A 72089-nucleotide genomic window follows, 5' to 3' on the forward strand; every position below is an offset into this window, starting at 1 on the left:
AAATATGTAGGCTAATAGTTAGCTATTTGTTACCATATCTTTTCTGATGATCATTTTTTAATATATCATAAAAAAAAAAAAAAAAAAAAACTGTATCTATCATACTAGAATTTGAAGCACAGATAAAAAATGGAGTACTAAACAATATCCAATGAGCATCAAACTGAATTTTTTTGAGAATGAGAATTTATATGATAATTTAAAATAAAATAATCATGTCTTTCTGTTATAACAAAATTTAAAGCAGAGACCACTATTCATTGATAAAAAAAGTGTGTTGTACATTATCAAATTAGAAAGAAATCAAATTTCTTTTGTGAATGAGAATAAATAAAATATTTTTATCTAATTATTTTAAAATGTGTAAAAAATAAATAAAATATTTTTGTCTAATTATTTTAAAATGTGTAAAGACCAACAATTAAATATTTCGCCCAATATCTTTCTCATAAATTTTTGATAGATCATTATTAGAAATAAAGTAGCTGTGTTTATCCATTATAACGTAAGCCTAACATGTCTTCTGATGAGCAACAGTTTTGAGAACAATTAATATTAGAACCTAAAAATGAATCTCTTAAGTTTAATGGCCCATGCAGGTCTCGAACCTGCGACCTTCGCGTTATTAGCACGACGCTCTAACCAACTGAGCTAATAGGCCAAGGTGATCTTGTAGCTCGAATAATTCTATAAAATTATGATGATCTAAGCAAGCTTATACCTGTTAATGAGCCTTTATGCACCTTAATCAAATTGTAAAGTTAGTTCTATGACCATCTGGGATGACACTAAAACTATAGGTTTCTACCATCCTATCAACAAAGTGATTGGTTAAGTATCCTAATAATTTAAAATTATTGTCTTTTTAAGAGATTTCACATTAAGGAACATCTTCCTTAATCTTAATGTAGAATGTAATTAGGATAAGAGCTTTGGGACTGGTTTCCTTATCCAAAGAAGAGGAGAGGCTATAGCATGCATTGGACTATAATTAGGGAGAGTAGTGACTGCCATGGGTTTGAGAAGAGGTTGAAAGTGAAATAGGAGAGGAGTATTGCACATGAGAAAGAATGAGAGTTAAATTGAAAATAATAAAAGCAAAATAGTTTTTAGTGTTAAGAGTTTGGGTGGGGTTGAGAGAGAAATTAGCATCACTAAACAAGAAGATTGGCAAAGAATCCTAACACTAACAAGTCCAAGATTAGAAAGAGTATGTCAAGATTAAAATTGAAGACACTATTTCATACAAAAATTCAATTAAGTGCATCGTGGGAATTGAAAAGTTGGGGAATGACCCTACTTTAATAAAAAGCAAGGATTTATGAAGATAGAAGCAGCTTTTAAGGCACTTTTTTTTTACTTTAAAATAATTTAAATAGGCTCCTATTATGTGCACACGGATAATTCCCTTCAATGTTGTAGAGGGTATTGCTGATACTCGTGGAAATTTTGGCTGAGCACAAGAGTTGGTTGATTATGGAGTTGCCAAATTAGTAACTGTAGGCCTGATGAATTGTTTGTATGTGCATAACACATGCCCTGAGGCATTTTATATAGGTTGAACTAGTATCCTAAAACTTGTTATGTGGTCCATTAATTGGTCTTTTACAGTGACCATTTGAAAAACTAAAGATAACCAATGTCCACCAATATAAGTAATTTATTGCGCTAGCAGGCACTCTAGCTAGACTGTTCTATTGTGCCAACAAATTAGTATGATTGGTCTACATATTTAGCAATATGGCTTGAGAAAAATTTCAACTTAACAAAGATACTAACAAGTAATATTTTTCATGATACTTAGAATTTTATAGCTTGATACAGAATATTTGAATATCAAATGGTCAATGCTCTAAAAATTTTGAAAAGTCATTTATATCCCAACACCCTCTTGCTTCTTGTTATGACCAGTCAAGGTTGTCTAATTTGAACCAGCAAGTTATGAGCCCTAAGGTTCTTAGAGGCACAAGTCAATATGAAATTGTTAGTTAATTCTCCCTAAAGTAGTTTTGATAGAAACTCCATGGAAAAAGTGATTGTTAGCTGGGTGGCTTAGCTTTCTAGGCTGGGAGTTGCTCTTTTTTGTTCATGTCCATCAGGACATTTGGTTGTCTCGTCACTTCTGCATCGGTTGTATGTTCAAGAGGTTTTGGACGTTACAGCAAGCGCTACAACAGAAAAAAATATTTACAATGTAAATAAAATATCATAAATAATAAATTTTTATCATAAATAATTTTTTTATATCAATTATATATTCAAAAAATTTTGATCATTGCAACAAGTACTATAACAGAAAAGAATATTTATGATGCAAATAAAGCATCGTAAATAATAAATTTTTATCGTTAATTATTCATCGCTAAAAATAGGGTCGCAGATAACATTTTGTGATGAAAAAATAATTTTATCATTAATAATTATTTTTTTGTAAGAAATTTTTTTTTATATTTTAAATTATTTACGATAGAATAATTATGTCACAAATAGATGAATTTATGACGAAAATATTCTATCATAAATAATTTTAAAAAATTTTTAAATTAAAAAAAATAATTTATTTGTGATGGAAGATTTTCATCGCAAATAAGTTTATCTGCGATGGATATTTTGTCGCAAATAATTCTGTCGCTAATTAAAATATAATATTTTATAAAAAATAATTTATAAATATATATTTTTTAATTTATATTTTTAATATTTTATATTTATAATCTATAAAATTAAAATAAAAAATTCACATAATAAATCCACAAATAAATTTGATCATTTCATTATATTAAAATATAATTATAAAAAAATAAATTTAATAATTATAGGAGGTTCAAAATAAAAATAAAAAATATAAAAATAAGTTGCTAGCCATCAAGCATCAGCATATGGAGGAGTATGGATGGAGTACAATGGACTAGCCTGCTGTTGCCTCATCAACTCCATCATTTGCTTCATTTACGCCATCTGCTCCATCATCTACGTCTGGAGCGACTGATAGGAGTTGATATGTGCAGCCAACTCATCAGCTCGCTGTTGATCCTTAGCAGTCTATCTCTATATCTTCGCCAGTCGGACATCGCGGGCAGCATGGACGTCAATCCTAGATGAGCATGAGGATGGGGGAGCTCTGATCCCATATCCTACTCTTCTAACATAATAAGGTCTCGTACCAAGCATCTGATCATAAATCTTGTCATCTGTAGGTGCGGTCGAGCTCTCAAGGGTAGGCTGGGATTGCATCTCTATCATCCGATTCTAAAAATTAAAATTATAGCTATTCTAAATTTGTACTGAAAATCAAAATATCAATGAAAAAAAATAGTTGGAAAAATTTAAAGCCAATCGTCAGCCTGTTGACGGTTGTGCTCCTTTTGTATTAGTACATAAATTATAAATAAATAAAAATTATTTTGATATTTTTTCATCATAAATGTTTCATCTTCTAATGAACTCTTGTGTTGTGGTGAAGTCCTTAGGACTATTTAGACTCGACAAAGGAAGATTTGTCGCTTAGTCCTTAAACCTGTTCGCGACCAAATGATACGTTGTTACCAAGAACGATAACGTTTATCGAGCATAGGTCGTTGTGTGCCATATGGGTTGGTTGTCCTCATAACCAAGGAGTGTGGAGATATTGGTATGGCATACAGGTGAGATGTAATGGTACATCTGCACTGAACGTGACCGACTCTGGAGCTATTTCTGCTATCAAGATTTGCTCCGATGGGATATGGGTATAAATATCCCTCCAATCTGAGACCGCCACGGTGACTTGCAAGCAACTCACTGCACTTAGGCACTGGACTACCTGAATTTCTAATTCAGTGACGGAAGACTGCTGGGTGTAGTCAAGTACTTGACTTGTCGGTGTGTGTGTCAAGATGGGATTGACCACTCCAGTTTTGGAGCTGTGTACAGTCGTGTTTCAATTTAGCAAAACCTTGGCCAGGGTAGTCCTAGTGAGGAGTCACAGGACTAATTGAGTTGAGCACGATTCGGATGATCTCATCAGGGTTGACAGTTTAACCCTGAGTCGTCCTAAACACAGGGGTCAAAAGGGATGAATTATATGGTGACCATATTCACGTAGGTTCTGAATGTTGCGATTGCGACTATTCGACCTATCCAATCATCGGGTACCATTGCTAGATGGTCACTTCGATTAGTACAGGAATTGGTTCCTGTGCTACCGGCTTAGGTTCGAACATGCGGGATCACACACATTAGAGATTCCTTTCTGATCTGATGGCTGATTATGAGTTTTATGTGTCTGGGACTCTATGATTGAAAATTAGGATTCTCTGATCATGAGTTCCACACATTTTGGGTACCGAGGTCAAAATTTTGAATTTCAAATTTTGAATTTGAAATTTGAACTCTTTGATCAGGGTTTCATATTGATGGACTTTGATACCCGATTGCTCATTGGATTTGGACTCAATAATTATGAGAGATTTTATTAGTGATTTGATCGCTAATTAACTCAATTTGATTGAGTAATTATTTTTTTATCAAGTCCAATTGAATTGGATTCAGTTGGGTTTGACCCGATTAGGTTAAGAGTTGACCTAATCGTCGAGATGGTTTGGTCCCTGATTTGATCAGAGGTTGGGCTTAGTCAATTTCTGATCTGATTAAGATTTTATTGAGCCTAATTAAGTCTAATTATGATGGATTTAATTTAGTCTAATTGTGCTTAACCTATTTTGATTAGGTTGGTTCAATTAAGATCAAACCACCATTTGAATTTGAATCCCTGCACCACCTTAAATCTCTGCGCCCATTTGAATTCACGAGAAGAAACTTCTCGTGAATTTTTTCTCATGCAAAGCCCTTCTCACGCCCACTCTTGTGCACTAATATTTGGATAAAGATGATTAGTTAGCCATTCAAATTCAAAGCGTGTTTGAATTTGAATGGATAACTTATCTCTTGCGCATACATGACATTATCCACTTTAGTGCCCCACATCTCACATGAGAAAGAGTTTCTCGTGAAACCTTTCTACGCACAAAGTAGACTCGCACCTTCTCTTCTCACGCCCAAGTGGATAGGGATGAGTTAGTTTTAGTTTGAATTCAAATTTGATTTGAATTCAAATGTGTAACCACTTGTCTTTATCCTCTCACGCGGATAAGACACATTTTGAACTGTTTTAAAAGAGATAGGGAGCTGGGGCATGCGTAGAAAAATTATGAGAAAGAAAGTGGGGCATGAGGAAGCCTTATGCGTGAGGTGAAGGTCCAAAACCTTCCGAGAGAAAAAGAAAGAAAAGAAAGAAAATTGGATGCGGGATTTTTGGTGTGTACCCTAGGGTTTCTACCTAGGGTTCGGGAAGTGAGATTGGTGTGCCACGAGCATCATGAGTCCACCAAATTTCAGGGAGAGATCCATCAGTCTTTCAACCAATCGTACAGATGATTCGGAGCATCCGAAGAGTCTGCACACAATGATCGAAGGAGTTCGATCAACATCAGCCATCAAAAGGATGAAATCACGAACTAGCATTCGTGAGGAACTGATTAGACGGGAGCTTCGTGTGGACGATCCGCAGAGGTCAGACACTAGTGTGGCTGCGATGTGAAGATCAGAGCTCCCCGACGGTGATCAAATTGCGGTGATCGACTATCCACAAAAGGTGATGTGTTCTGAACACAGTACAGTAAAAAGTTTACTGTTTCAAATTTGAATTTTAAATTTAAATGCATGCTGTTGTATCATATTTAGATCCTAGTGTAGGGTTAATTAGTATTAATTAATAAGATTAATTAATAATTTCACTGTAAAATAGTAATTTTAAAAAAAAATTTAAAATTATCATTTTGTCCCTGCACTGAATTTTCGCTTCACTGTGGGTGCGGTCGAGCTCTCAAGGGTAGGCTAGGATTGCATCTATCATCCGATTCTGAAAATTAAAATTATAGCTATTCTAAATTTATACTGAAAATCAAAATATCAATGAAAAAAATAGTTGGAAAAACTTAAAGCTCCTGGCTCCCCATCGTCCACTCTCCTGACCGTCGCTGGTGGATCTGCTGGTAGATCTCGATCCTACCAGAAAGCTCACCACTCCTACATCTCTCTGTAATTTGATAATAATTAATAAATTTTTTTTTAAATAGTTAAAGAGTTAAAATAAATTAAATAAAAATTACTTACCATCTACTTTATATGACGAGCGAATGGTCTCGAACCTCCACAATGCGAGACGGTCTGTCTCATCCAATTTGTGGCATTTCGAAAATATCGATCCTATATAGTTAACAATCAAATTAGTAAGAACTAACCAAATTTAAGAATAAATGATTCAATTATTAAACTCTAAAAAAAAGTTGGATGCTTAACCTGATATGCTGGGTCCTCATATCATGGCTTGACAGCCCAGTCCTCGATACTGATGCTGTTATATGGCCGCTGCCGTGCTACCTCCATCCCCTGATCCTCCACTACAGCATACAGATGAAAATAGAGAGATATACCCGGATCCAATCCGAATCTCGATTCGGATCCGGATCGATTCTTGATCCAGATCCCAACCTTGATTCGACTCGGATCGTGATCCAGATCCTGGATCGGATCCTGATTTGAATCTCGATCCGCTTCCGATCTGAATTTCAGATTAGATCCGAGTCGAACCAGATCAGATCCTAGACCGGATCTGGATTCAGCTAATCCTAGTTAATATATTAAATCATAATCATAATAAAATACAGAAATTAAACAAGCAAAAGTATTAAATTATAACAAGCAAAAGTATTAAATTATTACAAGCAAAAGTATTAAATTATTTTTTTAAAATAATATTTTATCATTTTTTTAAAAACATAACTATTTTCATTGCAAAAAATAATTTATTTTTAAATATTTTATTTAATTTATCATTATTAATTTTTAATAGTTATTATTATTATTATTATTAATAAATATTATTTTTTTAAAAAATAAATTTTTTTATTTTTTCTCTTTTCTTCTCCCGCATGCCACAACCCCCCACCATTATCGCTCTCCAGCCCGTCACCCCTGCCCCCACCCCCCACGGTGCCCCTCCAGCCCCCTACCCCTCATGGCTCCCCCCCATCCTCCGCCTCACCGTGCATCACCTCCACCCCCTGGCCCGCCCTACTCGCGGCCCCAATAGCCTTCTTGTCCTCCACCCCACCTCCTGACCCGCTCTGCTTACGGCCCCCACCCCCCATCCTCTGCCCCATCTCGCGTCACCCCCACCTCCTAGCCTGCTCCACTAGTGCCTCATACCCTCGTGGCCCCCATCTCCCCATCCTCCGCCTCACCTCGCATCACCCCCATCCCCTGGCCTGCTTCGCTCGCACCCTCCACCACTTGCAGCCTCCACCCCCACCCATTCTCCGCCCCACCCCACCCCACGTCAACCCCACCCCCTGGCCCGCTCCGCTCATGCCCCCCACCCCTCACGGCCCCCACCCCCTCGTCCTCCACCCCACTCCGCATCACCACCACACCCTGGCCCACTCCGCTCGCAGCCCCCCTCTCCTCCCTTCCTTGTGGAGCCAAAAGAAAAAAAGGGTTTACCTCGTAGTGGCGGCAGCAGCAGCAGCTGCGGCTGCGGTAGTGATGACAGAGAGAAAGATCAACAGTGATGGCGGTGATGATGGGGGCTCGCTCGCCAGTTGGTGGAAGCCCAGAGGGGGGGAGAGGGTTTCGCACGGGAGAGGGAGATCGTTTCGTGGGAAGTGACGGGCAAACGGAAGTGATGAACATGATTTTAATAGAACTTTTAGCGATGCAATATTTCTGTCGCTAAAATAATTATTAGTAATAGAAATTTTTTTCCATTGCTAATAATTTTTATCAATTTTTTTTTTCTAAAAATTTTTCTCTCTGAAAAAAAATTAATCAAAAAAATTTTCAAAAAAATAATTTACAATGAAAATCAGAATTTCTGTTGCTAATAACAGTTATTCACGATGTAAACAAAATTTACGTCATAAATAATCTATCATTTATTTTTTTTTAAATTTTTGATTTTTTATCGATTATTTACGATGAAAACTTTACATCATAAATAATTTAATTTATGATGTAAATCGTATTTACATCATAAATAATACTTATTTGCGATATAATTTTTGCATAGATAATAATTGACTTATTTATTTTTTTAATTTTTTTTTGATTTTTTATCGATTATTTTATGATAAAAATTTTGTATTGCAAATAATTTAATATTTATGAAGCAAAATTTGTTTCCATCATAAATATAAATTATTTGTGATGATAATTTTCGTAGCAAATTATTTCATCATAAAAATTTTATTTTCTTATAGTATAATTTTTTTTTATTTTTTTTCTGAATATGATATAATTTTTAAAATTTAAAATTTATTTTCATCATTCATTATCTAAATAGTTATCGTTAGAATATCTTCACGAAAGACCACCTCGATCCGGTAGCCCTAGCTATATCGATTAATAAAATTTGATTTCGATGGTCGCGAACGATCATATGATGATCTGATAGATAGAAACTACTAATGAATTCAAAAATTTATAATGATGATCTTGATGATATTTATAGCATGCTATCAAAATTTTATTTCAATCAGACATCATTATCATAGTAAATTTAGCACAGGATTATTTGGATCGTTAAATAAAAGATGAGTGATCAAAAGGCCAAACCGCGTCTGATTGTAAGATAATTTTTTTAGATAAATGATCTTTGCTACTATTTTGATTGTTTGTATAGTGATGATCGTAAAATTCAAACCACATATATATGGACCATCCAAAACTATATGTCCCTCGATACTCATTCTTCGAGTTCTTAAGTAATTATACTTGTGCTTTTGTAAGCTCTACTTAATATGGATGGCTTATATATGTACGATTTAGATTTTATGATTACCACTATATAGATGATTAAAGTAGTAGTAAAGATCATTTATCTAAAAAATTATCTTATAATCGAACGCCATTTGATCTTTTGATCACTCATTTTTTATTTAATGGTTTAAATTATCTGTGCTAAATTGACTATGATAATGATATCCGATTGAAATAAAATTTTGATAGTGTACTCTAAATATCATCGAGATTATTATTGTAAGTTTTTGGATCCATAGGTAGTCTCTATCTATCAGATCATTATGCGATCGTTCGTGACCGTCGAAATTAAATTTTATTGATCGACATAGCTAGGGTTACCTGATCGAGACAGTCTTTTGTGATGATACTCTAATGATAATTATTTAGATAACGAACGGTGAAGATAGACTTTAAATTTTAAAAATATATTATATTCAAAAAAATATAAGTAAAAAATTATATTTCGTTACAAAATATATTTACGATCAATTTTTCAGTTGTAAAATTTTAAAAAAAATTACAACCAAAAAATCGATCGTAAAATACTTAAATTTTTATCATAATTAATAATCAATTATTTACGACATCAAAGTTTTATCGTAAATAATCTGTCATTCATTTTTTTTAAATTTTTAATTTTTCATTGATTATTTACAACGAAAATTTTGCATCGTAAATAATTAATTATTTACAAGATAAATTTAATTTATATCATAAATAAAATTATTTATGATAAAAAATTTTCATCGTAAATAATTTACCATTTATATTTTTAAATTTATGATTTTTCATCAATTATTTGAGATAAAAAATAATTTTCATGGTAAATAATTTATTATTTATGATGTAAATTTTATTACGTCACTAATACGTATATTTGCGATGAAAATATTTGTATCGTAAATAATTTTATTATTATTATTATTATTTATAGTGTAGACTCCGATTAATAACTCCTAACAAGTTTTTTAAGTGAGACTTTGTGAAATGGCATCAACATTGACTCGTGACTCGTATGATGTAAAGGACACTGCAGTATGGAGCCTTTAGGGTAGACCATGTGATAAGTGTTTGTGATTAGTGCTATTGAATCCTTTCTTGATGAGAATGTCAGACTTTATGGGGGTTATTCGAGTATCCTTGCAGGCATGTATTTTGTCCATGTCTAGTATTGAAATATCTTAGGTATTTAAACATGTCAAGGGCCCTAACAAATAACTGTTAGCTTGCTTTTTAGATGAGATCTTAGGTTGTTATATATATAATGCTTTGTGACTAATATGACCATGTATAGTTAGTTTAGACATTTAGAACCATTGTTTCCCATGCCATGGTCTGCAATCCAAATTGTCTCTACTAATATTGCATATAATCCCCTAATCTTAATATTGTTTCCACATAATTTTCTCTTGTTGTCAGCCATGATGTTGATGCGAGCTTGGGGTTCTTTTTCATGCTTCTTCAAGAAGAATTTATAATGTCATGCTATAAAATGTCATTAAATATGTTCAGGGAATTCCCCAATGAGCTTTCAAAGATTATCAAATGTGTTGCGGCCAATCCCCTCGTCGCCTGATCGTCGGGAACGAGTGCCTGCAAAAGAAATTCGCACTGACTGAAGGTGACTCCGGCGGAGACCCTCCGACGGTCAAGTCAGAGAGGAGACTAGGCAATAGTAGAAAAGAATCAAGAAGCTCAGCGAGAGAGAGGGAGGGAGAGAGAGAGTAAGCCCAAAGGTTTCGAAAGGACCTCCTCCAGCATTGTTGCCTTCTCCGTTTTATAGTAGAGCGCGGCATGGCGCCGTCATTAATGGCGCAGACAATTGGAGAGTTGTCAGATCGTCGAAGACTGTCAGAGTCACCATGGGGCTGTCAAATCATCATGGGGCTGTCAAATCACTAGGGTTGACCCCTGTCTAGGGTAGGACGACGTCCTAGGGCGGCTATGCCGCACGCCTCTGTCAAGACGGACGGCCTTCGGGCAAGAGGTCCAAGTCAGCTCTCCGACACTCAGAGTTGTCCAGCTCATGATACTGCTCGACTCTGATCGACGGTAGCCCGATCTCCAGCGGGATCATTGCTTCCGTTCCGTAGGCCAAGTTGAAGGGGGATTCTCTGGTTGGGACATGGGGCATCATTCGGTATGCCCACAGGACAGAGGGCAGTTCCTCAACCCAGAGGCCTCTGGCTTCATTCAGTCTGGTCTTCAGTTCATGTAGAATGGTTCGGTTGGTTACTTCCACTTCACCGTTGGACTGTGGATGTTCGACTGAGGTCAGCCTGTGCACGATATGAAATCTCGCACAAAAATCTCTGAAGTTCTGGTTGTCGAATTGTCGTCCATTGTCGGTGATAATGGTGTGTGGCAATCCGAACCTGAAGATGATGGACTTCTGGACGAAGTCTTCCATCTTCCGCTCGATGATTTGCACCAGAGGTTCGGCTTCCATCCACTTAGTGAAGTAGTCGATTGCGATGACTATGAACTTCCTTTGGTCAGATGCTGGAGGGAAATGACCGAGTATGTCGATCCTCCATCGGGCGAAGGGCCACGGGGCGACAATAGGGGTGATTTGGCTGGCTGGTCGGTGTTGTATGTTGGCGTACCTCTGGTACGGCTCACACCTCTGAACCAACTCAGCCGCATCCTTCCTCATAGTAGGCCAGTAGTAATCCCACCGTAGGACTTTATAGGCCAAGGATTTGCCCCACAAGTGACTTTCGCAGATCCCTTCGTGTACTTCTCTGAGTGCGTAGTCCGCGTCAGTCGGTCCCAAACACCTCAGCAGGGGAAGGAAGAACGACCTTTTGTAGAGTCGGCCGTCCATTATCACATATTGGGAGGCCGCCCATCGGAGTCGTTTGGCTTCCGTGGGGTCTTTGGGATTAGTTCCGTTGGTCAGTTACTGAATGATCAGATCCATCCAGCTCGGCTCGGTCGCCAATTGCAGCACCTCCCCAGTCTTGTTGATGCTTGGTTGCTCGAGACTTTCTATGAGTGTCCGACCCAAAGTGCCATAGTCGGATGTCGCGAGCTTGGAGAGTACGTCGGCCCGAGCATTTTTCATCCTGGGAATGTGGGAGATCTCGAAATGCTTGAGGTGTGTCACGAGATCTCTCACCTTCTGGAGATATTTTACCATGGTCGGGTCTCGCACCTCAAAGTCACCTTTAACTTACCCCACGATCAGCTGGGAGTCGGAGAAGACTCTGAGGCTGTCGATCCCAAGCTCCTTCACTACCCTTAAGCCAGCGAGGAGTGCTTCATACTCGGCTTGATTATTGGAGGCTTTAAAATCGAATCGGAGGGCGTACTCGATGACCACTCCCTCTGAGTTGGTGAGCAGAAATCCAGCCCCGCTCCCCCGAGCGTTGGAAGCTCCGTCGATGCGCAACACCCAGGTAGACCCGGGGTCAGGTTCGAAGGTTGCAACTTCTCCGAGGCTCCCGCCTTTCGATCCTTGGTCGGTTGTCAGGCACTCCGCAATAAAGTCAGTTAGGATCTGGGCTTTCAGAGTAGGTCATGGTCGGTACTGAATGTCGAACTCACTGAGCCTCATTGCCCATTTCGTCAGTCGTCCCGATGTGTTGGGGTGGTGCAATATCGCCCTCAGGGGCTGGTCGGTGAGGACCACAATGGCGTGCACTTGAAAATGCGGATGAAGTCGTTGTGCAGACACGATCAGGGCGAATATCATCTTCTCCATCTTTGAGTACCGAGCTTCAGCACCGTGGAGCACTTTGCTGGTGTAGTATATAGGTTGATGGATTCGGCTCTCATTTTCTCGGACGAGCACCGAGCTAACCGCCTCAGGGGAAGTGGCCAAATAGAGGTACATCATCTCTCTGACTTCTGGCTTCACAAGCAGTGGCGGGGAGGCCAGGTACATTTTTAGGTTGTCAAAGGCCCGCCGGCACTCATTCGACCAAGAGAAGTCCTTCACCTGTCTCAGGGTTTTGAAGAACGGGAGGCATCTTTCAGTCGATCGAGAGATGAATCGGCTGAGTACGATGATTCTTCCGTTCAACTGCTGGACCTCCTTCTTGGTGTCCAAGTGCCGCATGTCGATGATTGTCTTTATTTTCTCAGGGTTAGCCTCGATTCCTCGTTGAGAAACGAGGAACCCGAGGAACTTTCCTGAAGTCACCCCGAAGGTGCACTTATTCGGATTCAGCTTTATCTGGTGTTGTCGCAGAGTGCGAAAAATTTTTTCGAGATCTCGAACATGATCTGTAGTCTGCGCACTCTTTACCAGCATGTCATCCACATACACCTCCATGTTGCGCCCGATTTGATCTTTGAAGACCTTATTGACGAGTCGCTGGTAAGTGGCTCCGACATTCTTCAGTCCGAAGGGCATTATCCTGTAGCAGTAAAGGCCCTTGGCGGTCACGAAGGCTGTGTGCTCCTCGTCTTCGGGCGCCATCCGGATCTAATTGTATCTGACAAAAGCATCCATGAAGCTAAGCAGTCGATGGCCGGACGTCGCGTCTACCAGCTGATCAATTTTTGAGAGTGAGAAGCTATCCTTCGGGCAGGCGCAGTTTAGGTCGGTATAGTCGATGCAGATCCTCCAGCTCCCGTTGACTTTTTTCATCATGACAACATTGGCGAGCCAATCGGGGTATGTAATTTCTCTGATGAAGCCTGCCTCGAGTTGCTTGTCCACTTCCTCATCAATGGCCTTCTGTCTTTCGGGAGCAAAAGATTGCTTCTTCTGCCTCACCGGCCTCATTGCTGGGTTGATGTTGAGTCGGTGAGTCATCGTCTCCAGGGAGATGCCAGACATATCTGCTGTCGATCAAGCGAATACGTCGGCATTGGCCTTCAGCAGCTCCACTAACTGCCGTTGCTCGGGGTCAGGTAATTGAGACCCGACCCAGACCACTCGTTCGGGATTCTCCGTTATCGGGATGGGAACAAGCTGTTCGGCCGGTTCACCCCATTCTTCCTCTTTCCGTTGGTCCAACTTGGAGACCGTCAGGGAGCCCTTCAATTCGTTGCTTTGAGCAGAGATCTGGAAGCATCGTCGAGCAAGTTGTTGATCCCCACGCATCTCCCTGACTCCATTTTTGATCGAAAACCGAATCAGCAGATGATACGTCGAGACTATTGCCCTGAGGGTGTTTAGTCCGGGCCTTCCAAGTATGGCGTTGTAGGCCGAAGGTACTTGGACTACCGCAAAGGTCAAGTGGGCTGTGCTTTGTCGTGGTTCGGTTCCAGCCGTCACGGGCAAAGTAACTTTCCCTTCCACCGTGACAGCATCTCCAGCAAAACCTATCAGGGGTGTAGAGACTCTTTTGAGCCGGTCAGCCGACAGTCGCATTCGAGAGAAGGTCGAGTAAAACAAAATATTCATCAAACTTCCATTATCAACAAAGATCCTTCTTACATCATAATTTGCTATTGTTGCCGAGACAACAACAGCATCATCATGGGAAGTTTGGATACCCCGAATATCTTCATCTGTAAAAGTAATTACATCGTCTTGGCGCAGCTTCTTTGTTGGCTCCCCTTCAGCAGTCGTCCCCGGGCCTAGTCGTTTGGAGATCATGTTGATAACCCCGACCGTAGGCTGGTTATTCGTTGCTTCTTCAGTCGGCTAGGGTCGTCGGTCGGTGACGGGCCGAGTCGGCGGTTCCTCCGAAATTTATCGAGATACCCTCGATGTATGAGGGCCTCAATCTCATCTTTGAGCTGGATGCACTACTCGATGTTGTGGCCATGGCCCCAATGAAATCGACAGTATTTTCGTCGGTCGAGGCCCTTTGCCTTCAAAGACGGTGGCCGTCGCAGATATTCTTCCCCTTCGATCTCCATCAAAATCTGCGCATGAGGAGCAGAGAGAGAGGTATAGGAGTCATACCTGGGATGCGTCGGCCTCGGACTTCGCCGTCGAGGCGACCTCGGGCTCTGTCGCTGGGGTGAGACCCGTTTGTCGGTCGGGGGCCTGCTAGGCTCGGTAGGGGCCCGACCCTTCCTTTGCTTCTCCTTCGGGCCCTTGGCCTCAGTCAGGCACCGATCGGAAGCTCCTTCGTCCGCGCGCATGTATTTGTACGCGCGCTCCAGCAGTTCGGCGTATGTCCGGAGGAGGGTCTTATCCAAGGAATATGTAAATCGGGACCCCCTTAGCCCCCTCTTCATGGCTGAGATAGCCATGTCTTCGTTGAGGTCCTGAACCTCGAGCGTGGCTGTGTTGAATCACGTCACGAAGTATCGGAGCATCTCATTTTCTCCCTGTTTGAGGGAAAAAAGGCTGTCTGAGGTTCGCGGCGGCTTCCGGCTGGTGCTGAAGTGGGCTACGAAAGAGTGCTCAAGCTATCCGAAGGAGTGAATACTTCCTGAGCGGAGGCCGGAGTACCAGGCCCTAGCGGCCTTGCGAAGTGTAGTGGGGAAGCTGATGCAGAGAAGAGCATCGGTCGCCCCTTGGATCGTCATGAGAGCCTTGTAGCTCTCCAGGTGGTCAACTGGATCGGTGGAGCCGTCATAGGGCTCCACATGGGGCATTTTGAACCGACTAGGGATCGGCTCGTCAAGGATGAGTCGGGAGAGAGGTTGGGCAGTCTGGAAGTCGATGTCATTCGAGGACTTCTGTCCATCCACCTGCAGTTGGGCTAGTCGACGGTCGATTTCTTCGAACCTGCATTCGTAGTCATCGGCCCGTCGGTGCTGAGAGACCCCAGGGGTGGAGTCTCCTGACGAATCTGAGAGGGAGGCAGACGATGTTCGCGGTTGCTTCTCCTTCCTTGCTCGTTCCAGCTGGGAAGGAGACGGCCGTCGAGACCGATGGGTATCAAGCCGTGGCCGCCTCTCCTCCTCTCGGTGGGAGTGCTGTGACAGTTGCTCCCGAGGAGGGGATGGAGATCGATGCGGGCGTCGGCGGCTGCTCCTGGAGGGCATCGGATGTGCCGCCGGTTGCTCCACCAATGAGTGCGGCAACCGAGTTGGTTGTTGTTGAAGGCTCTTGACCGCGTCCGTCAGCACGGTCATTTGTCGCACGATCGCCGCGATCTGCACCTCCGTGGTCACCACAGGATGCGGAGAGCTAAGTTCCGCAGTGAAGGGTGGAGGAGAGGCCTCTTCCCGACGGGAAGAATGCCTCGCCGATCCGGTGGCCCTCGATCGCTGAGCCCTGATTCTTATCATTTCAAAAGGGTGTTTCGAGTTTTGTGGGGGTCATGATCCCTGTCGATCGTCCCCCTACCTGGCACGCCAAACCTGTTGCGGCCAATCCTCTCATCGCCTGGTCGCCGAGAACGAGTGCCTGCAAAAGAAGTCCGCACTGATCGAAGGTGACTCCGGCGGGGACCCTCCGACGGTCAAGTCAAAGAGGAGACTAGGCAATAGTAGAAAAGAATCAAGGAGCTCAACGAGAGAGAGAGGGAGGGAGAGAGAGAGTAAGCCCAAAGGTTTCGAAAAGACCTCCTCCAACATGTTGCCTTCTCCGTTTTATAGTAGAGCGCGGCATGGCGCTGTCATTAATGGCGCAGATAATTGAAGAGTTGTCAGATTGCCGAAGACTGTCAGAGTCACCGTGGGGCTGTCAAATCACCGTGGGGCTGTCAAATCACTAGGGTTGACCCCTGTCTAGGGTAGGATGACGTCCTAGGACGGCTATGCCACACGCCTCTGTCAGGACGGACGGCCTTCAGCAATCGTACGGCATTTGGAGGAGCCGACCGACCATACGCTGGCACTTGGTCGTAGGATGTCGGGTGAGGACCCAGGAACACCATCGGCTGGTGCGGCGCATCGCGGGGATCGGACGTCGGTCACCACCCCTGATGGTCGGTCTGATACGTTGCCAAAGTTGGGGGTCGGGCCGTGTCGTTCGGCCAGTCGGGGATGGAGAGGGCCTTTCCGACCGACATACCTTCGGTTGGCCGGTGCAGTCGGTGCGGTCGGCAGAGTCGGGTACCGGTTAGGCCGGCCCGATGGTGAGTCGGCGTGAGAGTGATCGGTCGGTATATCCCAACAAAATGTTATATTTTGATAATAACCTACACACCAACCATCATCGGTCGCATAAGAATGATCATCCAAGTCTATGTGACAATCACGATAATTGACAAAAAAGTGAGGGGATATAAGATACAATCGATCCATTAGATAAAAGGACCAATACAAACTAATTGGGAATGACAAACATATGCTCCAGATTGGATCTTCCACACTCATGGCTTGATACTAGTCCTAGTCCTAATTCTTAAAAACATGGCTGTGATAGCCAGATTTGCTATCATGTTGTAGAGTGTGTGAAACTGGCCATAAGTTGAGATGATATCTAAATAAGTTTTCCTATTTGATACAATATTTTTATAAATATACGTAATATAATTTATAGATATTCCAAGTTGGTTGGACTGGATTTGAAATGAAAGCCCTAGAAATCTAGTCGGGTTGATGATTTGATTACTGATGCCCCCCTTAGAAGTCTCTTCCTCCGCGCTCTCCTTTCTAAGGCTGAGCAAATAATCGAAACTCGAAGAAACTCACCCAATCCGACCCAATAAACATCAGTTTTGGTTGGTTGAAAGAAATAAATTGGATGGAATCGGATTGGAGTTTATAAAAAATAGATTATTTACGATCGGATTTGGTTCCTACATTTTTAATCTGTATGAAATTGAACCCAATCGATGTAGTATGTCACAAACTCACTTTCATTTTGGACGGCATCATTTAGACTTCAATATTTCACTACTTCGTTTAAACTTTATTCTGAAAGTTTAGATTTTTTTTTGTATTAAATTGACAAACAAAAAAGCAAATAAGCTTAAGTGGGTCAATATTGGATTTAAAATCAATATTGGGTCAATATTGAAGCTCAAACTGATACAACCCATCCGAATCTACTGCAAACCATTCATTTCAATTTTAAACAGTTTATATATGATAAACGATCGGCAGTGAGTTAAATTTTTTTCAATCCGATTATATTCAATCGGATAAAATTTTTTTTTCAACCCGATCGAATTCGACCCATACTTAACTCTACTCCTCCCCTCCTTTTGCATCTCTCTCTCTCTCTCATCCATCATTAATGTGGTACTCTGCCATGCTCTAGATGTGATTTGGGCTGGGCTGGGTAGTTGTTAAGCTTTGACCATCTAGTTGGACTCGGGTTGGGATACCAGGCTTAAGGTTCGACGGGGCGAGGCCGAAATCAAGCTGGTTTGGAAGCCATTAAATAATGCTTAGGCCCAGCTTGAAGCCTTAAACCCAGCCCGGCTCAGTACTTGTCCATGTTCACTAATAATAGGTGTATGAATAATAATTATTATTTTCTAAAAAAGGAATAACAATTATTATTAGACATGGTTCGAAATAATTTTTATTCATCCAAAATAATGATTGATACTTAACTTTTGCACTATTAGCTAAGTAGGATGATAGTATTTTTAGGATCCAAATTTACTTTAGCTACAAAAAAAAAAAATCTTCTATTTGTTTCACATTTAAGAAATATATTTTATCCTCCAATGTTGATTTAGATAAAAAATAATATTTTTTGTTTTAGAGTCAATTTTTATTAGAATAAATTAAAAAAAATATTCTTAAAGATTAAAAATAATTATATTTATATTCAATAGTTTGAAAAATCTATACTTATCATTTACAGATTTGTTTTTATCTAATACTTTAAACCATAGCTTAACAAAATGTTGTTGAAACTACTAACCTAAAATAGGATCCAAATATCACATCATAGAAAACATTCAAGAATGACAAAAAAAAAACTCTAGAAGACATTATGACTACTAAAAAATATAGTAAAATATGTATATCTTTCTCCCAATCTAAAGTTAATTTTAATTTTTCACATGAGATAAATGGTTTCATTAATATCATTAATTTAACTTAATGTAAGTATAAATTTTATGAACTATTAGCTGAAAGTATAATAAATCTAAATTTTAAGCAGATTTTTGTAATTTATTTTTTATTAAATAATAAATAGTAGCTATTATCATTAATATCGCTTAATGAGCATATGACAGCCTTTTTAACCATCATATAAGTAGTTAGTGATTTTGTCGAGGAACAGAAAAAAAAAAATATTTTTTGATTCACAAAGAAAATACAAAGATAGACAGTAAATTACAAAGTTGGTGAAAAGATATGGCAGGGTTCGTGTTAATCCTTGGTGGTACGGATGGAATACGCAACTCTCAGGTACGGATTGTCTTCCATCCACCCATCGTTGCTGCAAACGCCGCATCTAAGACGGCTAACGCTGCCTTTTTTTTTTTGGTAGAAACTAACCACCCTGATGATGCATGATGATTAAAGATCAAAGCCAGAAATAAAATAAAAGCCAGGAAACAAAGAGCTATAGATACGCAGAGACATAGCCATATAGGCAGATATAAATGACATAATTAAGTAAATATAGATGTAGATGGATACGGAAGATAAACGAGTAGAAGAAATAGTACCGCATGGCAGGAGGAACTAATGATCACCACCTGACCTTATCATTAAGATAGGTCATCTTTGCAAGCTTATTGGTTTGCCAACCCAAAGATCTTATATGTTTATAAATGTTTTCAATGCAGATTCCGAGATTATACCAGAGAAAAAGAGAAGCCATTACAGTGTTACAGAGCCATGCGTCTGCCAGCTTTTTGTTAGCCTCATCAGGAGTGGGTCTTAGACTGAGGCCCATTCTTCCACAACTTGTGGATTCTCGCACTTGTTCTTCTATGACCAGCTTTGTTTAGGTGTCCGGATGGCTTTGGTTATCATCATCAGTACATCACACCTTTCATTCTACTCCCATTTGGCCTCATTTTTCCACAGTAATATATTGTCCGTTTTCATCCATTCATCCCACAATTGCCTCTAAACTTTGTCTTCCAATTGTTCGTTTTTGCTACATAACCTCATGTTGGGAGAACAAGAGGTGGACACCGAGAAAGAAGAGTTGGATAAAGAGAGAGATAGTGGGTAGAGAAGGTGGAGAAATGGAAGAAAATAGAGTCATGGTTGAGAAGAAGCAGGATAAGTTTTATGCTGCTCCATTGGTTTCCCATCAGGAGGTTGTAAGGGACCGTTCTGTTTTTATGGACACCCTCCGGCAATTTCATGCTACCATGGGTACAAAGTTCATGTATGCATGATATTTCTTTTCTATTATCACTTTGCCTTAATTAGTTTGTTTCTTTGTTTAATATTGTTATCTTAGTCTATATTGAAGGAACAGTAAATCAACCAAACACAATCAATTTTTCCCATTTATCTAGTCATTTTTCTTTACTTATTTATTTATCTATTTTTTGTAATGTTAAGGGTACCTGTAATAGGAGGCAAGGATCTGGACTTACATCTTCTCTACATTCTAGTCACTCAAAAGGATGGCATTGAAAAGGTTAATCATCTTAGTATCTCACTGCTCTCTGTTCTTTCTTCTGTATTTTGTGCATAAAATATTTTACTCTTTCTATTGATTTTGTTCTATCTAACTTTTGCTGCAATATTAATTAGTATGGACTAATGAGCAGGTAATTGCGGAGAAAAAGTGGAGGGAAGTGATTGCCGCGTTCAACTTTCCTCGCACCACCACTAGCGCATCTTTTGTACTTAGAAAGTATTATTTAAGTCTTCTACACCAATACGAGCAAGTGTATTTCATTGGAGCTCGAGGTCCTCTTGTACCTCCATCAGGTGGGATTATGGTGGGGCGTTTATCTAGCCATTTAAACTTTTTTTTTTTTTCCCCGTCATAGATTTAGAAGTAATCGTATGTAATATTACCTGTTTAAATTGCATGCAGCTTGTTTACAAACCAAGACTCTTCGTAGAAAGCTTGATCAAACTGAGTCTGTCTTGGATCCAGAGATGGCAGCATGCAGGAGGAGGAGGAGGAGGAGTAGTACACTTACAGGTTGGCAATTAGATTTTAATTCTTTTATGTATCATATTATAGTATTGTTCAATTATTCTCTATACATTTTGTTCTTTTTAAATATCTACGTAGAGTAGTTCAATGTTGCTAGGTCCGTTGCCTTCAAGCAAATGGTATCAAACATTTTAATAGGATGCATAAGGCCTCGTTGGCTAAGTTTTCTGTAATTTTCCATGATAGTCCATTGGATACCGGAGTTCAGTAGACTTCTATTTGGCTTCGATAACTTGGCAAAAAGAAAAAGAATGGTATGGATAAAAGGAAGAATCGAATAATGTGAGAAGGCAATAAAATAGAGAATGGTTGAATGAACCTCTGTCATGTTATAATTCTATACGGATATTTATACTACAATATGGGGCATTCTACAAGGAATGTTCACATAATTATAGGAATTTTAGATCTTGCCAATCTAGGCCTAGAATATCCTTATGATTTCAGCCAATTTTGTTAGCCAATCCAGGCCTATAATTTCCTTATAATTTCAGCCAATCCTGACTTATAATTTTCTTCTATTCATAGGTTTCACTAGGAGGCCGTCGCTGCAGTTCATGTAACATCTAGATGGTAATCACCATCTGCTGATGGACTATGAATTGAAAAACAACAAAATGAAATGTGGTTAATTGTCACATTTTTTTTGGTACGAGAACAATTTTTTTGGTTTCTATCACGGTCTAAGTTGGTCTTTCAGCCGTTACACTACGTGAGTATGAGCACTCAGGTTGTCTTCCTTTCTGTCATGGCCAACCCATTAGCTCACTCAAGTTTGTTTGATTGGAATTTTTAAAAATTAGTTTAATTTTTAGAAGTACTCCATTTCTTCCTCTTGTCCCCACTCTTGAGCAAGTTAGGGCAGCAACAGTTGGGTTTGCTCTCCTTCTTGCTTCCCTCGCCTCCATAGGTTGGCTAAGTTGTTTAAAGATCTACCAAGCTACACTTGTCTTGGGCTATCACTTGGTTTTGTTAGCAGTTGGTTGACTTGTTTCAGTCCGATTCATTTGCTGATGCATGTTAGACAATCCACAAACATGCCTACTGCTTACTTTACTACTTAAGCACATCATGGATTGTTTATTGTTGAAGCCAATCTACAGGATCATTAACAGTCTTAGAGCTTATTTGGATTTTTCTGTGAGATTGGGCTGAAAATCCTATAAAATTTATTGATTGTGCCAGTACATCTAATAAGATCACAAGCTATTGGCTGTGTTAGGTAAAATATTTAGAAATAATTTCGAAGCGGACTGGCTCGAATCTTATTAGGAGATCGCTTTTTCTTCTTGGGAAATTTGAGTTGGCCCATATTCCAAAGATATTTTTAAATATTTTATGAATATAGGCTCAATCCAACTTGTAGCTTGTGAGCTTGCCCGTTGTATTGATCTAATTTACGATTCTATAGAATTTTTGGTGCAATCCTATAGGAAAAATAAGCCCTTTCATAAGAATATTTCTTGACGATGGTCACTTGAATAATGCTAATTGGTTGAAGAGAGCAGAAACACACTATATATGTGCTATGGATGATTCAAAAGACAATGAAGTTGGTAAGAATTATTTTCACTGGTAATATTTTTGCAAATTGTGAAGAGGTATCCATCAAGTAATGATTTTTAGCAAGTTTATTAGTCCATGTATGAGCACAGCTTAGCAAATCATGCTCTTACCCTGATAATACTATCTTTAATAAAAGTAAAATATTTGTCCCAGACAAAAATTCATGTGATATTTCATAAAAATTTATCAGTGAAAATCGTCTTATACATTTTTCTTATTTTGTATTAGAAGAAAAATTATGAACCACATGCATCAAAACTTGCTCAGATTTTCTAGTCTCTGAAACTAGACTAGTCCAAACTATATATATATATATATATATATATATATATATATTGATAATAATGGATCATTCAAATAAGTCTATGAATACATCTAAAATAATTAGAAAACAAAAAAATTTTAAAAGATCTAAGAGTCATCTCCAGATTAGTCCACAAAAAATCATCCAAATGATCTGCAACATAGGCTGCAACCCAATTAGTTGCCTTATTAGTCTCTCGAAATATGCACCCGACAGAGAGACCTGCATATCCAAATAACAAAATGGAGATATCCCGAAGGGTATGATGTGAAACAGCCTCCCGCATGCATCTCTAAATCCAGGATACCACCATGGCCGAATTATCCTCAATAACAACATGATCCGCATGTAGGATCCTTCGAGCATATATAATTCAAGCCTATGCAGCTCGAAGCTCCATCCCAATAGTTGTAGGCTCGAATAGTTGGCAACCTCCTGTCGTGATTAGTCCAGAGTTAGGCCTATGGATCACAAAATCCGTGCCTTCCAGCCTGCCTCAGACACTTCCATCAAAATTGACCTTAAGGTATCCTGACAGAGGGGGCTCCCAAATAATAAACACCCATCAGATCGCTATAGGAGCAAGGGAGGATCCCAGATCGCCGAAGGTCTCGAGGTCACATCGATCAGCTCTGTTGATAAGGTAAGGGCCTTCTCTAAAATAAACCATGCTGATGCCGGTTTTGACTTAAAAATCAGGCTGTTTTTGGCTAACCAGATGTGTTGGGTAATATAAGCTGCATGGATAACTACATCTCGAGATAAAATGCCACCAGCTCTCGATTTGTTCAATCTGATGGTAAAGTCCAATCGGCCTTCAGACCTATCTGACCCACGGACACTAGAAGAGTGAATATGCCATTGCCTCCTCCTCTATAGCACAATAGGGGTAGACTGACTGGATATCCATAACTCTCCTCTTGAGAGGGACTCTGGTCAGAAGTCGTCTCTGGATTACAGACTCATCCTCGGGTAAACTAGTTTGTTTAAGAACACTTCTATAGCAAGTTACTTTTTACCAAGGATGTACATTATGCATTGCTATATTTTGATATTTTTATGCCCTTGGGGTGTATTTTGGTTTATTAAGAAGTACCTTTTCTTAGTACATTGCTGTTGTTGCATTCAGTGCATTGCATCTGTTGGTGTATATTACCTGATCTAAGCGGAACACTCACTTCGATTATCTGCCGATCTTTCTCAATGGAGTTAGACCTTACTTCGATTATAGACTGACGTGGTTATTGACGCCAAAGACATGGCGCCCAGTTTAGATGTCTATTGATATCAGCTATCTCACATCAATTTGTTATTGATGTACTACCTCATGTATGTACGGTTATCTGACAATTGTCATCTAGCTCAGTCATAACTACTTTTCAATTATATTCCAGCTCATTTACCACGTGGATAGCCGCCCTACGATCTCTGTACAGCTAGTCATTCTGTTACAACAAACAGATCTCTAACAGTCTAACAGCCTAACAGATCTTTAATGGCCTAACAAATTTCTTTTAAAGCCTAAGCAAGCTTTCACTATAAAAGGGGGACAAGGTGCTCTCCAGATGGTAAGTTCAAACTGAGTCTGAACTCACAGAGATAAAACTCTACCAAGATTTCTTCTGAGAAACCAAAGTTCTCTCCACTTGAGTTCATTCTACTTTTTTTCACTTACAAACTCTCACTTCTTGCTTTCTACTTCTCTATTTTCACTACTTGTTCTTAAGGCCTAGACTGACTTAAATATCAGAGGATCCTAAATCAGAAGGCATCCCATAGTTTTGGGACTTCTTTTGCAGGTTTTGCTTGTGGTTCACATCGATACAGCTCTCACCTCTCTAGCTCGGTTCAATACCGATCTTACCTTCAGAGTGTTGCAGCAACAGATTGATGCTAGAGGAAGAATTTTTTGAAAATTTTTTAGTAAAAAATGGTGAATAAGAAAGCACCGATTCATCCTCCACCTGCCTCATCTTCTCCTAGAGATACTCAGAAGATCATCCAACCATCAGTTGCTGTAGACCCTCAATAATTCAACCTCCTAATTTAGTAAGTTCAAGCCCTTACTATAATGGTACAACAGCTCCAACGCTTCATTGAACAACAACAGCGAGAATTAACTCCTTAAGTGGTTTAATCTCACCACTCCCAGCAACCAGCTCCTCAAAATCCTCCTAATAATCATGCTTTGGACATCACAAATCAGTCATGGGGGGCAGAATCATCTGCTCCAAGCAGAAAATTAGATGTTAAAGAAAGTCTTAGGCAAAAGATCCATGACCTTGAGAAGAAGCTGATGGAGATCCAGATTGGCAACAAGGTTAGGAGAGATTTCAGCTCGCAATCGTCTTTCTCTCGGTAAATCCTTGATGAACTGATTTCTATTCGGTTCAAGATGCCTGCTGTGGAGTCATTCGACGGCTCCACTGATCCTTTGGATCGCTTGGAGTGTTTTAGAGCCATCATGAGGCTGCAAGGGGCATCTGATATCCTATTCTGTATTACTATCTATATCATCCTCAAAAATTGTAAGAATCTAATTTTCTGACCTTCAATTAGGGTTTATTTCCTCTTTTGATCAGTTGGCTAAACTATTCGTTACTTATTTTGGCATCAATAGGGTTCACCTAAAAAATACTAACAGTCTGTTCACTGTGAAGCAGCAGGAAGGTGAATCTCTGTAGGATTATGCTACACATTTCAATGCAGTTATTTTAGAAGTTAAAAACTTCAATGAGTTCGTTGCTATGGTGGCTTTGAAGCAAGGACTCAGGAGCAACCATTTGATTTTCGCCCTCAACAAGAACTATCCGAATAATTATGAGCAAATGCTAGTCCGGATACGAAAATATGCACAGATTGAAGAAAAAAAAATCATACTCTGTCAGGCAAAAAAAAGAAGGTAGAAAAAAATGGCCTCGGGAGGAAGACCACAAAAATCAATAGAACAACACTGATCGACCTCGAAAAAATTTGAGATCTAGAAGTCTACCTTGGTGATTTGATTTTTATACTTCACTGTCCGCCCCTCGAGCTTAGATATTGATGGAAATCGAGAACCAGGGATATCTTCATCGACCTAATCCTTTGAAAGCCCTACCAGAGAAAATAGATAAAAGAAAGTACCATCGTTACCACCGAAATCACGATCTTGACAATGAGGAGTGTCGATAATTGAAGGATGAAATTGAGGCACTAATACGTCGAGATCAACTTGGCAAGTTGTCCGACATCGGGCTAACCAAACTACTGACCAGCGACAAAAGTCAGATAATGAGAATGACCTCAACAGATCTATTGCTGAAGTTATCAACATGATTTTCGATCTTCATGGAATTGTAGAAGCATCTGAAGTAGCTGGGAGTTCTCCAAAATATCAGCACTTAGATAATATTATTTCTTTTTCTGATGATGATATCAAAAAAGTTCAAACTCCTCATAATGATGCTATTATTGTTTCTATGATAATAGTAAAATATGATGTAAAAAAAATATTAGTGGATAATGAAAACTTTGCTAATGTATTATTCTATGATACTTTTCAAAAAATGAATGTGGCAGATCAGCTAAAGTAGGTATGCACCCCATTGATCGGCTTCTCTGAAAATTCTGTATTCGTAGAAGGAGAAATTACCTTGCCAGTCACTACAGGCTCAAAACCACGTCAGTTAACCGTAAGACTCACCTTTTTGGTTGTCAAAGTACCATCAGCTTACAATACAATTCTTGGCCGATCTGGATTCAATGCCTTCAAAGCTATAGTTTTCATTTATCACCTGTTAGTCTGATTTCCCACTAAGTATGGAGTCAGAGAAATGCGAGGAGATCAGATGCTTGCTAAGCAGTGCTTCTTGATAGCAACAAGAATGAAGAAGCCCGTGGAAGCCTTGCCAATTGAAGTATCTGATTAGAAAAATAAATCTGACATCGAAAAAAATCGAGGAGAACCAGTCGAGAAGCTCATCACTATTCTTTTAGGCGATAATCCAGAAAAAATAGTTCAGATTGAATTTTCACTAGAGCCAAACTTAAGGGAGAAGCTGATATTTTTTCTTCGGACAAATGTCGATATTTTTACTTGGTTAGCCTCTGACATGTCTGGAATCTCAGTTGATGTCATTGTGCATAAGCTTAATATTGATCCAAAATATAAGTCGATGCAACAGAAGAAAAGAAGCTTTGCTTCAGAAAGGCAGAAAGCAATAGATGAAGAAGTTGACAAGTTCTTGAAAGTCGAATTCATCAGAGAAGCACTGTATCTGAAGTGGATCACAAACGTTGTAATGGTTAAGAAAGTCAATGAGAAGTGGAGGATCTGTATTGATTACACCGACCTCAATAAAGCTTGTCCAAAAGATAATTTTTCTTTTTCAAAGATTGATCAGCTTATTGATGCTACTTCAGGATACAAATTGCTGAGTTTTATGGATACTTTTTTTGGATACAATCAAATTAGAATGGCACCTGAGTACGAAGAAAATACGATCTTTAGCATTGAAAGAGATTTGTATTGTTATAAAATGATACCTTTTGATCTTAAAAATATAGGTGCTATGTACTAACACTGGTGAACAAAATCTTCAAGCAATAAATTGATCGCAATATGGAGGTCTATGTTGATGACGTACTTATGAAAAGCATTGAAGCAGATTGGTATATTACCGACTTAGAGGAAGCTTTTGATGAACTTTGCAAATATCAAATGAAGCTCAATCCCAATAAATGTATTTTCGAAGTGACTTTGAGAAATTTTTTTATTTTTCTTATAATTTGAAGAGGAATCGAGGCCAATATTGAGAAAATTCGAGCTCTTCTCGAGATGAAGCATTCGAGTTCTGTCAAAGAAGTTCAACAGCTCACTGAGAAAGTAGCTTCTCTTAATCGATTTATCTCCAGATTAGCTAAAAAATATCTCCCTTTCTTTAAGATTCTCAGGTATATTAAAGATTTCACTTGATCGGATGAATGTCGAGCTGTCTTCGATGACCTCAAGAAGTACATCGGATCTACTCCATTATTATCCAAGTCGATGGAAGGTGAGGAGTTATTCATGTATTTATCTTTTTCAACTAACGCCATTAGTTCGGTTTTGCTCTGAAGTGATGCAAAAATATAGAGATCAATTTATTATACAAGTGAACTGTTTAGAAATGCTGAAACTCGATATTCTAAAATTAAAAAGATGATCTATGCTCTTATTACATCGGCAAGATGGCTCCGACCTTATTTCCAAGCTCATTTTATAATAGTTTTGACTGATTAGACTTTGAAGTCTATTTGTAGTGGCTTGATACTTCAGATCGGATTGCTAAATGAGCTATCGAATTGAGTAAGTTTGATATTCATTACCACCCTCAATCTTCATTAAAAGCTCAAGTGCTAGCTGATTTTATAGTTAAATACTCTAATCCTGATGAGAAACTTATCTTAGAAAGCTTTGAACATGTTAGTTCGAATTTTTTTTGGATATTACATATTGATGGAGCTTCTAATTCAAAAGAAAGTGGAGCTAATTTGATTCTAGCAAGCCTAGAAGGCGTTATTACTGAACGCACTCTAAGATTCAATTTTGATACCTCAAACAATAGAGCAGAATATAAAGTATTAATTGCAAGGCTTGGGATGGCTAAAGAGCTCAATGTTAAAAAGCTCAAGGTCTTCATTGATTCTCAACTTGTCATCGGTTAGGTGTGAGATTAATTTAAAGCTAAAGATTTTATTTTATCTCAATATTTACATAATGTGAAAGAATTATCGAAAAGTTTCGAAGATCTAGAAGTCTTACAGATATCCAGATCAGAAAATGCCCGAGCTGATGCTCTATCTCATCTAGTCACATCAGATTTCTCCAAACTCAATTCAAATATTTCTATTGATATTCTTGAAAAGCCCAGTATTGAGACCTTCTTTATTATCTAAATTAATCATGAGCTAAGTTGGATTGATCCATTGATAGAGTACTTTACCAAAGGAGCTCTGCCAATTGACACAATTGAAGCAAGAAAAATTAAAAGACAAACCCTGTGGTATGTTATTCTAGACAATCAATTATAAAGGAGGTCATGTTCCTCTCACTGCTACGATGTCTAAGACCTTTAGAAACTGATTATGTTCTTTGAGAAGTTCATGAAGAAATCTGTGGCAATCATTTGGGGGATAGATCTATAGCTTACAAAATAATCAGACAAGATTATTGTTGGCCTTCCATTCTAAAAGATTCTGTCGATCTTATCAATAAATATGATCAATGTCAAAGGTATGCCAATATTCCACATTAGCATGCATTCAAGCTCATTTTTATTACAGTACCCTGGTCGTTTGCTGTGTGGGATATAGATATTTTGGGATCTTTCCTAATGGCCGCAGGATAAAATTTTTTTTTGATGGTAGCTATTGATTATTTCACTTAGTGGGTAGAAACTGAACCCCTAACACAAATCACTGAGAAAAAGATGAGAGATTTTGTATGAAAATCAATTATCTATTATTTTGGTTTGCCTCAAGTCATAATTACTGACAATGGACGGTAATTTGACAATCAAAAGTTCAAAAAATTTTATTCTGAGCTTCATATTGATCATAGATTTAATTCGATTGGACATCCATAGTCAAATGAAGAAGTCAAAGTAACTAACAAAATTATTTTTTCAAAGTCTAAAAATAAGGCTCATTGAAGCTAAAGGACTCTGGGCAGAAGAGCTTCACAATATTCTCTGGGCATACAGAACTACACCTTGAATATCAATTGAAGAAATACCTTTCAAGCTCACCTTTGGGATAGAGGTAGTAATAACTATTAAGATCGGTCTTTCTATGATTCGAACAAAAAATTTTCAGGCTGAAAGCAATTTGGATCAATTGAGGAATGATCTTGATTTACTTGATGAAATCTGAAAAAGAGCTCAGATCCGCATGGCTGCTTATAAACAAAGAGTGGTCAAATATTACAAGTCTTGAGTGAAGCCTAAAATTTTTCATAAAGGTGATCTGATTCTCTGACGAGTTGAAGTTTCAAAGTTAATAGAACAAAAAAAACTTACTTCGAATTGGGAAGGACCATATCGGATTACCAAAGTAATTCATCTTGGAGTCTATCGAATCGAAAATCTTGATGGTACGACCATCTTGAGAATATGGAATGCTGAAAATCTCAAAATTATTATTAATAAAATTTTTTAATAAAGAATTTAACTTTTATCCTAATAAAGATAATGTTCTGATCAAAATTTCTGTTGAAGAATCTTTCTTCATCCAAACCAGATTGGTGAAACTTGACCAATTGAGGTCGAAAAAATCCCGATGAGGTCATAAGATTTCCAAAACGAGATCAAAAAAGCCTCGAAGAGGTCATAAGATTTTTGAAGGTCGAAAAAGCTCCGATGAGGGCATAAGATTTCTGAAATGGGATCAAAAAAATCTTGATGAGGCCATAAGATTTTCAAAGTGAGGTCGAAAAAACCACGATAAGGCCGTAAAAATTTTGAGATGAGGTCGGAAAAGCCATGAAAGGCCATAAAAATTTTGAGATAAGATCAAAAAAATCTCGATGAGGCCATAAGATTTCTGAAGCAAAGTCAGAAAAACCATGAAAGGCTTTAAAAATTCCGAGATGAGGTCAAAAAAGTCATGAAAGGCCATAAAAATTTTGAGACGAAGTCAAAAAAGCCATGATAAGGCTATACGAATTTTGAGATAAGGTCAAAAAAATCATGTTAAGGCCATAAAAATTTCAAAGTGATGTTAGAAAAGCCACGACAAAGCCATAAAGATTCCAAGCAAAATAGGACAATCTATTGTCAGACATTCGATCTCCAGATTGAACCTCACCAGATATCACAAAATATTGGATCTTCGGATTGGATTCCATCAAGCAGAGGCAATATGGATTACAAATCTATGGATGATGAAATCCGATCTGCCAGCCCAACTTCGGTTAAAGATATTCTTGAAACCTTTACATTGAATTATTAGAGATCAATTTATCTCTGATTATATGATCTGATTTAAGTTCAATTCAATAATGAAGATTACTTCTTAAAGTAAATCATATTAATTTATTTTTCCAAGTTGAGAATAGTCATTTGACCTATTTTAATAGATCGATCTTAAATTGTATATATTTGCTATCATCTGATGGATGTCGGAAGTTCAATAACTTGTGCGCATTTCAAAATAAATAAAACTCAAATCGTATTATCTGAGATCAAAAAAAGAAACAAGCATGAATTTCAAAAAGTTTCATTTCATTAATTTTATAAAAACTACAAAAGCCCACGTCGGACTGATACAAAAGTTAAAAAGGAAAAGAAAAATGCAAGTCAGGCCTTAGGCTGAGATCCTATTGGAGGAGGGACCAAGCTGGGTTCTTCTTTAGGAGGAGCCGAGCTAAGTTCTTTCTTGGGAGGAGTCGAGCTATGGCTTTTTCTTTTGGAAGAGCTTCCACGATGATAACCTCGGTCGGACTGGCTAGGATTTCGACTGGAGGTGCCTCAAAAGAAGGGGTTGTAGGAAGTTGAGTGGCAGTGTCATCAGAGATCACCTCGATTGCTGCATTTATTGTGACCTTGCTGAGATCAAGGTTAGGAAATAACTTGATGATCAGGCTCTGATAGCTTTTGAAGCCATAGTCAGGCTCCCTCTGAGGCTTCAGTCACTTCAACTTGGAAAGCTTTGGAGTTCTTATAGTCCTCGATAATTTGGGACATTCGTTCCTGATCCTTATCTAGTTGACGTCGATACGAAATCAAATTGCCCTCTTGCTTGGCGATGGTAGCCTCAGCCTCCTTCAGTTTACGTTTCAGCTTAGAGTTTCTCTCAGCATTCTTCCAAGCTGGTCCTCCTCAACTAGCCGATCATCCTTATCATTCAGTTGACGCTGATTATCCAGTAATTACTTATTTTTTTCTTTATCGATTCTAATTTTTTTGGAGCTGTTTCTTCAGCCCCTCTACTGCTTCCTTCTCTTTGACAGCCTTCTTTTCTGCTGCTCTCTTGGCTTCCTCGATTACCTTCTTGGCTTCTTTTTTGACCTTCAGATCTTCCTCTATGGTCTTCTTATTTTCATAGAACCATCCCATGTGTTCATGTATTAGTCTGAAGTACATGGTGAACTGCAAAAAGAGAAAATAAAAAGAAATATTCAGATCAGATAAATCTGACATGAAAAAAAAATAGAGGGAACAAAAGGAAGTGATCAGGTAAGATAAAAGCCGACATAAAAAAAATAAAAGAAAAAAGAAAAAAAGAGAGAAAGAAAGGAGTAAAAACTTACATCCATGATGCTAGTGTAACCGTAGTTCACCAGTTCATCTATAGAGAGATCCCTCCTCCGAGTGTCAAGATCTCTCAGGGGCATCATTTTGCTGAAGAGATTGGGCCAGCTATGGCATCTCCATCAGTGATGCCTTCGCCAAGTTAATGGTTTTCATCGAGGTGGATGGCAGATTGTTAGAAGGTTTCGGGTGCTGATTAGTTGGCCAAATTGACTTGCTCGATGACTGAGGAGGTGCTGGAGAACCCTTTAATTCTGATCCTTTGGAAAGTCATGGTCGAACCACCTTGATAGTAGAACGAGCTAGCTTTGACAGAACAATGGAGATCAGCATAGTATCACTGTCAATAATAATAACCCCGGATGATGATCGAGGAGTTGCTGACTTCAGAGGGATAGCTGACTTGGCTTTCTTGGATGCAGGGGCAGTAGCAGGCTGATCAGTTTGAGTCTTTCTTTTCTTGGTCTCCATCAATCTCTGCATGTTGAACTTCATTATTTCTATCACATAAGAATAGAAGAAGTCAGTGAACTATTATATTGATAAAAAGTGCCAGAATTATGGAATTGACATCGAACTTATCCTAAGGAGAGACCTGACTGATGCCAGCTTTAAGCAAAGATTGCTCTATCACCAATAAGCTCATTTTGGGTACTTTCGTATCCAGAAACCCTGCAAAAGCCTCTTTATCCCCTGGGTGTACTTCATTATGTGAGTTCTATTTGGTTTCAGGGGTACGCCATTTGCAATTGAAATTCCATGGAACATCCGAACAAGCAAAGAAGAAATAGTTTTTCTAGTTGTGAATAGAAGAAAGAAGGACATGATCAAATTTACATTTTGATCGAGATGAAAAATATCGCTAGCTTTTCTCATATGGATGTTTCTTTAGGATAAAGAGCATCCTAAAGAGAGAAATCTTAAGTTCTATAGCTGAGAATTTGTAGTAGATAATGAAAACTATGATGGCTTTAATGGCATTGGGAGTAATCTGAGTTGGATAAATTTTATAAAAATAAAAAATATTACTAAAAAAAAGGATATAAAAAAAATCAAAGAGTAGAGTAAAGTGCCTCATCATAAAATACGATACAGCCATCTGGAGGTTCGGTTACCCTACCATTCCGGCCTGATTTTATTAATTGGAACTCTTCAGGAATGTAGTATTTCTCCTTAAATTCCTGAAGGTCAACGTTGGTCAGAGTGGATTGCTCTGTAGTCGGCCCAAGATAATCCATGAGTCTCCTTATAGGAGATCAGGATTATCCCGACCTAAGGTGCTGACCTTGACCTCTGCCCGAAGTAGATTTTTTGCTTCAAGATCGAGCAGTGGCTGGATTGACTGTGGTATCCGATTACTCTGACATGACTTGGTGCTGCTATTGGAGGATATTTTAATAAAAAAGGAAGCACAAAAATGAATGAGGAAAGAAAAGAAGTCGCAAGGGGAACAGGAACAGAAAAGGAGAAACTACCTAAAAAAGAAAGAAAAGACTCCAAAACCCTAAAACTAGACTCTATGAGATGGAAATAGAGGTGAATACCTTGCAGATGAAAGAGGGCTTGAGAGAGCTTCTGAAGGACTTCTACTTCTCTTCTTTCTCTGGCTCCGATGACTTCAAAGGACCTTCACCTCCGTCACCAGCGATGCAAGGGCTCAGAAAAAAATCTGATGAAGTTTTGACAAGAGGAGAATAACAACAATGGTTTTCATCTGTAGGGTAGGTCTATTTATAAAGATGTTCAACGGCCCAGATTAACCTATTATACCATCAGATTGTTGTCACCTATGAGCCATTTAACGAGTTTGTAGAATGCCATTTCAACACATCTCTCCCTGATGCAGCCACGTAAGATGGATCCGTGTGGAAGTTGTCCTCCCCAATGGCATTTCGACACCTGGCATGAACATCCCGCGATCAGCCACTCTGATATTTATGACATTGCAGCTTTTCAAGTGCATATCATTACTCCATATAGCGAGACGATTTTCGAAGGATAGTGCATCACTTCGAATGATTAAAAAATTAATATTTCAGTTATAATCAGAATAGAACATTTATTATGACGAGATAGATTGGGTAAAATTTTTGGAATACTTTTTGAGTCATTCTACTTCGATCTGAAAAGTGGAGGGCATATGTTGGTGTATATTATCCAACTTCAGCATCATCTGGACATGTGACAGCAGGTTATTATCTGAGACAAAAGTCCTTTCAGCTCACATCGGTTCAATATCAATCTGATTCTCTAGTATTATCTGCTAATCGGCTTAGTCCAAAACTGCTACTAAGTGAAATGCTCACCTCGGTTAGTTGTCGATCTCCCTCAACTGAGTCAGACCTTACTTCGGTTGTAGACTGATCTGATTATTGATACCAAAGACATGATGCCCAGTTCAGATGGCTACCGATATCATCCCACATCGGTTTGTTATCGATGTACCATCTCATCTATATACGATTATCTGACAGCTATCATCCAGCTCAGTCATAGTACTGTCTTTCAGTTGTATTCTAACTCATTTGCCATGTAGGCAGCCGCCTCACGATCTCTATACAGCTGGCCATTCGGTTACAACAACCAAATGGCCTAACAGATTTTCAATGACCTAATAGATTTCTAACGGCCTAATAGATCTTTAACAGCCTAATAAACTTTCTTTAAAGCCTTATTAAGCTTCCATTATAAAAGAGGGACAAGGTGCTCTCTGGAAGGTAAGTTCAAAATGTCTGAACTTACAGAGACAAAACTTTGTCAAGATTCTCCTTGAGAAATCAAAATTCTCTCCACTTAGAGTTCATTCTACTTCTCTCCACTCACAAACTCTTACTTCTTGCTTTCTACTTCTCCATTTTCACTGTCTATTCTCAAGGCCCCAACTGACTTAAGCATCGGAGGATCTTGAATCAGAAGGTATCTCACAGTTTTGAAACATTTTTTGTAAGTTCCGCTCGCGGTTTACGTCAGCGCAGCTCTCAGTTCTCCAGCTTGATTCAATACCGACCTCACCTCTGGAGTCTTGCAGCAATAACATTCTTTCACTAATTTGCATACCCACTCCAAGTTGGATCGAGAAATTGTTTTAAACTAATCCGTCACGTATACATTAACAGAAGGCTGTGTCTTTTTGTGAAGTAGATGCAACATAATACATGGTTAGCATTTCTCTCATTCAACAAAGTGAAATGTTAATTTCTTCCAGGGCCATATAATATTCCAGTTACAGGAAGGATCAGTGGGAGATTTGAGCATGGTTACTTCGTTACAGTGAACATTGGCTCAAAGCCCCTTCATGGAATACTTTATCATGCCCCTCATCACTCTTCAGCCTCTTCCTCCATGGCAGTCCAAAGCAATGCTATCGTCCCTTGTGTCCCACCAAACCAATCAAGCCGCAGGCGGCGGGGGCACAGAAACCGCGACCCAGCGCATCCAAAGCCTAACAGAAGTGCCTACAACTTCTTCTTTGCCGAGAAGCATGCTAAGCTGAAGGTTCTCCACCCTAACAGGGAGCGAGATTTCATCAAGATGATTGGAGAGGCCTGGAATCGGCTCACTGGAGAGGAGAGGAAGGTTAGTGTCATAATCTTTCCAATAGATTTTTGTAAATGCATGCTTTCAATTAAATACAACTGTTGTAACTGCAAGTAAAGAAATATTTACTAGCTTTCTTGTTTGTTCTGTTGGGCAGGTTTATGATGAGTGTGGAAGGAGGGATAAGGAAAGATATAGGAGAGAGAAGCAGGAATACAAGGAGAGGTTGAAGCTAGCACAAACAGAGGTAGTGAGAGAAAAATCCACAAGGGATGAAGCATCCCAAGGGAATTTAATTTGAAGGTTGATATGGCTTCCTTTAGTGGCTAATGCTGTCAAGTTCTAAGCAAAAGGTTAACACAGTTGGTTAAGTTTCAAAGAGATACACATACAGGGGCAAAAAAAACAAAAGAATAGCTCATAAATTTGCATGTCAGAAAATCAAAAGAATGTTTGTAGTTCCATCTTACAGCAAGAATATTTGAGATGGTAGTCTTTGTTAAAAGGGTATATTGTCCCTTACTGGCATGGGTAAATATCTAGCTCCTGCTGATATTATTGACAATGGCATCTAGTTATTGGCGCTAAGCCTTACATGATGGTTTCTAATATTTAAGCCCCTTTCAGTGCAGCAATGAATTTTTCGGTCTAGATGTCAAATAATGTGACAGTTTGTCAGCAGCTGCGGAATATATACCCATGCATAACCAGGTCTGTTTGTGGACAGCGGCGGTTGTAAAATAATAATTTATTAAATAAAATATTTTATAATAAATAATATATATATATATTAATTTAAAAATATTAATAAATATTTAATTTTATATATAAATAAAAATAAATAAAAAATATTATCTTATGTCATTTACAAAATAATTTTGATTATGTAAAAATCTTAATAATCTTTTCCACGTTAAAGATTGAAGAATAAATAAAAGATTAAAAAATAAATAAATAATTATTTTTTTTAAAAAAATTATTATTTTTAATAAAAATTAATATATAAATTATTTATATATATATTTTTAAATAGATGGATTCATAATGTGTGTAAAATTAAAATATTGGAAGGATCATTATATATATAAATATATAGATAATAAATATTTTATAATTTTTTGAGGGCCACCGTTCTTCTTGCGCTTCGTCACTGTTTGTAGATTAAATTTTGATGTGAAAGAGTGAACGGTCGTCAAACAACTAAGTGCAACTAAGTGTCTGGCATACAATGTCTATCCATCATGTGATGGCGGTCATACGATGCCTATCCATCATGTGATGGTGGCCATCCACGGGGATCTATGCTCATTAATCACAATGATAGTTAATCGATGGTAGTTGAGATAGATCGAAATATGATTTTTTAAAAATGATCAATATTATACAAAATAAATAATTTAAAAATATAATAAAATTAAAGATAAATTATAAAAATTAAGAGTAAATGAAGGCATGTATGAGTCGGTGTATCTGATGATATTTTTCTAGAGTATGGGTTTAAATGAGATTATATTCAAGGTAACTCGAATTCTTCTATCATGAGTATGATCATGTGGGACTCCTATCTATGGGGGACGGAACTAGGATTTTAATGTTGAGGGTGCCGGAGGACATAAAAAAAATTATATATAATATTTTGTAAATTAAATAATCAAAACATATTAATGATTGGAAAGGGAAGATCAAAGCAAAAGGCACAAATTTAATTTGGACTACAAAGAAAAAAAAGATAAGAAAAATATATTAAAATCTTACCAAAAATATAAAATATATATTTTAAAAAAAATACTAAAGAAGAAAGAGGTACCTTTGTACTTGTAATATTGAAAAATCATGCTTTGAATAGTATAATGGCCTTCTACATATTAGCATGGACCATGATTCTAGTGGAGGATTGAAGCTCGAAGGTGAGGGCTAGATGGAAGACCCGAGACTACAATTTCTTGTGGCCTTTGGGGTTCTCTCCCTGGGGATTGTAAAAAAGAAAATGAAGGGACAACTAGCAACTTATCTTATTTATGAATATTTTTTTCTCAAGCTATTTTGTTGGCCCTTACCTTGCAATTATGGGACCAATTATGAATTATCAAAGTTGATAATTTTTAATAAGAATGGGGACTTACATGAGAAGTTTTCTCATTGAAATTATTATATGTATGCTTTAGAAATCAATCTGGCTGACACATTGTATTCTTTCTAGGATATAAATTTATACTTGACTTATTTATTCATTAAAAAAATTGAATATTTTATATCCATTCTTATGTTATGTGTCCTTAAATTATTCAAAAAATTAATAAGATGATGATACATATTCTCAAGAGTTAAAAATTTGAGGTATGTGTCATTGATAGTTAATTTCTAAATTACTTCTGATCAATGGATTATCATGGAGATGGTAATTGATTCGATAAGATTGGTGCATGGATCGCTCCTCTTTAGGTAGATGAGTCTTGAGTCTACAGTGTAGCGACACTAGAGCGAGAGTGCAGGTGGTTGTTAGAGAACATCGATCCTGAGCATGATCAGTACGAGAAGTCATTTGGATATCTACTTATCAGTGACTTTCTCGATGCTGTAATAGTATGAGTGGTTCTTTGACCTACGGTGTCTCGACTATTCATAGTGAGATTGCTATAGTTTGACTGTACATTTACTTGGTCCCTTAGTCATATGGATCTTTGCGGTGTATGTTGCCTACAGTAAGTTCATTGTAGGAGTAGGGTGCGTACCTAAATGGGATCTATTAACTTTAGCAGTTAAGGGATAGTTTTATATGATTTATGAAGCTAAGTTCTTAAGACTGTGGCCACAGCGATGTGATTAATGAAAAAAGATTTTAATAAGATCTCATGATTTGAACTCGAGTTGAATAAATCTTATATATGACAAATAATGGAGTTTGACGAGTTTTTCTTAACCTCCATCTTATCAGAACTTACAATAGAAGAACTGGATCACATATTAACCACATCTAGAGGTTCAGATTCTTCTATTATGCTAGGTTGCCACTTCTTGCTGCTAGACATCGCTGATGGATTATGAGATTTATGAAAATTAATTGATGGTCAGAAATTTTCATTGGATGAGTTGAAATTATTTTAATCTATTGAAAAGAGTTTCATTGATATTTATAATGGAGATCATAATATGTCTCATCATCAGACAGAATAGAACCTACGGGGTTACACAAAAAAAGAGTTTTAACTTGATCAAATAATTAAATTATGAATTTGATTTACAGATGGACCCAATTATCAATTTGATTGATGCTCGGACTGAGTTGTAAAAGTTACAAGAGAAGATTTGCTAAAGGTTAGTGAGTTAGAGGAAGAATAATTAGCAATTGTTATTGAATTAATCATTAATTATTTGATTTGATCATTTAATTAAAGATTGAGCTTAATACAAATTAAATTAGATTTAATTTTGATTTAGTCTTAGTCAAATTTGGATCTGACTAAACATAATTGAATTTGAAATTGGATTAGATTCAAATCAAATTTAATTAGGACTAGAAATTGAGATCCCAGTTGGATTGGGATTCTCTCTCATCCCACATCCGTAAGAGAATAAGGGGCACACAAGAGGGGCCATGCCTCCTCTTGTGCATGCATGAAAAATAAAAAGGGAGAAAGAGGGGCGCATCCAAGGGTTGGATGCATGCCCTTGGGAGTCTTTCTCCTCTCTCTCTTATCTCTCTATCCAAATCTAGTTTTTAATAGTTTGAATTTGATTCAAACTTTTAAAATTTGAATTTGATTCAAAAATTATAAGGATAAGATAAATAGATAAGGGTGTGGGGTTTATAAATAAGGAAAGGAGAAAGAGATCAAACAAGCTTTTTATGCCGCCCCCTCCTCTCCTCTTTTTGCCACCCAAGAGCCCTCCTCTCCTCTTCTTGCCACTCTAGAGGAAGAATCATCTTCTTCCTCTCCTTTTCCATCCTCTCCAAAAAGTCTTCTTCCTAGTTTCTTAAGAAGAAAAGAATGAAGAAGCCAGATTCAGTTTGAAGGGAGGGAGATCTGCAAGAGAGCTAGCACCCTGGTGGTCTTTGAATTTTTCTGATTAAGATCAGTCCTGTGTAGATATTTGTAGAGATCGGACATGTGTGTGGTTTCAAAAAATCTCGAAGAAATCAATGAATTTCAGATCACAGTAAAAAACTATCTACACAAAGATAAATCTGATCTTTATTAGGTTAGATTTTAATCTTGTCAATATAATGATGATGTCTGAAATTGAGATATAATCTTTATGCTTGTTTAATTAGATTAAATTTAATTAGATTTAAAAGTATTTAGATCTAAATTTATTTTTTACTGTATATTTATTTTTAAAATTTTTATTTGCATACTTGTCACCATGTGATGGTTTTCCTTCAAATGGTATTAGAGCAATCTTACTATTGCAAGATTAAGATTTAAATTTTAGATCTGAAAATTTATTTTCAGATCTAAAAATTTAAATTTTAATATTTATGAGATTGATTTCAAATCTAAAAAATTATTTTCAAGATTAGAAATCAAGAACGATGGATGATCATGCAATTATTTTCAGATCTAAAAATCTGATTTCAATTGATCAAGAGATGAATTTCAAGATCTGAAAATCTATTTTCAGATTTGAAATTCAGATTTTTTATGTTCATATAATTATTTTCAAGATCTAAAAATTTATTTTGGGATCTAAAAAATTTGATTTCTTATGTTCATGCATATGAAATTCTGTATCTAATTTTTATATGATCTAAATTTTATTAGATCTGAATTTAATCTTTATTGTATGTTCATACATAAGATGATGTTCATAGATAGAGATCAATCTTGATGTGATCTGTGATGATCTGGATGTTATCAAATTAATATGATTTGATTGAATATAAGATAATATTTTAAAAGTCAATTTAAGATCATCTTAAAATAAGGTTGTCTTGGCATAATGGTGAAAGCCTGTTAGTATGTTGTCCGAGGATGAAAAGAGATTGATAAGGTAAAACATCATAAAAAATTTAATATGAACATAATATAATCATGAGGGTGCTCTTCATGGATACATGTCATGATCTCCTTGAATCACTACAATCTTTGAAGTAGGGTGTATCATGAGCACACACTAAATTGATTTATAATTTGTAATTTGTGGTGGCGAAAATCAGTGGACTGAACCGATTTGAAATTGATTGATTAATTGATGTCTAAGGCAAGTGACAGAATGGTGGTTATTTAATCAGGATGGTTATTTATGCATGGAGAGCCTCCCACCAATCTTGAACTTATCTGACTAATTTGATTGATTAAATTCTTTTGGGTGCCTAATGTTGAGTTCACCACATATATTGCATTTGCACTATGATTTTGATCTTGGTGAACCAAGTTAGGATCTCTCAAGTAGATCCATGATAATTATGGATTTACATATGATGTAAATTAAATAATTAAAATGATGAGATCTTAATTAAATCTCCTCACACATATTAAGTCTAGCAGTCTTCCATCGTTATAGATGTGCGGACGTCTTTCTGGTGTTGATTATTCTTGACTAGATATAGTGGTTCAATTGCACCAAGGGGCGCAACCACTCTATTAGCATGAGATGTTGTAGGGTGAAGATGGGTTGGACCCAATATTTGTCAGATGAGGAATCCAATGATGGCTTTGCATTTGTATTGAATGATGGGTCTGACTTAACTAAAGAATGAGATCAATATCTATCAGATGAGGTCTTCATGACTTAAAGACTGAATATCGCTGCAACATGCTTGAGAAGTATTAGACAAGAGTTGTCCACTCATTAGTATGTATGTCATCAATATCTGTCAAAAAAGGTGCGTGTATATCAGTGGGACCGTAGTATCTGCTTGAAACTCTAGTTCTGAAGGACTTTCATTTCTTTATCAGAGGAGTGTAGGAGATTCGAAAAAATAGTGAAAGAAACTTTTATTTTAAAAGATCCTAAAATAAATTAAAAATTAAGTATAAAAATCTAATTAGAATCTCTTTTCTCCATAGTTCACAATGTCAGCTTCCAATCTTTTAGTCTGAATTCTTGAAACCAACTGATTAACTTGAAACAACTACAAAGATTGACTTAGGAACCTCAGAATAGTTTTGAATTAAAAAAAGATAGGCTATGTACTTGATCATGACTCTTTTATTTTACCAAATCATTCAACTACCGAACAACGAACAGCATTTGAAAAATGGATGGATGATGACAATAAGGTTAAGTGTTATATCTTGACGTCAATGTCTAATGAACTCCAATGCCAGTATGAGGATATGTAAACTCCCAAGGCTATGATAACTCACCTGCAAAAATTATATGATGAGCAGAGTCGGACTATGCATTTTGAAGTGTCCAAGAGACTTTTCAATACTAAGATATGCGAAGGATGGTCGGTCCATGATCATTGTCTGACAATGATTAAAGACTTAAAAGAGCTTGAGAAGCTTGATATGACCATGCATAAGAAATTGCAAGTGAATTTGGCCTTGCAATCCCTTCCTAGTTCATATGGACAGTTTATAGTAAACTATCATATGAATAAGATTAATAGTATTTTACCTAAATTGTTGAATATATTGGTGACTATTGAGGGAATTTTGAAAAGTTCAAGAGATACTATTTTTGCTGTGGGGTGGGCATCTACTTCCAAAAGAAAGTCTACTAGAAAGAAGAAGAAGCCTGCAAAGAAACAAAAATAAGAAAGCAAGCCAAAGAAGGACGCTCCCAAGAAGGTGGCTGACAAGAAAAAATATTTTCACTATAATGTTGACAGCCATTAAAAGAGAAACTGTCATGCATACCTGGAGAGCCTGAAGAAAAAAAAAAGACACATCTTCTGAAGGTATATCTAATCTGCTCGTAATTGAATCAAATCTAATGATTTTTTCTACTTGTAGTCAGGTCATAGACTTTAGTTTTGGTGCTCATTTGTGTACTTTTATACAGGATTTGATATAAAGTAGAAGGCTGAGGGAATATGAAATGATCCTTCGAGTTGGCAATGAAGCAAGAGTTGCTGTTGTAGCCGTTGGCACCTGTTCTCTGCGATTACCGTCAGGATTTAGTTTAGTTTCTAGAGACCGCTATTATGTACCTATTGCTAGCAAAAATTTAATTTTTATATCTATACTAGCACAGGATAAATACAATTTTAATTTCAATAAAGACTACTATTCTATTTATTTTAAAAATAAAATGGTTGCACGTGATTTTTTAATTGATAGTCTCTACCATTTACATGTTGATGTATCTGTGAATATATTCGAGCAGGTAGTGAGTGCCATAGGATCTAAGAGACCTAGAGTTGAAATAAACCAAAGGTATATATGGCACCTCAGACTTGGTCATATTGAAGGGGACAGAATAAGCAAATTAAAAAAGGATAGGATCTTTGACTCATTAAATTCTGAGTCATATCCAGTTTGTGAATCATGTCTTTCAGGAAAAATAATTAAATTATCCTTTATGGGACATGGGGAGAGGATCACTGAGATACTTACCCTAGTACATGTTAAGAAATGTGTCTCAAAGTCAATCGTCAGTCTGTTGACGATTGTGCTGATATTTGTAATTATATATAAATTTTTATTAATAAAACTTATTTGACTTTTTCATCATAATTTATCTATCTTATTTGAACTCTTATGTTGTGATGAAGTCCTTAGGACTATAATTAATTGACAAAGGAAGATTTATCGTTTAGTCCTTTAAAATATTTGCGACTAAATGATATGCTGTAATTAGATGATAGCATTATCGAGTATAGGTCGTTGTGTACCATATGGATTGGTTATCATCATAATCAAGAAGTATGGAGACACTGGAATAGCATACAGGTGGAATATAGGAGTATATTTGTATTGAACGTGATCATTTGTCGAGCACTCTGTTGTCAAGAGTAGCTCGTGAAGGGTATGGGTATAAGTATCCCTCGTACCTGAGATCACCACGGTGATTTATAAGCAACTTACTGTACTTTAGTACCAGACCATCTGAGTTTTTAATTCAGTGACGAAAGGTTACTGGGTGCAGTCAAGTACTATCAAGTCAGTGTGTGAGTCAAGATGAAATTGACCCCTCTGAATTAGTAGGAGATATGCATCAGTATATTTTAATTTAGTAAAACCTTGATCAGAGTAATCCATGTGATAGATTTGAAAGGTTGAAATACAATATGATCGACTAAATTAGGGTTGACAGTCAAACTCTAGGTCAACTTGAGTATTAGGGTCAAAGAGATGAATTATACGGTAACCATACGCCAGTAGGTTTTAGAATATTACTTTGCAATCTTTCAATCTATCTGGACGTCGGATCCTATTGCTAGATGGTTACATCGATTAGTATAAAAAATTATTTCTATGCTACTGACTTAGATTCGAACTTATGGGATCACACACATTAGAAGATTTAGACAGATCTGATGGCTGAAGAGTCCAATTGGATTATGACTCTAATAAGAAGTCCCACTGAGATTGGGACTTTGGAGAAGAGTCCCATTGGACTGAGACTCTATTATTTATAAAAAATTAATTAGTAATTAGATTGCTAATTGACTCAATTTGATTGAATAAAGAGTTTTAGATCAAGTCTAATTGAATTGTATTTAGTTTGATTTAGATTGGATTTGATTTGATTAAGTTTGATTGCAAGAAAAATTTGATCCTGATTTGATCAGGACTTGGGCTTAGCTAATTCTTAATTGGGTTAGAAATTTATTGAGATGATTAAGCTTCTAATTAAATTAGGTTCATTTTTAACATTGGGTTCAAACCAGATTTGATTTGGTTTAGAATTAATTTGAAAATAAAGAGTCCCAATCGGCAAGGACTCTATCTCTTTATCCTTGCACCACCCCTGGACCCATGCCTTATTCTCAATGCCAAATTAGATTTGGCTTGAGATTTTCGTATGATGAGAGTGGGCCCAGTAAGGGTGGGTGACAAGGCATGATGAGTCATGATATTATCTCCTGCCTAATTCGAATGCGATCCGAATTAGAGATAAAGAAATAAGAAGAAAAGAAAATTTTCAAACATGAAAAGAAGGGAGGTGCCAATTAAATTTTTTCTTAATTTCTTTGGAGAGTTTTAGGTGTGAGAGATACCTAATCTCCTCGTCACACCAAACACCAATTTTTGGAAATTTTGGGATGCCCAAAATTTGTTTTGGCATGGACTCTATGGCGCCCTCTCCCTTTGATCCAAAACCTTAGCCTTTGTTATAAAAAGGGGTCTCCAATAGTGGACGCCCCATCTTGAGTTCCTTTGCTGGTTTTTTAATTTTCTCCAGAGCTCTCCCTCTTCGTCTCTTCCTCCTCTAAGTCTTCTTTTCTTTTGGAGCATCCAAGATTTTTGAAGGAGGAAGAAATCAGCCTCGAGGATCCTTGCATGCCAACACTTCCAAGGAGCTTGATCTGCATCGATCTTCATGTAGATATTCTGTAGAGACTCGATGATTTTGTGCAGCTGTGAGCAACTAGAAGAAGTGCCTATCCAAGTGTTGGACCAGCAAAGATCATCAATCTACAGTTCGGTAATAGTTTTTGAACTATTTTGATTGTTTGTTATAGATCTAACGGTTAGATCTAGATCACTGCATCGATTAGATCGATATAGATTTTTATTTTTAGATTTTATGGGCATGTTAAATCATATTATAGATCTTGACATGATAGTCTAGATTAGATCTTATGTATGTAAATTAGATTTGAATCATTTAATCTAATAATTTTGTTGCATAAAATTTTTAAAATTACATGCATAGTACTACCGTATGTTTTCTTTAGTACACACTGATATGTATGGCCCATTTGATTTGCATGCTAAGGATGGTTATCTCTACTTCATTATCTTTACCGATGACTACTCATGGTATGGATATATGTATCTTATGAGACATAAATCTGAAGCTTTTGAAAAGTTTAAATAATTTAGATATGAAGTAAAAAATAAATAAAAAAACTCCTTAAGATTCTTCGATCAAATCAAGGAGGAGAATATCTTAGTAAAAATTTTTAAAATTATCTAAAGGAAATAATATAGTCTTATAATAAATACCTTCTAGCATACCTCAACTCAACGAAATATCAGAAAGGAGGAATGAAACTTTATTAGATATGGTCCGATCTATGATGAGCTTCATTGATTTATCTTTATTTTGTTGGAGACATATTTTACTTTCTACAATCTATTTATTAAATAGAGTACCCTTTAAATCTGTTCCTACTATACCATATAAAATATGGTATGGTAAGAAATCAAGTCTTAGTTATCTCAAGATTTGAAGATGTCCGGTCTATGTCAAAAGACAACAGACAGATAAGTTAGAGGCTAGGTCTATGAGAGCTCATTTTATAGGATATCCTAAAGAGTTATAGGATATTATTTTTACTTTCTAGAGGATCACAATGTATTTATGAGTCGATATGTCATATTCTTGAAAAAATAGTTTATCCAAGTTGGAGGTAGTGGGAGGTAAATTAAGCTCGAAGAAAAAATCTCTGAAAAGCAACGAGTCATAGATTATTTAGAACCTATTCATATTGAGTTAGTAGATGTAGTACCTTTACTACCTCATAGATCTAGTAGGATCTTTCGTCCTCCTGAAAGATGCATAGATATGATTATAAAGGATGTAGAGAAAATATTTCTAGTAGGAGATAGAAAATATGGAGATGATCCTAAAATCTATAATGAGATGATATCAGACATCGACTCCAAAAAATGGTTGAATACCATGAAGTCAGAAATTGACTCCATGCATTCTAACCATATATGGATCTTAGTAGATCCGCCAGAGGGTATAGTACCTATTGGATATAAATGAATCTATTAAAAAAAAATAGATGTAAATAGAAAGATAGAGACCTATAAAGCTAGGCTCGTAGCGAAAGGTTATAGTCAACATGAAGGCATTGACTATCAGGATACCTTTTCACCTGTAGTCATGCTAAAATCTATCCGTACACTGCTTGTTATTATAATTTTTTATGATTATGAGACATGATAGATGGATGTAAAAACTGTATTTCTGAATGGATATTTTGAGGAAGATATCTATATAGAGCAACCTTTAGATTTCACTTTCGATGATGGAGATCATAAAATATGCAAGCTGCATAGATCCATATATGGATTAAAATAAGTATTTTAGAGTTGGAACACTCATTTCAATATTGCGATTAAATCGTTTGATTTCATTAAAAATGAGGAGAAACCTTATACCTTCAAGAAGATCAGTGGGAGTGCTATTACGTTCCTCATACTGTACGTGGATGGTATCCTCTTTATTGGAAATGATATTTTCATGCTGATTTCACTTAAGAGTTGGTTGTCCAAAAAATTCTCCATGAAAGACCTATGAGAGGCATCCTATATTCTTGAAATAAAGGTTTATAGAGATAGATCTAAGAAGATGCTTGACCTTTCACAGAAAATGTATATAGAGAAAGTGTTGAACAGGTTCAGTATGAAAAATTTTAAGAGAAAATTTTTATTCCTTAGGTATGGCATTCATCTCTCTAAGAAGATGTATCCAAATACATCTGATGAAATTCAGTGCATGAGCAAGATCCCTTATGCTTCTGTTATAGTGAGCCTCATGTATGCTATATTATGCACACGATCTGATATAGTCCTTGCTGTGAGTATCACGAGCAGATATCAGTCGAATCTAGGTAAGTAGCACTAGATAGTTGTGAAGAACATCTTTAAGTACTTGAGAAGAACTAGAATTTATTCTTAATCTTTGAAGGAGGATCTGAGTTGCGGATTGAAGGATACATTGACTCAGACTTTATGTCTGACGTTGATGATAGAAAGTCTATAGTAGGATATGTTCTTGTACAATGGTGGTTCGACAAGTTGGAAGAGTTCTAAGCAATCGATTATTACAGATTCAATCATGGAAGTTGAGTATATCTCTGCCTCAGAAGCTACAAAGAAAGCCTTCTGATATAACAAGTTTGTTGTGAAACTTAGTATTATGCCATTAGATGTCATCACACTATACTGCGACAACAACGGTGCCATAGCCCTTGCTAAGGAGCCCACGTCTCATCAAAAGTTCAAGCATATTGAGTGACGATTTTACATCATATGCAATTTTCTCAAAAAAAAATACATCGAGGTGAAGAGAGTAGACTTCATGGACAATATAATGGATCCACTGACTAAGCCACTTAGCCAGCAGAAGACTGAAGTCCATCTTGAAAAGATGGAACTTAGATACGTGGTGGATTGGCTTTAGTGCAAGTGGAAGATTGTTAGATATATGTCCTAGAAGCCAATCTGACTGACACATTGTATTCTTTCTAGAATATAAATTTATACTTAACTTATTTATTCATTAATAAAATTAGATATTTTATATCCATTATTCTGTTATGTGTCTTTGAATCGTCCAAAAAATTAATAAGATGATAGCATGTATTCTTAAGAGTTAAAAATTTGATGTATGTGTCATTGATAGTTAATTTTTAAATTACTCTTGATCGATGGATCATCATGAGAATATTAATTGATTCGATAAGATTGGTGTACGGATCACTTTTCTCTGGATAGATGAGTCTTGAGTCTACAGTGTGACGACACTGGAGCGAGAGTGTAGGTAATTGTTAAAGAACATCGATACCGAGCATTATCAGTACGAGAAGTTACTTGGATGTCTACTCACTCATCAACAACTTTCTCGATGTTGTAGTAGTGTGAGTAGATCTTTGACCTATGATGCTTCGACTATTCACAGTGAAGTTGCTGTAGTTTGACTGCATATTTACTTGGGCTCCTAGTTATATAGGTTCTTGCGGTGTATGTTAGCTATAGTAGATTCATTATAGGAGTAGGATGTATACCTAGATGGAATCTATTGATTTTAATAGTTAAGGGATAGTCCTATTGTCACGCCCCCGACCCGAGATTTGAATCGAGGGTCATGGCAACCACCGCATACTTATAGAATACTTTTTCCATAAGCATGCAAGGTATTTCATCATGATATCTTCATAAATAGTTAAATAAATTTTTTAATATTTAATAATCAAACCTTAATTCAAGTAACAAATCAAAACTTAGTGTTCAAAAGAAAGTAACTGTCTGACAAAGTCAATACTAAAAACAAAACTAAAGGTCTTGAATCAATTCTGAGAAAAATCCTAAATCAATGAGTTAACTCCATCTCTAATCGCTCTCCCAACCGAAATCCCGCATCATGCTAATTTTCTGGATCTGTAAGAAAAACATAAAACTCATCATGAGCTAAATAGCCCAGCAAGCAGTGTATACCTTTAACTGAATAATCAGGCAAATAATACTATGCATAACAATACAATATGTAATTTCATGAAATCATATTCATACTGTCAATCATATATAAAAGTCAATTCATCATAATTTCTAATTATGCTTTTCTTCTTAAATTCATCAATTTCTTAAATTCTTCTTACCAACCATGACTATGACCACATTATCCCTGTGGCAGGGTCATAATACCGCGTATCTGCTTGCGGTGGGCTGCGAATCATCTGGCAGCCAAGTCCTTTGGAACCGCTGGTCTAACTGGCGGTTTTGTCGCTGGTCTATCTGACGACATGTTGCTGGTCTCACTGGCGACATAAATCCTCAGGACAGTCAATTGCTAACGTATATGCCCCCATTGGCGGGGTCCTCAACACAGTCAGGTTGTCAATTTCATATTGTCTTCCAATTCATATATTATTTTCAAGATAATAAAATTAATTGATATTCGAGTCAAATCAATTATAACATTCTTTGAGATCATATATCATCATAATAATTGCTCAGCAGATAACTTCAATCATAAATAATTTTCTATAATTAACTTTCATCATAAATAATTTTTAATAATTATTTTAATAAATAATTACAATCGCAAGCATGCATAAATTTATTTAATTCATAATTTACCAGATAAATTCAGTAAAAGTAAACACTACTTACCTCAAAAGAAAGTTCAAACTAAAAATTCTAGGGATCTCGAAAATCCTTCTCAAAACCTGATACGTCAAATATCATATTTTAAATCAAAATTTTATCGAATTAAAAATAATTAAATTATTAAAATCTAATATCCCCACTAGGATCAATTCGTCGACAGCATCCCGATTTTCGAATTAATCCATGGACATCCTAATTTTATTTTTATTTTTATTGCTATTTTTTTTAATTAATTAATTTCATAAATCCTAAAATCTAGAGAGAGAGAGCAAAGAGAGTTTCTCTCTCCGCCCCCTTTTTTTTTTTCTTCTTTTTCTTCTTTCTTTTTTTTTTTTTCCTTTTCTTCTTTTTCTTCTTTTTTTTTTCTTTTCCTTTTCTTCTTTTTCTTCTTCTTCTTCTTCCCGCGCCGGAACAGAGGACTCTTGGTCCTCAGGCTTTGATCGGCCGTTCGGGCCGCGGCCGCCACGACGGAGGCCGGCGGCCGACAGGGCCACTCCTCCAGTCACGGAGGAAACATGGCCGCCGATCAATTCCGATCGCCGGCGCCGGAGATTTCAAGGAAAAGAGACTCAAAAACAGAGTCTCTTTCCCATCGGTAGATCGGCGACACTCATCGCCGGCAGCCTCAATCAAAAATACAAAAAGAAAGGGAAGGAAGAGAAGAAGGAAAAGAAAGCTCACCCCCGGCCTCTGGTGACCTCACCGGTGAGAAAACACGACGAGAAATCCAACAGTGCCCGCAGCTCTTCTTCGGGAAAATCGGAGAGAAAGAGAGGGAGAAGAGGCCGATGGATTGATTCCAAAGAGAGGGGAGACCTTCTTATAGAGGGTCCTAGGATTTCGAGGGATCCTAGGACTCCTAAAGTGCCTGGGTCTCGTCGGAGAAGAAGACTCCTACCGGGAGTCTTCTTCCCGATTTAACTCTGTTTTTTTTTTTTTTTCGTTTTGGGCTTTTGTGGGCTGAATATGGGTTTTGGGCTATAACACCTATGCAATTTATAAAGTTGAGTTCTTAAGACTGTGGCTATGATGATGTGATTAATGAAAAAAAATTTTTATAAGATCTCACGATTTGAACTCAAGCTGATTAAATTTTACATATGACAGATGATGGGATTTGATGAATTTTTCGTAATCTCATCTTATCGGGACTCACAATAGAAGAACTGAATTATATATTAACTACACTTAGAGGTTTAGACTCTTTCATTCTATTGGGTTGTCACTACATGCTGCTAGGCATTGTTGGTGGATTGTGAGATCTGCGAGAATTAAATGATAGTCAAGAATTCTTATTGGGTGAGTTGGAATTATTTTAATCTATTAAAAGAAGTTTCAATGATATTTATGATAGAGATCATAATATGTCTCACTATCAGATAAAATAAAATTTACGGGGCACACACAAAAGGAGTTTTGACTTGATCAAATAATTGAATTGTGACTTTGATTCACAAATGAACCCAATGATCAATTTAATTGATGATTGGATTGAGTTGTAAAAGTTACAAGAAAAGACTTGCCAAAGGTTAGTGAGCTAGAGGAAGAATAATTAGCAATTATTGCTGAATTAATCATTAATTATTTGATTTGATCATTTAATTAAAGATTGGACTTAATACAAATTAAATTGAATTTAATTTGGACCTAGTCCTAGTCAAATTTAGATCTGACTAAACTTAATTGAATTTGAAATTGGATTAGATTCAAACCTAATTCAATTAGGACTAGAAATTGAGATCTCAATTGGACTGAGATTCTCTCTCATCCCATACACCTAAGAAAATAAGGGGTGCACAAGTGGGGCCACGCCTCCTCTTGTGCGTGCATGAAAAATAAGGGAGAGAGAGGGGATGCTCAAACCTAATTCAATTAGGACTAGAAATTGAGATCTCAGTTTGACTAAGATGCTCTCTCATCCCACACGCCTAAGAGAATAAGGGGTGCACAAGAGGGGCCATGCCTCCTCTTGTGCGTACGTGAGAAATAAGAAGGGAGAGAGAGGGGTGCATCCAAGGGTTGGATGCGTGCCCCTAGGAGTTTCTCTTCTCTCTCTTATCTCTCTATCCTAATTTGATTTTTAATGGTTTGAATTTGATTCAAAGTTAATTTGAATTTGATTCAAAAATCAAAAGGATAAGTTAAATTGATAAGGGCGTGGGGTTTATAAATAAGGGAAGGAGGAAGAGACCAAACAAGTTTTTTGTGCCACCCCCTCCTCTCCTCTTCTTGCCGCCCTAGAGGAAGAATCATCTTTTTCCTCTCCTCTTCCATCCTCTCCAAAAAGTTTTCATCCTAGTTTCTTGAGAAAAAAAAGAATCCATAGTCAGTTTGAAGAGAGAGAGATTTGCAAGGAAGCTAGCACTCCAGCACCTCAATGGTCTTCGGATTTTTTTGATCAAGATTAGTCTTGTGTAGATACCTGTGAGGCTGGATTTTTTTGATGTATGTGCAGCTTCAAGAAATCTCGAAGACATCTATAGATTTTAGATCGTGGTGAAAAACTATCCATACAAAACTAAAGATCATATCTTTATTAGATTAGATCTCAATCTTGTCAATGTAATGATGATACCTGAAATTGAGATATGATTTCTACACATGCTTAATTAGATTAGATCTAATTAGATTTAAAAATATTTAGATCTGAAATTTTTTTTTCACTGCATATTTACTTTTGAAATTTCTGCATGCATATTTATCACCATGTGATGGTTTTCCTTCAGAAATCTCAATAGAACTCAAAGAAGGGTAGAGGGCTTCTTATAGAAATTTTTTTTCTAGGGTTTAATGGCCGTATTTGGATTGGATTGAGCCTCTATTCTCCGGTACCGTCGAACATGAGAGAGGAAGAACAAAGTCCAATCGAAACTCTTTTTCTTTCTATCTTTTTTTTTGGCTTTAAGATTGGTGCAAAAATGGGTCTTTACATCATATTCTTTTCGATTCCTCTAAGCCTTATTCTTTTGCCACGTGTCTTCCTTTATGGAATACTCCTACATATCGGAATGGTTCGCACATTGTTCAAAGGATATTTGATAAATATAAACAGCAAGTTTTATCTTTCGTATTAATAAAAATTTTGATTTATCTTCTAGTAAGGCACTCCTCTTCTTTATAAATAGGTCATGCATCTTTCTCTTTGGTGCTTCCCCTCCAAGTGAGCCTGAGTATTAGCCAGAACAACCTATTTGTTTTGGTTAACGGACTTTTGACTAGTTGGCCAGATCAGAATATCATTACAAATTGGGATATCATCACAAATAGATTGTGTTGCCAAACTGGAAAACCATCATTATTGGCTTGTTGTTTGGTTCCGAGCTTCCAAATCGATAAGTGGATGGATATCTTTTCAACTGGTCTTCAGTTAAACATATGCCTTCACCTTTTTTGAGCTGGTATAAGAGAACCCTTTCATATTTCCGTTCTATCAACTATGGTTGCATCTAAGTCTTATGCCTACTGTATTTGTTCTACCTTCGTTATAGTCGGCAATAAAGTATGGTGGGCAAATTATTCTGAAACTCTAATGCATTACCAATAGTGAAGAATTTATTAGCTCAGGTCAAGAGTGAAGTGAGCACCCTAAGAGCATAGTCCTATTGACCTTATGTTCATGCTTGTGTAATTATATTAGCTGAAAGTAATAAAATAGCATAATCTTCTAACTTTATCTTTTCTTGTGTGCCTCTCACAATATAAGATAATATTTCTTTATATACTTTCCATTAATGGCACAGCCATGAATCTCATAGTTAAAAGTTTTTAGCATTCGTCCTTCCTCTTGGTGGATCAAGTTGACAATCTTCAATATAGAATAACAAACATTTTTGATATTCACCATCTATTGGCCAACTTGACCAAGGAATTTGATACCTTGATAACTTGCATCGATGAGCTTAACGTCAAGATATCTTTCTTGGAAGATAACATGCCTGCTTTAGATGCATACACATCAGTCCAAGATAAACTATGCACATGGAAGGACTTACTCAAGTCCCTAAGGCACAATTGACCAATGTTTGTTGAGAGATGCAACTTTTGGAGGAAGAATAGGCAAAGTGGTGGACGATACATTTTTGGCCTTGAATGTAGCTCGGTGGTAGCTAGAAGAGTGCAAGTTTGAACTCCCAATTCTCTTTGATGGGATAATTGTTTCTGAGCTGGTATTTCAATTTCTCTTGGAGTGGGAGAGACTAAAAGGAGTTGAGAGACTATAAGGAGTTACGAAAGATCTTTACAGTAAAGTTCATCATAGTAGGATATTATTATTTGTATCACTATTAATTTAATATAAAATTTTAATATTTTAAAATTTATTAAAAAAATTATTTACGATCAATTTTTTATCACTAATATTTTTTTTGGAAACTAATATTTCATCAAAAATAATTCTATCACTAAAATTTACATATATATTTTTTTAAAAATAATTTATGAATATATACATTTAATTTATATTTATAATATTTTTTATAAATTAAAAATAAAAAATTAAAATAAAAAATTTACATAATAAATCTATAAATAAATTTTATCATTTTATTATATTAAATTAAATTATAAAAGATCTAAAATAAAAATAAAAAGCTATATAAAGAGGCCATCAAGTGTCGGCATCTGCAGAAAGGGAATGGATTGGGGAAGGGGAGCACTCGGAAGAGCTCGGACCGACCTACTGCTATCTCATTAGCTGCATCATCTGCTCCATCTGCACTATCCGCTCCATCATTTAGATCTGAAACTATTGGTACTCGTCGATGCGTGCAGTCAACTCATCAGCTCGCTGCTCAGTTTGTCTTTGCATTTCTGCCAGTCCAACATCGCAGGCAGTATGGATGTCAGTCCTGGACGAGCATGAGGATGAGGAAGCACTGATCCCATGCCCTAGATCCCTAACATAATAGGGTATCATTCCAAGCACCTAATCATAGATCTCGTCATCTGTGGGTGCAGTCAAACCCTCAAGGGTAGGTTGGGATCTGATGCCTATCATATGGTTCTGAAAATTAAAGTTATAGCTATTTTAATTTCGTACCAAAAATTAAACTGTGAATAAAAAAAATAATTAAAAAAAATTATAAAAAGCTCTTAGCTCTCCATCGTCCACTCTCCTGACCATCACTGGTGGGTCCGCTGGTAGATATCGATCCTATCAGGAAGCTCACCACCCTCTGCATCTCTCTGTAATTTGAGAATAATGAATTAAATTTTTTTTAAATAATTAGAGAGTTAAAATATACTAATTAGAAATTGCTTACCATCTGCTCTATATGATGAGTGAACGACCTCGAACCTCCATAATGCGATATGGTCTATCTCGTTCCATTCACGATGTTCTAGATATATCATTTCTGTATAGTTAGTAGTCAAATTAATAGGTAATAAACTAAATTTAAGAATAAATGATTCAATCATTAAACTCTAAAAAAAAAATTTTGGATGTATAACTGGATATGCCGGATCCTCGTAATGCCGGCATATGAGAGCCCAATCATCCATAGTGATGTTGTCATAGGGCTGCTATCGTGCTGCCTCCATCCCATGCTCCTGTATTATATGGTACCAATGCTGATGGATGCGATGGTGATACTTCTTGAAACACAAATATAAATGAACGTCCATAGCTCGCCGCATGCGATCTTCCTCAAAATCAATAATATCAAATACACCCTGCCAATAACAAATATTAGAAGAATACTGTGCTAATTAAATATTCACAGTATAATTTATTTTATCTACAACTTGGTATAGAAAATTTCTCTCTAAGCCCGTACAACGTGATGCAAATTGAAAAGCTTCACGAGGGCATAGTTGTGATAATGATGCCCAGCTCGATCTGCCATAGCTCGCACTATCCCCTAATGGACCTGATATAGTCGGATGGTATCTCAATATGGAGACGTTGTCCTGAGTGCTCGCGTCTCCAATGCTCTAGAGCGAGGTTCTTCGATGGATCTTACTCTCGCCTCACCACTGGTGGAGACTGACCTGAAATAATAATAAATAAATCTTAGTATGATAGCTATCAAAATTAAAAAAATTAAATTTTATTATATAAAAAATATAATAATACCACTCGGATCCGTCTCACTCGGACCCACCTCATTGGGACCTACCAATGCAGGATCCTCTGGCGATGGAGCTGGTGCGGCAGTGAAAATCAATGAAGGTGCCTCAGCCTCCAAGGTAGACTACGAATGCGAACGTCGTCCTCTATCTCCTGATGCCATACCTGTAATTCTTGACATATAAATGAATATAATATTGAACAATAATAATAAAAAATAAATTATATTCTAATGAATAGAATTATATTGCATACCATTATTGCAAGAGAAGATTGAACAAAGAATATAGATCTATTCACCAATATTCATATTTTTCTTGATGTGTAAGTCCTCCTCTGAATCACAATAATCAACATGCGTATCATCTTCGAACTCATCATTATTTATGAACTGATCATCGCCCTCTGACTCATTAGGATTAAATACAAAATTAGCTTCAACTTTGTTGGACGGCAGATCTGCCCTGTTCGAAAGAGCTGTTACAAGTTCTTCATCAATAAGAAGCTCGATTAATATTTGTTCTTCCTCTTGAAAAGCTTCTTCTTCATGTAAATCCAAATTTTTATCATCTTTAATTGGATTGGTATGTCATATACGCCTCTAGGTTTTATTTTTTATACGACATGCCGATTATCTCGATACTTTTGATCCTTCAAATATATTACTTGTTTTGCTTGAGTTGCTAATATATACGGCTCATTCTGGTACCATGTTCGTGCAAAATTTATCCTGATAAAGTGTGGATCGATATGAATATCGATATTTTTATTGCTAATATCCCACTATTCACACTGAAACAAGAATATAGAAGTACTGATCTATACTTCAGTTCTATGATATCTATCAGTACACTATAATATTCCATCTCTTCTTCTCCTTCATATCTTATCATATCAATTCTACTATTTTGGGTCTGTTGTTGCATCTCGAGCTTCCTTGTGTAAAATCTCATTCCTCCAATGATACAGGATGCATAGTGGTTAACCCTTCGATTAGGACCACATGTTAAATCGTACAACTCATTGGTCGCACCCTCTTCTTTATTGAAATACTTATATTTTATCTATACCATAACATAAAAAATTATATTTTAATTCAAATAATTATTTTTATAATTATTAAAAATAATGTATTACTAGTACAATTTACATGGTCATCAAATTATTTTGCAAATTCTCTCTACATAGCATACTCTTGCGCTCATTGCAACAACTCATGATTTTTAATTTTACATCGATATGAAAAAATTACTTAGAACATTAAATAGTATGCTAAGATGGAACTTAATAAAATCTTCAATTTTTTCATAATTATTTAGAATATAGAAGTGTGTCTTGGATAGCTCATTCACGTCCATAAATTCATATTTTCTTCCATCAATGAGGCGAATCATTTGTTTAAATATAGACAGCATCGGTTCATTATCATCCCATTCACGATCTATGTTACGATCTGCATAATTGAATTTTATTTTCATATCGTCAAGATACATCAAGCAGAACGTGACACACTCTGTAGCTACGTATGCTTCCGCTATAGATCCTTCAGGTCGTACTTTATTGCGCACATATTTTTTAGGATATACAAGAATCTATAAATAAAAATAAATTTAAATTTTAAAAATATATTTACATCTTATAACTGATATGATAAAGTACATACAATTTTTTTATCTTTCAATAAGATACATCCATCAATAATATACCGGTCCAACCAAAAGAGCTTCTTTTAGAAGATGAATAGTCAGGTGCACCATAACATCAAAAAATGATAGTGAAAATCTTTTTTCTAACTTACAAAGAATGAGTACGATATCCTTCTCAAACTTCTCAAGTAAGTTAATCTTCAATTTTTGGTAACACAATTCTCGGAAGAGCACTCCCAACTCAATCAATGCAGTTTGAATATCACCATCCAAATAGCCATGCATGACCACAGGAAGCAAGCATTGTATCATCACATAGGAGTCATGACTTTTCACGTCAAAGATATTATCATCGTTGTTGCTAACACACCACGATACATTTAATGCGTATGCATCAAAAAACTTTAAGATTTTGAACCATCCACAGAAACTCTTCTTTTCCTTACCAAACAGCGAATAACATGCAGATCGCATAAAAAATCTATCACCTCGATGAACTAAATGCAATTTCGATCAGATTTTTATTTTCTGTAAATCAAGATGAGCTTTTGTATTATTTTTTATTTTTTCTGAGATATTCAATATTGTACCAATGATATTATCATAAATATTCTTCTCAATGTGCATTACATTCAGATTATGATGAAATAGTAGCTACTTTCAATATGGTAGTTTGAAAAAATACTTCATTTTATCTAATTCTATTCAGCTTCAGTATGCTTTCACTTGCAAGTACCCTATATTTTTCTAAATTGAATATTTTCAATGACTTCAAGTTGTTCTAAAACTTCGGCTCCACTTAACTCCTTAGGCAGCGGACATCGGTTGGACTTACCATCAAAGTATTGGTTGTAACGTGTCCTCCAAGAATGGTTATCAGATAGAAATTGCTGATGACCCATGAAGCATATTTTCTGTCCACGCTTTAAATGTAAGGAGGATGCATCCTTGTTGCATATTAGACATGCCAGATATCCTTTGGTGCTCCATCCAGATAAGTTTTCATATGCAAAAAAATTATTTATGGTTTATAAAATCAAAGCATGCAACTTAAAATTTCTTCGACTCACAGAATCATATGTTTGTTCTCTATTTTTTCATAACTCCTTCAGATTATCGATTAACGATCGTAGATATATATCAATTTCATTACTTAATACTTTCAAATCCGGAATCAACAGCGCTATTAAAATAAATAATTCTTTTATGCACTTTTAAGATGTCACATTATATATAACTAGCATCACAGGCCACATGCTGTAGGAAGTACTCAAATTGCCAAAGAGATTAAATCCATCTGTTGCTAGACCAAGTCGGATATTGCGTGAGTCACTTGTAAGGTGCAGATACTTTACATCGAAGTCTTTCCATACTATGAAGTCGGTCGGATGGCTAAGTATGTTCTCCTCCAAAACCCGCTGCTCATGATGCCATCTCATTTTTTTAGCTATTTTTGTGGACATATACAACCTTTAAAGTCTTGAAATCAATCAAAAATACCTCAAAATCTTTTGAGGTATCTTCTTTCTTTTCTTGTTATCGATTTTGTACCTAGGCTCACTGTATTTTAGACATTCAATTACATGTTCGTTATCCTTATAAAATAATATACAGTCATTTTTGTAGGTATGTATAGGAATATAGCCAAGTCTCAATTTTTGTATGTATATTTTTGCTTTAGAATAAGATTTCGAAATTCTTTCTATCGGAAAGAGCTGCTTTAATCAATATCAAATTTTGATCAAATGACTTCTGACTCCATCAGTTCACGATTTTAATAAGAAATAATTTTATCAAAAACTCTAACTTGGAGAACTTTATATAATTTAGATAGAGTGGCTCTCGTGTGTCCCTTACAAGCTTTGCAAACTATTCAGAAATCCCTTTTACCTCAAGTCAGATATTGTGTTTATGATCAGAATTGCCTTCAGATGCACTGGTACTCATATGTACATTTGAACAAAATCTTGATATAAATCATCCAATAGTTCTCCTATACCATCATGTTCGATAGGTTCAGCAGCATCACTATCATCTTCAGTATCGTCATCATCGCACACAACTTCATTCGGATCATCCTCTCCATGCCATATCCAGCAAGTATACTTTTTATCCATACCATAACATAGCAGATGCTCCTCAACAAGTGTTATGTGATGATATACCATATTGACACATCTCTTGTATGGATATTTTATCTGATTAGCACTATCAGCTTTATGCCGTGTAAACTCAATAAAATCTTGAACACCTTTTCGATATTCAGGCAAAAAAATACCTCTAGCATTCATCCAACTTTTGTTGATATCCATTTAACAACAAATATGAAAATCATTAACAATAAAAAACTTTTCAGTGATATTCATTCGAACCGGATTCCGACCCAAATTTCGGATAGAATCTCGATTTGAATTTGGGACCAAATCCCGATCCGAATTCAAACACAGATCATTTTATATAAAAAGCACGTATTAAAGAACACAGACTGAATAGTAACACAAAAAATCTCCTTCCACCAATTTAATGAAACAAAAATGCATGATACTATCAATTTCAAATCATAACTAACAGGTGTGCCTCTATCTCCTTTAGAAAAGTAATAATCTTATTATTATTATTAGTCGATATTTTATTTCATTATTGTAAAAATTTTGGCAGTATCTCTCTATAGTTCTCCAAGTATACGATGTGAATATGGTGCCTACGCATCCTATCCACCATATACCCGAAGAACAGTAGACAGATAACTGTTGAGTACCATATAATGAAATAAAATATCAATTATTATTAATAATAAAATTATTATTTTTTCAAAAAATCTGAATACGGAACATCCAAGAGTCGATCTCGATCAGATCAACTCTTGAACGAGAATCTACAGCTCAACATAATTTAACTACCATCTCTGAACATACATTCAAAGATGGATTTCTAATTTATCAAAAAAAAATAACTCTGCATTAAAATTTTTTTATCAAAAATTTTAATAGAATTTTTTTTAAAATAAAAATATTTTTTATATTTAATTATAATAAGTAAAAGCATACAAAATAGCACACAAAATAATTAAATGGTAATAAGCAAAAGCAATGTGCATTATGTTAGTGGAACAAAAAAAAATTATAAATTTCAGCAATAATACTAAAAAATTTATACAATAAATATAAAATAAACTATAAGTAGTTGAGCATGCAAAATAATATTAATATAAAATAATAACACGAAACCTAATCCTCGCGGTGCCGCCATTCCCCATGGTGCCACCGCCATCACCTATCCCTCGCGACCCATCCCCCGTAGCGCCACCGCCCTCTCCAACCCCCCACAGCGCCACCGCCCTCTCCAACCCCCCACGACCTGAATCCCAACTTGGATTCTAATTAGATCCCGATTTGGATCCTAACCTGAATCCGAATCTCGATTTGGATCCCGACCTCGATCTAATTCAGATCGTAATCTAGATTTTATTTTTATTAATCAAATAATAAAATACTTAATTAATATTTTATTTTTTTATTTTTTATTTTTTTCTCCATCGTTTCTCTCTTCCCTTCCTCCCTCCTCGTCGTCACCCACCCCTTCCTGACTGACCCCCTCCCCGACCGCCCACGGCCCCTTCCCCACCTTCGTGTCACCCTCGACCGCCCGCCGACCCCATCTTCGTCAGCCGACTCCCTCCCCGATCCTGTGTCACCCCCAGCCGCCTAGGGCCCCCTCCCCGCCCCTGTGTCGCCCCCAACCGACCCTCGACCCTTGCCCCACCTCCATGTCGCCCCCGATCGCCCATCCCCACCCTTGCAACCCCCTCCATCGGTCGATCCCCTCCCCGACCTTGTGTCACCCACGACCGCCCACGGCCCCCTTCCAGCCCCCGTGTCGCCCCCGACCGCCCCTCGACCCCATCCCACCCCCATGTCGCCCCCGACCTCCCACCCCCACCCTACAACCCCCTCCGCCAGCCGACCCCCTCTCTGCCCCCATGTCGCCTCCGGCCACCCACGACCCCCTCCTCGCCCCCATGTCGCCCTCGACCGCCCACTCCAGCAACCCCCTTTGTCCCCCAGACCCTCGGCCCCCATGTTGCCCCCGGCCACCCACCCCCATTCCCGCAACCCCCTCCGGTGCCCCCCGGTGGCCCAATCAACCAAAAAAAAAAGGTTGGAAGAACCCTTACCTTCGATGGACGGCGGACGACAACTGTGGTGTCGGAGGTGCGGACGGCAATGACGACGGCGGCGGTGGAGAGGCGCTCGCCGATGGGAAGAGAGGAGGGGGAGAACTCGGAGAGGGAGAGGGAAGAGGGAGATCTTAGTTGGAGAGAGGAGAGGGGAGAGCTCGAAGAGGGGAGAGGGGAGAGGGAGGAGGGAAGGAAGAGGGTTTCATACGAAGGGACGTCGAGTTGACGTGCATTGAATGCAAAACTATTAGCGACTAAAATTTTCGTCGCTAATACTATTATTAGCGATAAAAAATTATTTCTGTTACCAATAATTTTCGTCAAAAAAAATTTTTCACAAAATTTTTTTTCTAAAAAAAATTCATCCAAAAATAAATTATTAGTGATGAAAAAAATTTTATTGTTAATAATTTTATTAGTAATAAAAATTTGATTTCCATTGCTAATAAATATCACCAAAATTTTTTTTTCTTTAACAATTTTACCTTCAAAAAAATAAAAAAATATTTTTAAAATGATTTTTTCGATGAAAATACTTTTTATTGCTAATAATTTTTTTTTCAATTAATAAATTTTTCATTCACAAAAATTGATTAAAATAATATTTTTAAAATATAGTTGTTGACTAAAATATATTTACATCACCAATATATTTTCTTAAAAAAATTGATAAAAAAATTTAAAGGCTATTTGCGATGAAAATTTTTTTATGTTGGTAATAATTAAATATCTTACCAATAATAATTTCATAAAAAAATAATTTTAAATTTTTTCCATGAAAAAACTTTTTCATCTAAAAAATTTAACAAAAAAAATGATATTAAAAAAATATGCGTGATGAAAAATAAAATTAATTTTCTTTAATCTAAAAAATTTTTGGTCTAAAAAATTTTTTAAAATAATTTTATCAAAAAAATTAATTTTTTATTAATCAAAAAAAATTATATAAATAGTTAAGTTACAATTTTTTTCTCCAAAAAAAAGTTTTTCTCTCTAAAAAAATTACATGCATAAAAAATATAATTACGATGAAAAGTTTAATTTATGTTGCTAATAATTGTTATAAGAATAACTTTTCGACTTCCATAATAGAATGGGCACTATGAGAGATCGATAACTTTGAGGTCTTCGATCTCTAAGGAGCTCGTCTTCTTCTTGGAGTCATCGTTCTGAAAGTCGAAGTATGAAAATATCGTGGTGATTCTGAGATCATGAGAGAAATCCATAAGATTGAGTTTTTGAAGAATACGATAGAGATAGAAAGTTAGAGGTCCAAAAGCTCGTATATTGCATGCATGTAAGGATCAAACTTAAAAAATTTATTAGGAATTATGTGAGCATTAAAGATCTAGCAATTAACCAGAATCAAAGCTGACCTGCAGGTAGTGTAAATTGTGTTATAAAGCATAAGCTCATATTTATGCTTTGCATTGCTAGAAAAATGAGTACTCATATTTTTTGTCATTTTATGATTAGAACTCCTACAGAGATACATTTGAACATCGATCGATGTGGGAAGCATGGTACCTTTTGAGATCGTGAAAGTCATACTAGAATGCGCTGCTTAAGTATATAGTTTCTGCATAAAAGAAGGCTTCTTTTATGCAGCTTAAGGCAGACACTTCATCAGAAAGATTTATTAATATCACTAGTAACAGTGACAGCGATGAATAGATGAATTTTACGTCGCAAATAAATATATAGCTCATTTTATTTAAAAAGATCTATTCATTCTAATCTACGAATATCACCTACCTTCATATGATTTTTTTCATACAAAAAGTTCGGTCTGGATCATAACTCATATTTACTTCTTTACCATGTAAAAGGACAAAAGATGTATATAGTTGCTATAAAAAATAGATGCAGTTGCCTTACACAAAATCAAAAATTTAAATTTTATAATTTTTTAAAGTTTTAATTTTTCTACATATTGACGATAAAATTATTTTCATTATAAATAAATATATTTATGATAAAAATAAAAATATTATCATAAATAATTATTATTTATGATGAAAAATTTCATCACAAATAATAAGTAATTTTTGATTTTTTTAAAGTGCTAATTTTTTTTAAAGTATTTACGATGAAAATATTTTCATCATGAATAATCTATTATTTACAATGAAACTTTTTTTATTATAAAATAATTTATTTATGATGAAAATTTTGGCTGTAAATAATAATTAATTTTTTATTTTTTTTTAATTTTTAATTTTTTTAACTATTGGCGATGAAAATATTTTTATCAAAAATAATCATGTATTTATGATGAAATTTTTTTCATCATAAAAGTTTTTATTTATGATGAAAAATTTTCATCATAAATAATTAATAATTTTTAATTTTTTTTAATTTTTTTACTATTTATGATGAAAATTTTTTTATCATTGTAAAAAGTGCTTATTTATGATAAAAAATTTTCATCATAAATAATGAGTAATTTTTGATTTTTTTTAAATTTTTAATTTTTTTAACTATTTATGATGAAAATATTTTTATCATAAATAATGAGTATTTACAATAAAAATTTTTTTCATCATAAATACTTAATTATTTATGGTGTAATATTTTTATCATAAATAATATGTAACTTTTAAATTTTTTAAATTCTTTATTTTTTTCAAATATTGGTGATGAAAATATTTTTTTTAAATATTGAAAATAAAATTATTATCAATGAAAAAAAAATTTTCATCATAAATACTTAAATTATTTGTGAATAAAATATTTTCATCATGAATATTTGAAAATTTAAAATTAAAATAAATAATATATTATTTATGATGAAAATATTCATCATAAATAATTCATATTTATGATGGAATAATTTTTTTATCACTAATATGTAACTATTTGTGATGGTAAATTATTTTTATCATAAATATTTTATTATTTATAATGAATTTTATTTTTCATCATAAATGCTATTAGTGGTGATGAAAATATTTGCATCACATAATTCTATCATAAAAATATTCTTTTTTTATAGTGTAACTTAATTTAGTGATGAAATATTAATTTCATCATAAAAAAATAATTAAAAAATTTTGTCACTCTAAAATAAAAATTTTCACTACAAATATATATTTCATTGCTAAAATTATGATAAAAAAATTTTCATCACTAAAAATATTTTTTTCATCATAAATTTTATTATTTTTATTTTTTTTAGCGATAAAATTTTATATTTCATTGCTAAATTTACAATGATTTTTTTTTCATCACAAAAATTGTGATGAATTTTTTTTCATCATAATTTAGCGATGAAATTTCATATTTCGTCACTAATTTAGCGATGAAATTTTTTCCATCGCTAAAATTTCATCGCTTAATTTACGATGAAATTCTATTTTTCATTGCTAAAAATAATAATAATAATTTCAAACGAATAATATTCATTTTTGATGATGAAAGTATCTTTCGTCGTAATTTTAGCGACAAAAGTTTAAGCTTTTGAGATGAAAATATTTCGTAGCTAATGCTGCGAACTTTTTCGTCATGCGGTTGACTACTTTTGGTGACGAAATAAATTTTTTTCGTCATTATGATCTTTTGCTATGAAGCTTTCTCTACAAACTTTAGAAATAAAAATTTTCGTCGCTAATAATTTTAGCGGCGAAAATTTTATCTTTAGCGATGAAAAAATTTCATCGCAAAAAATCAGATTTCTTGTAGTGCCAGAGAAATGATAATGGGTACTATTTTCTTTCTTAATGTCATTAATCCTGCTACTAAAGCAAGGCATCTGCACCATGGCAAGGATTACAACTTTAATGCACATGGATGTCCCTTGATAACAGTCCCCATCCATTATCACTACCTACAGTTACGAGAGATGAATGAAACTGACCTAGCCAATTTGTGACTTAATGAGGAAGAAAATCTCGAGGTAAGGAAAGAAGCAATAAAAATATATAATATAAAGTGGAGTATAATATACATGGTTGGTGAGAAAAGACTCGGGCCTCTCAAAGTCGTCGAGAAGGGTATTTTCAAAAGAGTTGTTTTAGACGCATGAGGAGTCACGTGAAACGCGATGGAACCGGTAGTCGGATGATTGAAGAGAACGACCAACGAGGAGAAGCGGCGGAGATAGGCCCAAGCCAAGCGGTTTAGAAAAGTTTAGTGGAAGGAATAGGAAGATTCTGTTTGTTTTTGCCAGGGTGCACTGCACCATTGGGTCTAGCTCATGCGGACCCTTATGGTCAAAAAAATAACAAAAAAATAGAAGGAAATCTGTCGGGTTAGGAAGGAAGCCCAATTTTAGCCGTAAAATTTCCATCGGAGTACTCTTCTTCTTCCTTTCATAGTTTTAGGGTTTGGCTTACCTTCCCTAAAAGCAGTACTTTTATCTGATTTTTTTTTTTTTTAGTCTGACTTGCCGTTGGCTATTATGTACTCAAAGATCGTACTGAAAGAAATCTAATTTTTCATCCTTGTCTGATTTAGTCATTCTTGATTGCCTTGGGGAGCTGCTATCCTGGATATATAGAAGCTTTTGAAAGAGATCTATTGAGATATCCTGTGAGATGACCCTTGTATCTTCAACCACTATATACCTCAATTTCATGGGCATAGTATCTGAGAGGATGGTCTATTGTAATCCCTATTTTTTTTTTTTTTTGATAGTGGATTTTATGTGGAGTTGCCTCATGATTTTTTTTTCCCCCAGAGAGGATTTTCCACAAAAATATATCTTGATGTTTGTTCTCTTGCTCAAATTCTATTTGTTTTATTTTTGTTGTGATTGGCTCACATACGGAGCCAGACACAGCGTGGGGAAAAAATTTTTTTTTTCCCAACCTTGTGCGGGAGCCGATCACCACGAACGATGCATGCAGAACTGTACCGTCTGCGATGCACAAAGTATTTCTTTTTTTCTTAAAGATGTTGCAGGGCTTGGTATATTTTATCTGATCTGATCTAGATTAACCTAGCCCACAAGATAGGTGGCATATCTTTCATGCATGTTTAAGGGTACAAACGAGTCAAGCTGCTCACTAATTGAGCTCGTATATATATATATACAAATATACACACATACATACATGGGTAGACTAGGATAAGATTAATCGAATTTGGGCTCAAATCCAATCTGATCAAAATTGGACAATGAATTTTCTACATCGATTATGCAGCAATTGGATGTGATCTACTCTGCATATCTAAAATTATATAATTTGGAGATATTAACCTATGTATTTGGTAATTAAAAAATATATATAATTTAATTTTATTTAGACTGTCTAATTTTTGACGACTTGATGCATAAGTTAGAGATCTCTAAATCATATGATTTTTTGTGTGTAAGTAGTTTTAAGATAGTAAATGATATTTAATAGCTTAGATTATTGATGTAGGACTCTTATTATAGAGTTTTGATCATACTATATCTGAGTCCAAATTTGATTAACCTTATTCTAACTTGACTATCTCTCTCTCTCTCTCTCTCTCTCTCTCATTTGTAATCTAGTAGCTGGTGGACCCTATATTTGTTATATCCATTGTTTGACCCATAACATTGGGTTACATGACTATAGCTCGATGTTGGGTTAGTATCCATTTATGAAAAATATTTTTTAAAAAAAATATATAAATGTATACATATACATACATACATACATACACACACACATATATGTATATATATATATATATATATATATATATATATATATATATATATATATATATATATATATATATATATATTTGCTTTGAGATTTGATGGAGATTAAGCTTCTTGCCTTGCCAATATTATGTTTTAAGTTGCTCTTGGATTATTTATTTATTTGGCATGCTTTTTGTCAATTGCAAAGCATCATGTTGCTTATTGAGCTATGTATAGTTATTATTTTTTATTTTTAAATCTAAAATCATGAATTGTGCTGGGCTTGTAATAAAGAATGCAAGCGCTAAGTATTTAAGTATATCCAAACCTAATGAGAACAGAAAAGTTAAACAAAAATGTCACTACAAACAAGTTTTGTAATAATTACATAAAGTTGATCATATGCGTGACATACATGCTGAAACATACAGGGCAGTTTTGTTGTGTAGTCATGTAGACGAAAACTTGAGTGAGCTTTTGAATAGGATCTCCGAGTCTGCAAGCTGGATTGTTGACTTCCAGCTTGACAATGAAACACCCATCCAACAAGGAACTTAAGTGATCGGATCTAGATCAGGTAATACTTGAGTATGATCATAGAGTGTTAAGCAATCATATTGGGTAGCTAGTATCATATTTTATAATCTGTTCTTTTTAAAATTTTCCAAGAAGGGATACTTGAAATTATATATTATGTTGGTTATTTCTTGGGCATTAGAAAATGGAAAGGTTTTGGCTTGAACTAGTGGTGATCAACTTGTGATGGAGGTGGGCGCTAGGGGAGCAACCATGTGAATCAAGCTCGACATGAGCGCGAATGATAGAGACTGTTTAATTTCTCAGTGCATCCATTCAGATAATGAGGTCATCACATAATAATTAATCAAAATGATGATGATCCTGAAAATGATCTTAATTATAGCATGTGCACAAATATAATTTGAATTAATGAAGAGAGATTTTTTATGGATCATAACACTAGATGGCATATCCCTTGAAGCTTCCTCATATCTATGCTATATTGCGAAGGAGAAGTTGAGTCCATGGTTTTCTGATGATACTATCACCAGTAATTAAAGTAAAACTTCATGTCAATAAAAATATTTTGAATAATATATTAGTATGATTATGAGAAAAACCATGTCCACTTGTTGAATTACCTCTTTTATTTTTTTCTCTGAGTGGTATATCTCATTTTGTAAACCTTCCACTTGGACGCATTTGATCTGATTATATTTCTTGGATATATATTTTGATTCTAAATGTATATTTGTATAGGCCCACTGAGGATTGAATATTGATCCTATATTGTTGTAGTTAAAGAGGAGAAATCCTTCAAGAACTCGGCCAATGTAGAAGCTGCAAAAACAGTGGTTTTCTATATTCAATGCAATCTACAGGATATGGTGGTGCATGTACATATGCATCATGCATGTATTGCTCTTAGTGGATGACTAAATATATGGTAGGAATGACTCACTTAACACATCACAGTGTGAGAAAGGTTTTTAATTAATCTTTGAAGTCTTCTTTGTATAATTGACAAATTTCTCTTATTTTACGTACAACCTTATCTACTTCTTATCATGATGCGTTCATTAACTCACCCAAGATGGTATTCCTTATTTTATTCATTTGGTTTTCTATATATATAAAACTTCGATAAACCATTGTGGCCGTAGGAAAATAAGTATAACAATTTAAACTAAGCCAGAAGATTGAGCCAATTGATTTAGTTGGTAAAATCTTCGTAACTTTGTGTATGTCCCATCCTTAGTTTGGCCGGACTCCCTCTCATCCTAGTTCTCAAAATAAAAAAATAAAAAAAAGGGAAAAACAATAACCATGCCACATTGAGCTGAGTACATATGTTTGTGGTCCACTTTGGCACTTGCATCATAATATTGTTTTGCTAAATCACAAAATATAAACATCTATCATTTCCCTTGTCCTTTGTTTTGAACAATTTGAGATTATCATTCATGTTGACAAGTGAGCTGCAATGTTAATTTGTAGCAATATTCAGTGCATAGCAATGCTGTTATTTTTCATAAATGAATTTTTGGAGCATCTTTAGTTATATCCTCTATGTGCTACATCCTTCACATATCTTATTAGATGTGTACCCTAGATGCCAGATCGGCTGACACATTCCTATACAGATCTAAGGGCAAATTTATAATTTTGACTATAAATGAATAAAAGGGTTATTCTTCTATCACATTGTGTACATTGTGTCTGTGATACATCCTTTGAGTTAGTAGAAATTAAATTCATATTTTCAAGAGTTGAAAATTTAATGCATGAATTTACATAACTAACTCATAAACAGCTCCTGACCATAGGATCATCACGAGGATGGTGATCGATCCGGAAAGTTGGTGTACGATTGCTTCCTTAGGATAGATGTGTTTTGAGTCTACAGTATGGAGACACGGGAGCAAAAGTACAGATATTCGTTGAGAACGAGAGTACTGAGCATAACCACTTCGAGCAGTCATAAGGAAGTCTACCTTCTCGTCAATGACTAACTCGATGCTACAGTTGTGTGTCTAGTTCTTTGACCTGAGGTGCATCGACAGTTCACCTTGAGTGTGTTATAGTTTGACTACACCATAACTCGATCTCCTAGCTATTCGGAACTTTGAGGTGTATATTGGCTGTAGCATATTCATTGTAGGAACTAGGTCACACCAAGATGGGATCTACCAACCTCGGTAGATGAGAGGAGTAGTCCTATGATAATTGAAAGATCAAGTCCTTAAGCCCATGGCCATGGCAGAGTGAAATAATAGAAAAGAGTTTTTCATTAAGGTTTCACATCGGACTCGGATCGATCGATTAACTCATATGACTGATGTTGGGTTTGACGAGTTCACCTTAACTCTAATTCAGTCGAAACTCATGATAGAGGAACTCAATCACACAGATAGCTGCACCGAGAGATTCATCTTCAGTTCTGATGGGTTGCCACCACATACTGCTAGGTGTCACTGATGAATTTTGAGAGCAATTAGAATGATATTGATGATCGATCATTCTAATTGTCTGAATTAGAAGAGTTCTGATCCATCGAAAGGAGTTTTGATGATGTCGATGATGAGATCACGACATGTCTCATTACCATACAGAATTGAACCTAACTAGATCACACAAACAAGGGTTAAGATCTGGATGTCATCAATTAGGCTAACCCAATTGATTTGGATAAGATCCAATTAGGTTCAAGAAAATCGTGCTAGCACACGATTGAGCCTAACTTTCTCCTCGTGTAATCTTTTCTGTCTCTACTGAGCCAAATATGATTTGACTCATCCAGAGAACCTTAGGAAGATTTCTCTCAGTTTAAATGAAGCTTGTCCAGCTTAGAAAAGGCTTGTCTTAATTTATGAGATGAATTTAAGACAACACCTGCTAATTCCTAGCACCTGCCAATTTCATTTTAGGATATCTATCAAAAGTTGACATATGGGTCTTTTCTGCAAAACTTAATCAGAAATTAAAACTTACTTTTCTGCAAAACCTTAGATCCTGAAATCCTAGAATTTATTTTACATACTTTGTTTATGAACCCAAACTTAATTAATGAATTAAGCTTATGAAATTAAGTTAGGTCTAAAATTGAGAATTTCAGATCTAAGACATTTTCATTAAATTGGGTTCGGACTTGGATAGCTCAACTAGGTCTAGCGGTTGATCAAACTGAATCAAGAGTTGGTTAGGTGGGATCATGAAAGCTAATAATTGATCAGCCTAATGGGATTAAGTTTGGATCAAGATCGAATCACATTTAGATGTGACTCGATCAAGTTAAGACCTAATTTGGCTCAGTGGTTAGAGCTTGGATTGTAGGCTAATCCAATTAGTTCTAGTTTGACAATTTGGTGTCTAAGATAAGTTGGGCAGATGCGACCGACTGATTTTTAATTGGGAGCTACTCGACTCAAATGTATTCTTGTCGAGTTAATGGCATATCCCTCCCACCGATCTCACTTACCTGGCCATATGTGTCGACTTAGTTCTGATTAGAGGTGGCTAACAATTCGAGCTAACCCATGCCACTAGGTTAGTCATAATTGTTATGACTATGTCAAGTCAAGTTTAATGAGATCTAAATTAAATCTCTCTAAGAAAATATTAAGTCTAGATCTTCCACCATTGTGGATGTGCGGGCCCTTCTCAGGGTTGATTATTCTCTGCTGGTTACAGTGGCTCAGTTGCATCGAAAAGACGCAACCATGTCCATTAGGCATTGAATGCTACGAATTAGAGGATGGGTTGGGCTCAATATTTCGAATACGGTGAGAGATCCAATCAGGAATCTAGTTCGTGCAAATGGTGGGTCTGACTTAACTAAGGATTGGAGTAATATCCCGGGCACGGTGAGCTTCATGAATTAGAGACTAAGTTTTGGGTGCACCATGATTAGAGAATCATTGGACAAGAGTTATCCACTCATCGGTTGATCCATCATCAATAACTGTTAGGTGAGGTGGTGAGCCAGTCGATGAGACCGCACCACCCACTAAAAATCACTGATCACAGAGATTTTTATATTTCTACCAAGAAAGTGTAGGGATCTGAGAAAATAGTGGGAGCCTAATTTGTTTAAAAATGAAACTCCTAAATAAATTGATTAAGTCTGACTACAAAATCTAACTAGAAATTTTTGACTCTCTACAGGAAATATGTCTGCCTCAAACCTCCTGACCAAAATATTAGACACCCACAGATTGACTGGACCCAATTTCAAAGACTGGTTGAGAAACTATAGAATTATTCTGGATTTCGAAAAATTAACTCATGTCTTGGACCAGGACCCACCTGTCATGCCAGCACGTCCGACTGTTGAACAGAGAGCGTTTCTGAAAAAGTATACGGATGATGATAACAAAGCAAGGTACTACATGTTGGGTGCAATGTCTGATGACTTGCAGCGCCAACATGAGAATATTTTGACTACCCGCCAAATGTTGGCTCACCTGCAAGAGTTGTTTGGTAAACAGAGTCGCGCAGCCAAGTATCAAGTCTGTCAAAAATTTTTTAAGGCTAAGATGCGTGATGAGTAGTCAGTCCAAGATCATTGTTTGACAATGATCAAGGATCTTGAGGAGCTTGAGAAGCTCGGTATCATCTTAGACAAGGATTTTCAGATTGATGTGATCCTTCAGTCCTTATCCGATGCATATGGTCAGT

General features: G+C 36.1%; 2 protein-coding genes and 1 non-coding gene across 3 annotated transcripts; 1 reads left to right on the top strand and 2 right to left on the bottom strand.

Annotated features, from left to right (window-relative positions):
* Nucleotides 1–587: 587 nt before the first annotated feature.
* On the bottom strand, nucleotides 588–661 carry TRNAI-AAU (transfer RNA isoleucine (anticodon AAU)). The gene has a single exon. It is a non-coding gene; the product is annotated as a tRNA-Ile (tRNA).
* A 10137-nt stretch (nucleotides 662–10798) lies between these two features.
* On the bottom strand, nucleotides 10799–11494 carry LOC140857406 (uncharacterized). The gene is made up of 2 exons (XM_073256204.1): nucleotides 11445–11494; nucleotides 10799–11117 (listed from the first exon to the last, which is right to left on the bottom strand). Exons 1-2 carry the CDS (start codon nucleotides 11492–11494, stop codon nucleotides 10799–10801), a joined length of 369 nt encoding a protein of 122 aa, XP_073112305.1.
* Nucleotides 11495–19823: 8329 nt separating this feature from the next.
* LOC105042619 (high mobility group B protein 9-like) lies at nucleotides 19824–35720 on the top strand. Its single transcript, XM_029264293.2, has 6 exons — nucleotides 19824–19951; nucleotides 20131–20209; nucleotides 20343–20505; nucleotides 20615–20725; nucleotides 35088–35458; nucleotides 35577–35720. The coding sequence occupies exons 1-6, from the start codon at nucleotides 19824–19826 to the stop codon at nucleotides 35718–35720; spliced, it is 996 nt and encodes a 331-aa protein (XP_029120126.2).
* The last annotated feature ends 36369 nt before the right edge of the window (nucleotides 35721–72089 follow it).

This window comes from Elaeis guineensis, chromosome 4 (genome assembly GCF_000442705.2).
Source record: "Elaeis guineensis isolate ETL-2024a chromosome 4, EG11, whole genome shotgun sequence".
NCBI classification, from domain to species: domain Eukaryota; kingdom Viridiplantae; phylum Streptophyta; class Magnoliopsida; order Arecales; family Arecaceae; genus Elaeis; species Elaeis guineensis.

What these genes read in the sequence shown, in the direction of transcription:
- LOC140857406 (XM_073256204.1), bottom strand. Translation starts at nt 11,494, where the DNA reads ATGAGGAAGGATGCGGCTGAGTTGGTTCAGAGGTGTGAGCCGTACCAG. An exon ending in AGGTGTGAGCCGTACCAGAG is followed by an intron (nt 11,118 to 11,444) that starts GTACGCCAACAT and finishes TATCGTGCACAG; the next exon opens with GCTGACCTCAGTCGAACATC.
- LOC105042619 (XM_029264293.2), top strand. Translation starts at nt 19,824, where the DNA reads ATGGTTGAGAAGAAGCAGGATAAGTTTTATGCTGCTCCATTGGTTTCC. An exon ending in ACCATGGGTACAAAGTTCAT is followed by an intron (nt 19,952 to 20,130) that starts GTATGCATGATA and finishes TGTAATGTTAAG; the next exon opens with GGTACCTGTAATAGGAGGCA. An exon ending in AAAAGGATGGCATTGAAAAG is followed by an intron (nt 20,210 to 20,342) that starts GTTAATCATCTT and finishes ACTAATGAGCAG; the next exon opens with GTAATTGCGGAGAAAAAGTG.